Here is a 66,219-nt window from a genome sequence, read left to right as displayed (position 1 = left end):
ATTCTCCTTCTTTTTACTGTATAGGTGTCCTCTGGTGCTTATCCACTTTAAACCTATGACAGAGCAGAGAGTAATAAGTTACTGCCTAAATTGTTGCATTGGCACTTTGCAAAAAATATAGGGGTTTTGGTTGTAGTTTGGGCACTCTGTGTCTAAAAGGTTTGCCATCACTGCTCTAGGATGTTTCTAGAACTTGGGATATTGTGTAGTTGCAGCTGTAGCTACTGAATGGCAAGGCAACAAATAACATTGTGATATGTAATTGTCCAATGATGTCTATGTAACACAAGCTGAAAGGTGATTGGAGAGGTGCTACCACCTGACCAGGGAGTATATAAACTATTCGGAAGAACATGATCAGTCTGTCCTTGTTTAGAGTCTGCAGACAGAACCAGACCTCATGGTCTGTCTGCCACAACCAGCGTCCTGATTCCAGGAATTGCAGCTGTCTCAGGCCTCTGCACAGCACCCAGGGAAAGTCCGCAGACTTTAGCCCAGAACTGAGCTCCACCACCCGGACTTAGTTCCATCTGCACCAGCCCAGCCTGAACCTACTACCAGGCTTTATGTAACCTTCCTGGGGACCAACTCTCCATGACTCCTCCAAGTTAAGAATCTGCTGTTCATCGTTTTGGCCATTGCCTGCTGTTCAATAAAGAACTGTAAGTTGATTTGCATAACGTTGTCTCCATCTGATCCCTGGATACGGCTGTTGACCACCACGGGTTTCCCCATCCATTACCCAGGGACTTATCTTACAGACACCTCAAGAGTTGCCCCAGGAAGAAACCACTGCATCAGCCTCTCCCTCCATATTTCTTGCACACCACCTGCTGGAGACCTGCCAGGCTGTAGGTCAGCCCTCTGATCCCCATACCAAGCACCATGACCGCACTGTGCCCTAGGCCGCACAAGCCAATCTGTAGGGCAAGATGAGCAGGGTATCCTCAAATGCAATCAGAGACCCCTTATAGAATTGTTAGGCATGTACTGTGTCATAATATCTCTAGATATTAGGGGCTTCTATAGGGTACCCTATAGGGTATCTAATGCTTCTCAAACTTACTCTTAGGTTTAAGGTACTAATACTCCTCTAATTGTAATGTTGTGAAACCTCTACTTATTTGATTTATTTAGTATAATGTTACATTAGCACTCAGGGAATAGAGCAATCAGTTGAAACTTCATTGTAGCAGGTCATTCCTCCAGCTGTTATATTAGGAAATAACTTGGTTGTACTGTCCTATTACAACATCGATGGGATCGCTCACATGCCACTGTGGGCAATGGTTGGCTGATCGCGTGTATTAGTAGCGTGCTCCCTCACTTCCCCATGACTGCTCACATATGTGACACTGTGCTGTGCCAACTGTTAAATTTACTTGTATCTGCTGACAAAATAAAAAAATAGAGGTTTCACTGATTGCTCCATTCCCAGTCTGCAAACACATGTTACATCATGCTAAATAAATCGTAGAAATAGATATTTCACAACAATTAAAAGAAGTATCAATGAAGCTTACCTAAACCTAAAAGCAAGTCTGCAGAGCATTAGATACCCTATAACAGTGATGGCGAACCTTTTAGAGGCCGAGTGCCCAAACTGAAACCCAAAACCCTGCTTATTTATCGCGAGGTGCCAACCAAAAATTATAGCAGTAACTTATTGCTCCCTGTTCAACAACTTTCAATCATATTGGCCTCCTGAGAACAGCAACACAGTAGAAAGATGGAAAATTTTCATCATTTTAGCTTTTTTCCAGTTTCCCTCTGTACACAGAGAATCATGGGGCCGGCAAGAGATCCTCCAAAAATTATTCGACCCTGTCTAATTCTCCCTCTTCCTACAGTCCCAAGTAGCAAAGTCAGTATCAAAATATGACTGAAAGCAGCATATTTTAAGTTGCTTGAAACTGCAGGAAGATTCTTTGAGTCCGGTCTGGTGTGCTGGGGCGATGGCCCGGGTGCCCACAGAAAGGGCTTTGAGTGCCGCCTCTGGCACCCGTGCCATAGGTTCGCCACCACTGCCCTATAATATAGAAGTCCCTAATCAACAGCTAATATCAAGAAATATTATGACACAGTATCCTTCGAGTATCCCCTCAACAGGGGACTTGTACTAGGGGACTTACTAGGGGACTTGTACGCTTAAAGGAAATCAACCACTGCAAAAACCTAAACTCAGAAATACTCACCTCCGCTCCTCTTCATCTTCATCCTGGCGATGTCTGTCGCCAGTCTTGACTTACAGGGATCAACTGGAAAACAAACTTATAATTAGCAGCACAGAGGACAGGGTCAAGATGTCCAGTGCTCAGGGCTGCTAATTAAGCACGCCCTCCTCACGCGTGACCTCACCTCCCTCTCCCATGCTCCCAGCATATTTACTGCAGTTATTATTTATACATTAGTTATAGTATTTCAGGGTTAGTTTTCGATAAAACCTTTAACCATATGAGTGTGAAGTTCTTTAACTTCTCCAGTTATACAGTGAACCCTCAGTGAGGTCGGAGAAGGGGCAAGTAAAAAAATATTGGAAGTACTTGCCTTTCTCCAGCACCATATTAATCCTTAAACATGGCCCCACAGCCCATTGTTTATATCTTTGGCTTGTTAGTGGACAATTAGTTGTCACATGATGGAGAACAATGACATTGGGTGGTCGTAGTTTTTGTGTGGCATGTTATTAGTATCAACATGCCATCAGCATTCTATACTAGAACAACCAAACAAAAATTAGATGAGATGAGATGTTTTTAGGGTGTTGCAGGGTAAGCATAGCTTCGAGGGTGAGTTTGGTGGTCCTTTATTTAGCTCCATTAAACTTTCCATCAATTTTAACCATCTTCCCTGTCCCTGCTGAAGAAAATCCCAAACCATGATGCTGTCCTCACCGTGTGTGACAGTGGGGTGGTGGCCCCACCATGTGTGACAGTGGGGATGGTACCACCACCATGTGTGACAGTGGGGATGGTGCCACCACCATGTGTGACAGTGGGGATGGTGCCCCTGCCATTTGTGACAGTGGGGATGGTGCCCCCACCATGTGTGACAGTGGGGATGGTACCACCACCATGTGTGACAGTGGGGATAGTGCCCCCACCATGTGTGACAGTGGGGATGGTGCCACCGCCATGTCTGACAGTGGGGATGGTGTGTTCAGGGTGATGTGACAGATGGCTTGTGGCAAACTTAAAACAAGACATTTTACGGATATCTTTGAGATATGCTTTCTTCTTGCCGCTCATCCATAAAGGGCAGATTTGAGCAGTGTAGGACTGATTGTTATCCTATGGACAGACTCTTCCACATTAGCTGTAGATCTCTGCACGTCATCCAGAGGGATCATCATCTCTGATCAGTCTTCTCCTTGTGTGAGAAGATGGTTAGAGGGACAGTCGGGTCTTGGTAGATTTTCAGGGTCTGATCCTCCTTCCATTACAATATGAGGCTTGCACTCGGCTCCTTGGGATGTTTAAAGTTTGTGAAATCTTTTTATATCCAAATTTGGCTTTAAACTTCTCCACAACAGCATCACGGACCTGCCTGGTGTATTCCTTCATGATGCAGAACCCCGAGACTCACAGAGCAGGAGGATTTATACAGAGAACTAATTACACATAGGTGGATTATATTTATCATCAGTTATTTAGGAAATTGGATCACTCAGAGATCAGAGACTGAACTTCTGGAGGGAGTTTGCTGCACTGAAAGTAAAGAAGCCAAACAATATTACACCCCCACTTTTCAGTCTTTTATTTTTTACAAAAGTTCAAAATATCCAATAAATTTTGTTCCACTTCACAATTGTTTTCCAATTCTTCACCAAAAAATCTTTGTATGAAAGAAAAGGTATAAAAGTTTAAGGAGGCCCCATAATCTCGCAAGGCAGTGTAACTGAAGTCTTAACAGAGATGTGAACTGGTCTGTACTTATATTACCTACAAATGGGTACTGGACTGTCAAAAAGATTTCATAAAAATCTCAAATGGCTAAAGAATCAATATAGCAAACTATGAAATCAATAAAAAATAATGAAAACACACCTAGTAACAGTTAATTACATAAGTATAAAAATACTGTATATACTCAAATATAAGCGGACCTAAGTATATGAGGAGGTACCCAATTTTAACACAAAAAATTGGGAAAACCTATTGACTCAAGTAAAAGCCGAGGGTGGGAAATGCATTGGTCACAGCCTCCCAGTATATAGCCAGAAACCCCTAGTAGTATATAGCCAGCCTCCAGTAGTATATAGCCAGCCCCCTGTAGTATATAGCCTGCCAGCCCCCTGTAGTATATAGCCTGCCAGCCCCTTGTATATAGCCAGCCAGCGCCTGTAGTAAAAGAAAACACTCTACTCACCTTTCCGACGTCCCCTGTAGGTCCTTTTCTACTTCGATGCTGCCTCGGGTCCTTCTGTCCTCTTCGGGTTCTTCCGGTCCTCTTCAGCTCCTCTTCGGGACGTTCCACTCTGCTTCGGGTCTTTGTGCTCGGCCAGCACACAAAATGATGGAAACCTCTTACCGAAGCCATTGTTTGTGAGCCGCCAGCATCGTGAGGGGACCCAACGAGGAGCGGAACTTCCCAAAGAGGAGCGGAACTTCCCAAAGTGGAGCCGAAAAGTAATGGAAGAACCAGAAGAGGATCTTAAGGACCTGAGGCAGCGCCAGAGCATCGAATGCAGAAGAGGACCTACGGGGAATGTCGGAAAGGTGCGTACAGTGTTATTTTTTTTTATAGACTCGAGAAGAAGCCGAGTTAGGGTTTTTCAGCAAAAAATTTTGTGCTGAAAAACACGGCTTATACTCGAGTATATACAGTATTTTTAATTGGCAAACCATATAATGAAAACAATTAATACATGTTTTGTACAATTTAGCGAGAGAACCAAAGACAAAAGGAACTGCTTTATCTTTTGCAGTGTTGGGAGCCAACAAATTCATGATACAGAGAGACATGGGGCATGCACTAGACTGTGAACGTATCCAATACAAAGAAAACAGAAAACTTATACTAAAATAATACATATTCACAGTTACAGTGAATTATACTTTAACACTCTGGGGGTCCTGAATAGCCTGATTTTGCCAGGGTAAGAGGATCACTCACAAATTTGTTGTCCAAGTCTGTACCATTATATTTCCCTTCTTTAGTATCTGTTCAAAACATAGTATTTTTGACACAATGCACAGATAGAGGGAGTCACAAGGATAAAAGTGACTATAGGCAAAATACATCTTCCGCCAATGTTACTTTTATACATCTGATAATAACATTGGGTGTAAATTAAGTCCGCCTTGCAGGCATGTGGAGACTTGCAGCCATTGATTCTTCACTTGGGGGTTGTGGGAAATATGCTAATAAGATTTCATGGATGGAATGTGGAAAAGGTTGCCTCTTTAGCTACCTTGTAAGTCATCAAGCATGACTTTCAGGAAGCCTAATGACATGATATGGGATAAAAGACCAATATATCTATTTCAGGAGAAACGGATCCCCCAACTAAGTAGAGATGTCTTTGCCTTCCTTTCCCCTTAACCCTGCAGAGACATCTGAAAGTAAGACAAGGATGTCGGGGGAAGGGGACATTTATCACATCCATTCCTCTTTTTTGCAGATCTTTTGGGGACTTTTTTTGGGAGCATTTATTGATTTTGGGTCTTTTTCACCAGCACCAGACTCATTTGCTTAATTTTAACAAAACTTATTTTTCCCTAAAAACAAGGGCATAGGAAGCTTAAAGGAGAGCAGATGTAATTAAGATTTGCAAATGAGACTTAAAATAGAAAAGGTGACTTTATGGATGACTCTGACTATGAATGTAAATGCACTTACCAGAGGGAAGAGGACTTGAAACAATAATTGTGTGATGACGTTTTTCCAACTATATTGTACAGATGATACACTAATAATTTCTATATTAAATCCTGCATTTACCTTCTACAGATACAGAAGTTTCATCTTCATATTGGCTATTAAGGTAAAGAAATTTCCTACATCTATAAGTCCCGGCAGTCGTCCCGGTTACATTACTGATATTATATTCTGCATCATCTCCCCAGTCTCTAATGACTTCATTATCTTTATAGAAAGTTGTCCGTCCTCCGGGGAATCCAGGATAGTGGTGACATCTTATATTTAGGTCATCTCCTTCATAGACATATAGAGGGGTCTGCAGGATGACATAACCTGTAATACACAATGATAGAAGATGAGGGAGACATACAGTACAGATCAAAGAGTTTTCTGTATTTTTATGACTTTAAAAGTTGTAGATTAACAATGAAGGCATCAAAACAATGAATTAGCACGTGTGGAATTATATACTCAACAAAAAAGTGTGAACCAACTGAAAATATGTCTTGTGTTCTAGGTTCTTCAGAGTAGCCACCTTTTGCTTTGATTACTGCTTTGCACACTCTTGGCTTCTCTTGATGACCTTCAAGAGGTAGTCACCTGAAATAGTCTTGCAACAGTCCTGAAGGAGTTCCCAGAGATGATTAGCACTTGTTGGCCCTTGCGGTCTAGCTCCACCCAAACCATCTGGATTGGGTTCAGGTCTGGTGACTGTGGAGGCCAGGCCATCACTGGTCAAATAGCCCTTACACAGCCTAGAGGTGCGTTTGGGGTCATTGTGCTGTTTAAAAATAAATGATGGTACAACTAAACGCAAAACGGATGCAATAGCAGCTGCTGCAAGATGCTGTAGTAACCATTGTTAAAGTAATTGGTAGTCATTTGTATATTCTGAATATGACTCCATTTTTGTCTTTGTGTTGTACTTTGTATGAACTTATCATCTTCTTCACTAACCAATAATATGCCGGTGTATTATACATCTTGGCTTGTGGGAGGCTTCCACTGGCCGTGTATGATTGTTAGAAATAATCAGAACCCATGGCAGTTTGAGATGTGGGAGTTTAGTACTCAATATTACATATAATGGTTGATATTGAGAGATCGATGTGGCAGAGGGCTTCTTGGAAGGGTAATAAAGCTTTTCTGTGCCGTACAAAGACACGGTGGTTGGAACCAAAGATCTCAATTTTGGACTCATCAGACCAAAGCAGAGATTTCCACTGGTCTAATTTGGGTTCTTTAGTCCAAACAAGTCTCTTGTTCCTGTTTTGACGGTCCTTAGCAGTGGTTTCCTAGCAGCTATTTTATCATAAAGGCTGCTGCACACAGTCTCCTCTTAGTTGTTGTAGAAATCCTCTGCAGCAGAGGTGACTCTTATCCTCTGCAGCAGAGGTGACTCTTATCCTCTGCAGCAGAGGTGACTCTTATCCTCTGCAGCAGAGGTGACTCTTGGTCTTCCCTTTCTAGGGCAGTCCTCATGTGAGACAGTTTCTTTGTATTGCTTGATGGGTTTTTTAACTGCACTTGGAGACACTTTCAAAGTTTTCCTATTTTTTTAAGACTGACTGACCTTTATTTCTTAAAGTAATGATGGCCAGGTGTTTTTCTTTACTTAGCTGATTTTTTTATAGCCATAATATAAATTCTAACAGTCCATTCAGTAGGACGATCAGCTGTGCATCCACCTGACTTCTGACCAACACAACTGATGGTTCCAAACCCATTCTAAGGCAAGAAATCCCACTAATTACCCCTGACAGGGTACAGGTGATGTGAAAACCTTTTCAGGTCACTACCTCTTGAAGCTCATCAAGAGAAGCTAAGACTGTACAAAGCAGTAATCACAGCAAAAGGAGAAGAAGAAACTAGAATATAAGACATATTTTCATTTGGTTCACACTTTTTTGGTAAGTATATAATTCTACATTTGTTGATTCATTGTTTTGATGCCTTCAGTGTGAATCTACAATTTCTATAGTCATGAAATTACAGAAAACTCTTTGAATGAGAAGGTGTTTTCAAACTTTTGCTCTGTACTGTATATGACCTCTTATCAGTCTGTGTGTGATACAACTTGTTACCTTGTCTGTAGATCTATGATCTGGTAGAGTTACTCACCATGAATAACACCCAGTGTAACAGGGTCACTTATCTCTCCAGGTCTGGTCTGACATCGGTAACTTCCACTGTGTGATGTTCTAGCATCTTGTATTGTATAGGATTTCCCATAGTGTACAGGAGAATTGTCCTTGTACCATATATAATCCATCCCCTCTCCTATAGTAGATCCAACATCACAGGTCATTGTCATCTTCTCTGATGTAAATATCTTCTTGTAGTTGGGAGTGAAGGTCACCACAGGTCTGATGGCGGCTCCTAGAAGACATTGGGAGACATGTATCTTTTTTGTGACATTTTCAGACGCAGTGTTGAATTTATACAGATTTTTTTTTAGTCTCAAATTTTTGTGAGCTTAAATTTCAAAGTTACAAAATAAGCTTAACTCCTCAAATGCCGGATGTATCAAACACTAAAATGCATCTAAACAGCTAAAAGGCAGAGGCACATTTCCAGACTAATGATATATGTTTCCCATTCTGTATTAAAGTCTTGACCCCTTTTCATTTTTGGTATTTCATTTTTTGTTGCCCTACTTAAAAAACATTACATTTTTTATTTTTCCATGTACAGAGCTATATGAAGGATTTTTGCATACTTGCGTACTTTCCAGTGACCCATTAAGGTAGATCTGATGGTAAGTTCCAAGTGACCTTCTAAACCCTATTCTATCTTTCCCTAGTCCTCGAATACTTTCTAAACTAAACTACAGTTTATCTAACTATTATGCTAATTTGTGGCAGAGGCTACTGGGGTGTGGTGTAGCCTCTCCTACCCCATACCTCGGCAGCCTCTGTGATCCCTCCCACTGGCTTGTCCTTGTTACAGGCTTTGGGCCCTAATTCCACATGCTCAGCCCCTTCGGAGCTCTGAACATGTGCAGTAGCTGTGGCTTCAGAGCCGGTGGGGCACCTGAAGGAACCAAAAATGCAGAAAAAGGGAAGCAGTGCAACAAGGATGAACAGTTGGGAGGGATGGCAGAGGCTACTGGGGCATGGAGTAGACTTCCTGTAGAGTGTACTTGGAGCTACGATCACTTCCAAAAGATACTAAAATACTGCAGTATTGAAGATATGGCAAGGTCGCTAGTGACGTTTAGCATCTGCCTCATGCAGACACTCATGCAGAGATCCGGCTGAATGACAGGCCTGGGAGTCATAGCAACCAATAACAGAATAAATGTCTGGCACCCAAGATAGGAATTTTTATGCACTCTTCTTTTATTGAGGAATATTTCACACATATCGACACAATCCCAAAATCAATTTTAATGTTTCGGTCCTATCTCGGTCCTAAACTAGGATATAAGTCACAAAACAAGTATTCAATATACAGGTAGTTTGAAGTAGTATCTGTACAATGATTGGCCATGGAGTCTGGAGCAATGCAGGGGGAAGCTTGTGCACCAAACCATAACCTTTTTCATACAAGAAGTGATGTGTATTCAACTATTGTAGCAACCAATCACTGCCCCTAATAACCTCACATTGGGGTAACAATCAAATCCACAATGGTGGCACACATGCAGAGGCATTTAAAGAGAACCTGTCACGCTTGAAAAAAAAAGCACTAGTATCTGCTGGCCTATGGACTGGTCAGGGCAGTGAGGGGAAGAGGCAGCGCCTCAGACCACCCCTCATGAATACGCTGGACCTCTTTGAGAGTAGTATGGCGTTTCTAGTGTACAGCGTGGCAGTGTCTGCTAGCATTATCGGAGGATTGAAAGCGGACACTGGCGGATTGGCCGTTTTTGGTGGTTTCCTTGTGAGGTCAGTGCCCTTATATGGAGACTGAAGTCACTGGGACCTCCCTACAGCTGAGTATCATAGTTTATAGTTTACATGGTTGAAAAAAGCAACAGTACGAAAAAATGATCCAGCGCTTTATGTTTGGGAAACAAATACTCCAGGTTTTTTATTTCCAAATTCAAGGAAGGGTATAGACATCACATAAACCCCTGTTTTTATTATACTTAACAACATACCTGAGAGAGGCGTTCCTAAACAAATTCCACGTCATGGATTAAGGCGGACCCTGTGGCCCCCTCCCTCTGACGTCCCTTCCCGTTTTCGATTTATTGGCGCTCCCTCTCAGATATGTGTTAGCCTTGACAAAGAGCGCGTGTATGCGCTCGAAACGCATAGGCTGGACAGTGTAGTCCACCACTTGGACGCAGTGCTGGGGTTTATGTGATGTCTATACCCTTCCTTGAATTTGGAAATAAAAAACCTGGAGTATTTGTTTCCCAAACATAAAGCATACTGTTGCTGCCTCACACGCTGGTCACGTGGGATCCGAGTCGCCGGGATAGAAATCTCCTCGGGAAGAGTCCGTAAAGCGGGTGAGAGCAATTTTCCTTTTTTCTCCACACTTTATACTATTGACTTTCATGGTTGAAAAAAGACACTTGTCCATCAAGTTCAACCAAGGAACGGAGGGGATTGGATGAGGAAGGGATTTAGGGGAAACAATTCTATATAACATAACAGTCAATGTTATTTAGGTGTAAAAGGGCATGTAGACCCTTCTTGAAGCTCTCTGCTGTCCCTGCTGTGACCAGCGCCTGAGGCAGGCTATTCCACAGATTGACAGTTCTCATAGTAAAGAAGCCCTGTCGTCTCTGGTGATTAAACCTTGTTTTCTCCAGGCGGAGACAGTGCCCTCTCATCTTTTGATTTGGTTTAATCTGAAACAACTTACCACCATATTTTTGTGCATTAAACTAGATCAACTAAAAGAAGTTTCAAAGTACAACTCATATACAGTACTGGTAGTCCCCGGGTTACGTACAAGATAGGTTCTGTAGGTTTGTTATAAAGTTGAAATTGTATGTAAGTCAGAACTGTATATATTATAATTGTAGCTCCAGCCAAGATCTTTGGTCTCTGTGACAATTGCATTTTAAAAATGTTGGGTTGTCATAAGAACCAGGATTAACAATAAAGCTTCATTACAGACACATCTGATTACAATACGGTCATGTACATGGATCGCAGGGGGCACCCGTGACAGTGTACATGGATCACTGTATTGCCCATTGGAATGCATGGGGCCGTATTCCAGCCGTATGTACACCCGTTTTTATATAGTCGTGTGCATGGGGCCTAAGTCATATTCGCTGCAGTAGAAATCTCAGCCAAGTCAGACTGATCTTTTGGTGCAAAATATTTTTTCTTAACCCATTGTATTTTGTTATAGCTAAAAGCAGTTATTTATTATCCCGGGCATCGCGGGGGCTACAGCTTGTATAGTATAAAGGAAGATAGAACAAAGTTGGTAACTTACCTTCGCGAATGAGAACCAACCCTATAAAACAGAAGAAGAGTCACCAGATATAAAATGGACCTGGTACATTTCTACTTTAGAAGTTATTACACTTTGGTCACAATTTGTGTAAATGTATAACTGACAAATTTTTACTGGAATGCAATAGATTAATTTCTAATGAGAGCAACACACAGTGATTCATAAAACTTTACTTGTATTTATTCCACGCCCTGTACTGAGAAGCTGGAAAAATAATCAAATTCAGCACAATGATGAAAAACACAAAGTTATATGGATATTTAGGTTTAGTTACCTCCTGGTATCATGTGTTTCTGTATTTTTTATTTTGACTTTCTGCCTGTATTCAGACTATCCTTCTGCCTTACAATTATGTACTGCATATGCCCTTTGTTGTGACCAGGCTCTGGAGATTATTTTTCTGTGTATTGTCTTGATCTGGTCTCTGTGATTTGCAATTTGATGCAGAAAGGGAATGTCAACCATTTTTCTCTTCCTGTCTAGGGTAAGGTGAGGTAATCGGGTAGGGACAGCTGGGATGGGGATTAAGTCTTAGAGCCCATTGCCTCTGTCTGTATCCCCTGTTGGTTCCCAGAGCATTACATTACAACTATCCCTGGTTAACGGATCATGTCCTTCAGTGCTACACCTGTACTGTGCCTGAAGATGACTATGATTATAGAGTGTAATAGTAAGTTACTATAACTTTTACATTGTAATAATAACTCTTAGGATACATACACACAGCCGCATTCCCTCCCAGTCGCAGCCAGGCGGGCATACCGCTGGAGAGAGTGCGCTGGAGAGAAGGCGGTGAGCCCTCCATAGAGAAAACCGGTGCACAGCCCGCATACACAGGGAAAGATAGAGCATGCTCAATTTTTTCCCCGGGTACGGGGATTTTTTCCCTTGATAAAAATCTAACTTATTCTATCCGTCTATGTGACGGACATACAAGAGCGTTTTCCTTGTGAGCAGGATAAGATGGGGACAGGTCATTTGAAGTGGATTACTGACCATAATTCTGCCTTATATATTTATATCAAATTGATACAATATTAAGCAAAGTAACTTACACTATTCTTTTATCACTTTCAGGGTAGAGAAACTAAAATCAGCTTTTACAACACAATAAGTACAGGCGGTCCCCTACTTAAGGACACCCGACTTACAGACGTCGCTTAGTTGAAGACAGACCCCTTTGCCCCCTGGTAAAGCTCTCTGGATCCTTTACTATAGTCCCAGGCTGAAGTTATCAGCTGTGAGGTGTCTGTAGTGAAGGTATATGGATTATCCTTGGTTCCAGTACAGCAAAAAATGTTTAAACTCCAATTGTCACTGGGGCCAAAATTTTTTTTGTCTGGATCTAAAAATTATAAAATATACAGTTTCGACTTACATATAAATTCAACTTAAGAACAAACCTATGGACCCAATCTTGTATATAACCCAGGGGACAGCCTGTAGTGATTTGGACATAGTCATTCTGTTTTATGATGAAGATTCTTATCTGACATGAGATACTTTGCCCAACCACATAGAGGAACAGGTGATTTGTGTGTCGCCGGTAACTTCTAGGAGTATCTAGTATTTATATGACATTATCGAGCCCCTTCCAATAGTTTACAATCAGAGACAGAAGGACATGGAGATGATTGTACTTACAGAGTAATAACACGGACGTCTCCCCAGACATGATGCTGTACATGGAGGAGATGCTGCCGCGGAGATGAAATGGAGAAGTAGGTCTCTTTGAGAACATTCTCACACTTTACAAGACGGAAGGAGAAACGAGAAGTTGGATTTTAGTTTCTTTTTATGAACTTACATTTTTATTGAAATAGATATGACTATGAATAGACAGTACAGGGGAAATATTCAGATAGGGAAGTAACAGAGTCACTACTCGAATAGGTTTTAAGCCCCCTGTCAAGACATTTCTGAGCTGTACATAAGGCAATGGAATAAATTGCTTAAGACCTCAGCGACACGGGCCGTAATAGTACAACACAACTTCATTGTGGCTATATGTAAAGGGCTCATCCCATGAGCAAATACTTGTCACAAACAACCACGATCATTGCTGTCACCGATTGTGGTTGTTAACTAGTGATGAGCAACCAAGAACCACAAAGTTCTGGTTTGTACCAAACATTTCAAGATTGAGTCTGCACAATACAGAGGTCTGGGGTCTGGGTTCGGTTCCCTGCAATTTTTTAGTGGACTTCTTCCCAATAGTTTTTGGACAACTCCAGCACATGTGGAAAAATCTTGCTTCTGCAGCTCCACACCTCCAACAGACAACTTTCTGTTTCTTTTCCATTTTGACTATTTTACGTGGGGTGTAATATAATCTATGTATGTAATTAAAGTGTTTATCATTCTATGATTCATACTATGTGAAGTTTGCTAGCTATTTCAAAATATTGGGGCGCATTTACTAAGGGTCCGAATGCCGCATTTTCGTCGGGTTTCGCAATTCTTTTCCGTTTTGCGCTGAATTATTCTATTATTCTATTTAATTTATTTAATTTTCTTTCAGTTCTAGGGAAAAGAGGGTGACTTTAATTTTTAGGTTTCCTTAATTTGTTTATTTATGTTTTTATTAGCCCCCCCTAGGGTTCTTGAACTCTTGGGGTTCTGATTTCTGATAATACATACTGCAATACTACGGCCGGTACAATAACAAACCTGGAGGTTTAACAGAGACTTGGTGATGCCATGGCAATGGATGAGTGGCTTGAAATTAAGTTTGAAATTAAGCAGAATTTCAACTGTTAACTCTTGCAATTGGTGACAGCACAAATCCCAAATAAAGTAATAGATGACATTTAAGGGGAGCAGTGCCGTAGGTTTTGGTGACCGACTCAGGCCAGCCAGACTATGACTAAGAGCGGTTAGCTCGAAACGCGTCTGTCTGTTATGTGACTTACCTGTGGATTTTATGGCTCCAATATAAGATTCTTCATGTGCGAAGAGACAAAGTGCTGGAGGATTCCCTTTCTGTGTTTCTACTCAGGTTGTTTGATGCCCATTGATGCCCATTGATGCCCATTGGCTATGGTTACACGACAGAACCTAAATCCTTGAAGACTTAGGTTTTTAAAATGGAAAATAAAAGAAACTAGGATTATTAGAAGTGAGTCTTATGATCTGGGGAAGTGTCTTCAGTAGTGACTAAGGTACAGCTAGAGAAGACTCTGAGTATGAGTATGAGTGAGGCTTGATGAATTACGTGAAGGCTATATCCTTTATAAATGAAAGTTAAATGAGAGGCAGCTTCGCGTGACTCAAAGTATAGAGACTGAAATAGAACTTGTGAATATTTCCTTTTTCTATAGTATGAGTTTTAGGCTTTTATAATAGCTAACATTTCCTCTAGTTGTAATATTGTAACCACTGACTTGACAATGACCATCAAACTAAGAGATGCAGCCTAAAATAAGAACGGATGGTCTGCAAAAATTTGATGGCAAAACGCCCGGTTACCCCAGCATCATCTGAAAAAAAAACAACACTTTAGAATGTCATTTGTGTTACATTTTTGTTATTATGGATCCATTAAGCTTTTAGACTTATTTTTTAATAGGATTTTTATTCAAATCTTTTGAGTATTATATTTGAAAGTATTTTATTTGGAAGTTTTAAAAAATCATTTTTTAAGAAAAGTGGTATGATTTTTTGAGGCCAGTGTCTTTGAGAAATTCTCTCGGTAAGGGAACGAATTGGCAGCCCTCTTTTTGATAAGCAGGCTTGGCGTCACCTCGCAGTGTGGACAACAGGAGAAGTAAGAGAGAGAATGCAACGTAGGGCATCACCTCAACAACGTCATTGGTGGTAGTGGTGGTATTGTCACAGCTTAGCAGAGCAATTCAGATCCCTCTTCTGTATATTTAACTGGGACATTTTATAGTTATATTAACAATGTGGACACAAAACTGAATTTATCAGTGGTTAATTTTTCTAAAAAAAAAGAGGAATTCTTTTGAAGAAAATGCCCCATTCATTCTAATCAACGGCAATACCAATGTCCTACATAGCGGAAGAAGTGTAATAATATGGAGAAGCTTTGATTCCCGTGGCTCCTCATCTCCTTTCTGTGGGTGCACAGCCTCCTTTCTTTTCCGTATGTCAGGCAAAAAACAAGAAACACTAACATGTACAGTAACAAAAAAATAACTTGAATCAGATAACCCTTTGTTAGCTTATGAGAAAAATTTTTCAGCTGCTCTTTATCAATAATTTAAAGGAAACCTACCACTGCTGATGGTAGGTATTAGCTGTAAACACCAGGCACCAGCTCAGGGTGAGCTGGTGCCGAAGCTTACTTTTGCTAGTGTTTTAAACCGCTATATCGCGGTTTAAACACATTTTGATGAACAGCCCCGAGGTAGCTTCGGCGCTGCACGCGGCCGTGCGCGCGTGATGCCTCCGGCACTTCCTATGGAGGCGCACGCGCGCCGAAGCTACCTCGGGGCTGTAAATCAAGTTGTGTTTAATCCGCGATATAGCGGTTTAAAACACTAGCAAAGGTAAGATCCGGCTCCAGCTCACCCTGAGATGGTGCCCGGTGTTCACATCTAATACCTACCATCAGCAGTGGTAGGTTTCCTTTAATGTACTCCCCGATATAAAGTCAACTTAAAACATAAACTGCCATAAGGTATAAGGGTACTCAATCAATTATTACAGGCACATGTTATATATAGATAGGCTGACACTAGAGATGAGCGAACACACTCGTCCGAGCTTGATGCTCGTTCGAAGATTAGCGTACTCGTAACTGCTCGTTGCTCGGACGAATACTTCGCCCGCTCGAGAAAATGGCATCTCCCGCCGTTTTGATTTTTGGCGGCCAGAAACAGAGCCAATCACAAGCCAGGAGACTCTGCACTCCACCCAGCATGACGTGGTACCCTTACACGTCGATAGCAGTGGTTGGCTGGCCTGATCAGGTGACCCTGGAATAGACTAGCCCCTGCCTGCGCTGCTCGCATCATTCTCTGTCTGGATGCCGTTAGGAAGAGAGCTGCTGCTGCTGCAGGAATAGCGTTAGGGTGTTATATTAGCTTACTGTTAGGCAGGAGTGATTCTACAAGAACCCAACAGCCCTTGATAGGGCTACAATAACGTTATATATTTACTTTTTTTTGTTTGCCTGTGGCTGGGCTTGCTGCCATTAGTAGTGCAGCTAGTACCATATTGTGAGGAATTTGCTGGGAGACCTGCGACCGTTGTGTTTAGCTCTTAGTGGCACACATATCCACCTCAAACACCAAAGTGGGACAATTAATTAGGGGTTTGATTTGAATTAGGCAGAGTCTGCTGATTTATTTTTTTTTACGTTTATTTCTTTTTATAACTCAAAGTAATCTGGCAAAGCAGTGTGCTTTCAGTGTAGGCTAGAAAATAGCCATAGGAGAACCCCAACGGCTTATTTAGGCCTACAATAGCGTTATATTTTACTTTTTTTGGTTTGTTTGTGGCTGGGCTTGCTGCCACTAGTAGTGCAGCTAGTACCATATTGTGAGGAATTTGCTGGGAGACTTGCGACCGTTGTGTTTAGCTATTAGTGACACACATATCCACCACAAACACCGAAGTGGGACAATTTATTAGGGGTTTGATTTGAATTAGGCAGAGTCTGCTGATTTATTTTTTTTTACGTTTATTTCTTTTCAGAACTCAAAGTCATCAGGCACAGCACAAAATCCAGTTGTGTGCTGTCAGTGTAGGTTAGAAACTAGCCATAGCAATAGTATAGCATTGTTTTGTTTAAAAAAAAAAATAATTTAAAGTTTACACTTTAATTTGGAAAATGTTTAACCCCAGGGCTAGGGGTAGAGGACGAGGGCGTAGACGTGGGCGTCCAACTACTGGAGGGGTCAGAGGCCGTGGTCCTGGGCGGGGTGAGACACCACCTGCTGATGAGGGAGCAGGGGAACGCCGCAGAGCTACACTCCCTAGGTTCATCATGTCTCAAGTTACTGGGACTCGTGGTATAGCACTGTTGAGGCCAGAAGAGCGCGAAGAGGTGATGTCGTGCATTGCGGGCAATGCTTCTAGCCATTTGTCCACCAGTCAGTCTTCCACGCAGTCCACCCATGTCACCGAAATCAGCACTCCTCCAGCTCCTCCACCTCAGACTCCTTCCCCCCAGTCTGCTCCCTCCCAGCAAAATTTGGCATTTGAACCGGCATACTATGAGGAACTGTTTTCTGGACCCTTCCCACAGTCACAAACCACTTGTCTGGTTGCTGCTGAGCTATTTTCCGATGCCCAGGTTTTCCACCGGTCGAAGTCTGTGGGTGATGATGACATTATTGACGTAGTGGAAGAAGTGTGTAAAGAGGTGTTGGATGATGAGGAGACACGGTTGTCAGACAGTGGTGAAGTTGTTGTCAGGGCAGGAAGTCCGAGGGGGGAGCAGACTAAGGGATCGGAGGATGATGAGGTGACAGACCCAAGCTGGGTTGATAGGCCGGGTGAACACAGTGCTTCTGAGACGGAGGCAAGTCCTATAGCAGAACAGGTTGGAAGAGGCAGTGGTGGGGCCAGACGGAGAGGCAGGGCCAGAGCTGGTGCATCAGCGCCAAATGTTGCCCGTAGTCAAGCTCCCGTGGCGAGGGCTAGATTTTCAGAAGTCTGGAGGTTCTTTAAAGAAACACCGGATGACCGACGGACTGTGGTGTGCAACCTTTGCCAAACCAGGATCAGCAGGGGTTCCACCACTACTAGCTTAACTACCACCAGTATGCGCAGGCATATGAATGCTAAACACTCCACTCAATGGCACCAAGCCCGTTCACCTCCGGCCGGGCACACCACTGCTCCTTCCCCTGTGTCATCTGCTAGTCAGCCCACTGCCCAGGACCCCGGCCCAAACACCTCCCGTGCGAAAACCCCATCTTCGCCTCCACGATCCTCCACAGCATCCACCAGCGTTCAGCTCTCCATACCCCAGACACTGGAGCGCAAAAGGAAGTGTAGTGCAACCAGGTTTCCAGGTGTTTAGCCAAGTTTCCCTGTGCAGACCCTTGGTCCCCCTGAAAAATGCTCGAGTCTCCCAATGACTTTAATGGGGTTCGTTATTCGAGTCGAGCACTCGAGCATCGGGAAAAGTTTGTCTCGAATAACGAGCACCTGAGCATTTTACTGCTCGCTCATCTCTAGCTGACACACATGTGTCCCTTCTATAAATCTGTATGACAAACTCTTTGCATAGAAATATAAAACCAAAAAAGAATCAAGAGTATTCAGGTCCAATTAAATCAATACTTGAATCATGTCTGCCCCACTTCCAGGGCCGGGATCTCACCACAGGGGCGTATCTCAGCTTGGTTAACGCCTGCACAGCTTCCGGGTGATGTATACAAAGGTCTAGAGAAGCTAAAAGCAAAGGAGATTTCAAAAATAACCCTATTAAGGTATATCAAAACGAAACATCTCCGTATCATATACATAAGTATATAGATATATCAGTGGGGTATAATGACTACAACGTTAAATGGTATGATATGGTATGATATAAGGTATAAAGGTCTATGTACCATGTGACTTGACAAGGTCCTGCAGTTGCCCTCTATCGAGGAATGTAGGCTTAGTCTATTGGCTGATGTCCATAGTTACCGAAGAGAAAGACAAACACATCCATATTGTAGACAAGCTGATAGTTACACGACTTCCTTTACTGAAGATACCAGCACTTCAACAAAAGCTCATACCATTAGTTGTCTCTTGATGTGACATGTGGTCCCTGAAATTTATGGACATTTATTGACTATAAGTAACTATTTAGTGGGAGATAAAAAGGGATAAATTGTTAAACAATAAACTAAAATCTCTCTTCCTTCAACACTAAATAAGTACAAGCCTTCATAAATGACCCCCTTATTTATGCTTCCGATATGATACAACCTAAGGTGGGAGGAGGTTAGTTTGTACAAAGTGTCCAGGCACTGACACTGCCTTGGCCACAGGAGGCAGCCCACCAGATGGACCTGAGCATCATTATAGCTTGTGGAGGATTCTCCTGCATTTCCGTCTCCTTAATACTGGTGCTAATGGCAGCCTGGAAAAAATAGAATGGTGCTCCGCTGCGCTCAGTTGGGAGACAATCCCCAGTACTGGCATTGGAAGGATGTGGGGAGAAAGGGGGTGCAGAGGGGTATGGCTTCTGTACGGCATGTCAAGGAGCTTGGTGGGGACTAGTGGGAGAGGCCATGTATGATTATATAGAATTGTTTCCCCTAAATGCCTTCTTCATGCAATCCATTCCCTTCCTTCCATTCCTTCGTTGAATTTGATGGACGTGTCTTTTTTTCAACTGTATAAACTATGAAACATACAGGTTTACCCAAGCTTCAGTTGACAGTGGATTCAGTCATAGTGTGGTGGGATTCAGGTTCATCCCATCTGCTTGTTGAAGGCTTGTTCAAACCAGGAAAGGAAAGGATAAAGACCCACATGTCCCCTGTTTGCCCTTCAGAATTACTTGGAGCAGCTCGACCCATTCCCCTTCCAATCAGTCTCTCTCCTTTACAATTCTTCTAGATCTGAACCATCATCTTGGCTACATCTGCCTAAGGATCTTTACTAGAGATGAGCGAGCACTAAAATGCTCGAGTGCTCGTTATTCGAGTCGAACTTTTCCCGATGCTCGAGTGCTCGTCTCGAATAACGAGCCCCATTGAAGTCAATGGGAGACTCGAGCATTTTTCAAGGGGACCAAGGCTCTGCACAGGGAAGCTTGGCCAAACACCTGGGAACCTCAGAAAAGGATGGAAACACCACGGAAATGGACAGGAAACAGCAGGGGCAGCATGCATGGATGCCTCTGAGGCTGCTTAATCGCACCATTATGCCAAAATTATGGGCAACAGCATGGCCATGACAGAGTGACAGAATGAAGCAAGATAGCATCTAAAACATCCAATAATTGACCCTGACACTATAGGGGACGGCATGCAGAGACAGCAGCAGCAGTGGCAGGCTAGAGAGTGGCATGGCGACATACTACAAATGGACTCAAGCTGCAGTCCCGGTACTAATGTGAACAAAAAACCGTATTGGATTACGCCACACGTGACGTACAGTACGCTTCATCGGCAGAGAGAATGTGGATTGGTATTTCTGGAGACTAGCTTTCTAAACAGTAGCAGGCAGACTAAGTTAGATGAAATTGCATTTGCACCACTGACAGCACACAAAAGGATTTTGTGCTGTGACTTTCACTTTCACTTTTGAAAAAAAAAAAAATCGGCAGACTGTGCCTAATTCAATTAAACCCCCAATAAATTGTCCCACGTAGCTGTTTGAAATGGATATGTGTGTCACTAAGAGCTAAATATAACGTTCGCAAGTCTCCCTGCAAATTCGTCACAATATGGTACTAGCTGCACTACTAGTGCCAGCAAGCCCAGCCACAAGCAAATAAAAAAATAAAATATAACGTTATTGTACCCCTAAGAAGGACTGTTTTGTTCCTGTAGACTCACTCCTGCCTAATAATATAACACCCTAACGCTTTCCCTGACCAGCAGATCTCTCCCTAGCGGCATCCAGACACAGAATGATCCGAGCAGCGCGGGCAGGGGCTAGTCTATTCCAGGGTCACCTGATCTGGCCAGCCAACCACTGCTATCGACGTGTAAGGGTACCACATCATGCTGGGTGGAGTGCAGAGTCTCCTGGCTTGTGATTGGCTCTGTTTCTGGCCGCCAAAAATTTAAACTCCGCGAGATGACATTTTCTCGAGCGAGCAATATACTCGTCCGAGCAACGAGCAGTTACGAGTACACGTATGTTCGCTCATCTCTATTTTTTACTATACAATATATAATTATGCTCATACATTACTAAAATAACACCAAAGCCATAAACCACTCCATTAACTCTTTCTTTCCCAAAACAATTATATTGAATTACAATCCTATAAACATAGTACAGGCAGTCCCCGGGTTACGTACAAGATGAGTTCTGTAGGTTTGTTCTTAAGTTGAAATTGTATGTAAGTCAGAACCATATACTTTATAATTGTAACCGCAGCCAAACTTTTTGGGTCTCTGTGACAAATGGATTTTTAAAAGTGTTGGATTGTCATCAAAACCACAATTAACAATGAAGCTTAATTGTAGACACCTTTAATAACTGTTACAGCTGTTTATTGTAGCCTAAGGCTAAAGTACAGTAAATGACCAATTACCAGAGGTCCGTTTGTAACTAGGGGTCGTCTGTAAGTCGGGTGTTCTTAAGTAGGGGACTGCCTGTATCATATTATAGGAGGTCTGTAAATCATTTTCAGGTTGCATGAATCTTTTCACTGATCCATTGATCTTTTCATATATGGAATTTAATTTGTTGTGCACAATATTAAGTATTTTTTATGACGCTTCCTGTTCTGCCAGGATTAACTTTTGTCGAACGCCCGATATCCAGCAGGTGTCGCTCCTGCGCCGAGGTCCGGGAGAGGACAGGTAACCGGAATAAAGGAATAGACCAGTGTTCACACTGGTGCACAGAATATTGAGGACTGAGACAGGGAAAGCGGGATTACACTAAGAGGTAAACAATACTGAGGGACAAACGATACACAGCTAAGACTAGACTAAAAATAACCAGCCAGGTCTGATGGGAATAGGCAGGTGTATAAGGCAGTTCCCGGACACGCCTCCAGCAGCACACTGGAGGAACTGTCCATCAGGCAAGTAACCCTTGCTGGGCAGGACTGAAATGCAAGGAGCAGGGTGTGGCTAAGTTAATCCAAACACTAAGCCACAGTTTACACACAAATAAACGCCATCTATTCCGCAGATAGTGCGACTTTTAGGTACGTACGTTGCACATTGTTAAACTTTCGAGTCACGATCTCACAAAAGATGGTAGTAATATTTAATAGGTACCAGTAATGTAGAAGTCGTAGTTGTTGTCCGAATCCTTCCTCTTTATATTTCTATTCCTGTACTCTGACAGTAGTGTGTATAGTAATTTCCTGTACACCACAAACTAATAATGAATGCAGTCCTAAGCCGTCCCTCTTCTACAGGAATTAAAGATTCTTTAAAAATAGAATTGCGCATGCTTTAAGATGAAATAGCGTATGTTGGTCTGGGAGTCGCCTAAACAATAATATTGCGATTCATAATTTTTTCCATGAATATGCAGCCGCATGATTTGTTTTATTTTATTTCTTTTAGACCTGGAGCTGCTTTCTGATGGCCACCAGGATTCAATCTGACCCTTTGAGATAAGATGTATCAAAAATTCTAAATGTATTTCTTTCCTTTAGTTGGCACCGGGCACCCATCTGATTGAGATCCAGTAATTCTATTACAGGAGAGACCTGTGCTATTGGTATTCCAGGATTATGAACGTCTGGCACAAAAACCCATGATGATATAAATAAATGAATATAACAAAACTCAATGTCATTGGTCACAAAATGGAGCTTAAATAGTTTGATTTTATGATTCACAAAATGTATGGCCTCTCTAAAGTAGGCAGAGTTATCACCAAGATGGCCGCCACTGGAAACTACAAGTCCCATGATCCTTTAGCTCTCAGTAACTCCTCCTCCCTCTTGTGCTTTGCTCCCAGTGATGATGTAACAGACTGTCCTGTGCTGTTACCATAGTAATAATGTGTGTAACTGCCTCACTGAGATTACATCTGACCACAACACAGACCATCCTGGATGAACTGCAACCAACCGACTACAGCCAAACATAGTGGTGATCACATGACCTGCCCAGACAGGTGCAGGACATGTGATGTGGACATGTGACCAGCGGCCATCTTCTGTCCTGTGTCTACTCTGCACAGAGGAAATTAACAGACTAATTGAAGTGCCAGAAGATTTTTAATTCCCCATTATAGTGTTTTTCAACCGCATTTTTCTGCTAAGGGGAACAAAATTTTAAATAAAAACTATTTACATATTAGCTTATATTTTGAGTACCCATTTGTATATGAATGATATGTATTCCTGGTATACCCCTTTAATTATGTTTGACATTTCTAGAAAAATAATGTGGACAGGATGTTATTCATCCTGTCATTGTTCAATCGGAAGTATTCTGCACAGCACGCTCTGACCTGTAACCACTAGGTGGAGCTGCTGCGGCTAAAGAAACGGTATCGCACGACTATTCCTAGAGAGTAATACACACTCATTAGGAGCGGATGTCAATTATTGTACAAGTTTAATGACGGAATGCCGGATATGCCATAACTTGGTTTTTATACACATATATTGGGGCACATTTACTAAGGGTCCGAACACGGCATTTTTGTCGGGTTTCCTGACTTTTTACAGTTTTGCCCTGAATTGCCCCGGGTTTTTGGCGCACGCGATCGGATTGTGACGCATCGGTGCCGGCTTGCACGTGACATAAATCGGGGGGCGTGGACGTCAGACTGATTCGGACAAACCGCGGAATTTAACAATGAAATTGTGCCGCAATATCAGCACTCACATACACCAGGAAGAAGAAGGTGAACTCCGGCGAACCTCAGCAGGGGAAGCGACACATGCAGGATATCGGGCGCAGGATCTTAGTGAATCGCAGCAGGCCCGAATCCTCGTCGGACAACGCACAGCGGGGATCGCGACGGGAGGGATAATTTAATGTGCCCCATTGTGTGTTGTTCAGTTTTTATATGTGCTTTTTACATATCTGCTGTGTTATTTATGCAACACAAACCTTGTGAATGTGGGTGTTTCCCCAGCATGCCTCGGAAATGGGAGTTTTCCTTCCTGAATAAGTTTAAAACAAGGGAGACAAACACATTCACATAGGAGTCATGATTCAGAGCGGTCACACCGCTTGAATGGCATTGACAGTTGTATTCACTGGATGTTTTACTGTCACAAATAAAGAAGATTTACGAAAGATATCTTCGACCTGGATTTGGACAGGAGGCAAGGAGAAACACGCGTCAGGTAGTGCCCAACTCTGGTCTGCATATCCCTGTGTATGTGTCCATTGTCCCGTGTTATTCCTCTGGTTAATGTACAATACTTTGACTTGACTTGTTCATTAGCTCATCATAATATTATAATAAATGACACATCTTAAAGTCTTTTTTATGTTTTTGCTTATATTTTATGTAAGAAAGGGTTAAACATATGACAATGCTATCAATCAGCATTAACTTCCAAATTGTTTACTCAAGAGGACTTTGTTCTTGTTGGTCACTTTTCAAGATAATTTCTCATTGGTCAGAACTGATGTTATAACTATTCTGTTAGTTGAAAAGATGAGTTTCGGGAGGTTCTTTATGCAATTATTTGTCATGTGTGATAACTTCTATACAAAAGCAGCAATCTAGTAAACCCCTCCCCAACATATACATATAGACCGCAGTGTTTGTAAACTATAAACTCGTAGGGTAAAGTCAGATTAACTAATTTCTTCCACTGAGAGACAGTAGGAGAGCGATCAGCCATCCAGCGTATGGCAATGGCCTAATGGGCCAAAATCAGAGCTTCCTTCAGGAAAATAGTTTCATAACAGTCATCCTCCTGGGTAATTTCCCAATAGGCATAGGGCCGGTGAGGTAGGGACCGTTTATTCAGTATACCGGACAGCAGAGTAACTACTTCTCTCAAGAACACGGCTATGTAATCGCAAGTCCATATTAGGCTACATGCACACGAACATATGGGGGACATATATACGTCCCCCATACACTTCTATGGCCTCACGGCACCATATGGGAGGGTACCGTACTGCTCCATAGCCCATGGAAAGATAGGACATGTCTTATCTTTCAACGGAATACGGCACCGTGCACCATATATTCCTATGGGGAGGGGTGGGGGTGAGTGTCGCCCTCCCCCTCCTCCTCTCCCACGGCACTGCCGATTGCCCGCCGTGCAGTGTCCATGTAGCCTTAGGTGGATGAAATCTGCCTGGTCCACATGACATCTGTGACATCTAGAGTTGGGCAATCTATGCATAGGGAACATTCTGACTGGAGTTATAGCATTGATGGATGATAAACAACTGAATTAGGGCATTATTGGTGATATCGAGGTGTGAAACTCCTGGGCCGCCCCCCAGTCTTCATCTGATAGTGAGGGAATGAGAGCCTCCCAGCGAGCTCTGACTGACAGAGGGGGACCCTCCAACTGCCTCCCTTCCTTATATCTATGCTGTGTTTGAGACATGAAATACATTGCTCACTGCAAGAGAAAGAAGGAGCTGAAAAAAGGCACCGAGAATCTGTTTCCCTCAATTAAGTATATTACACTAATTACTTTTATTACTGCCATTAAGAACATGTTTTGTATCATGTATAATGTTTATGTCATGTTTTATACAGGGAATGTCTAAAAATTGAAATTCCAATTTATTTTCTTGCGTTTTGTTTCTAGGCAGGGTGGATGGTGTTGATTGGGGTCTCAGTTAAACTTTTGCATTGCAATGGTTGATTTCTTTACTTAAATCTACAGTAAAAAAATATTTTAAGCAGTAAGTTTTTTTTACAGCACGCTTCTGTGCCTATGTTCATAATGTGCGGTTTGTTTGTATTTCTTTCCCTGACAGTCTTTATTGATTTGCACCACAGCAATCATTTTCCTGCAGCTATGCTCAAGTTCATACTTTCGCTCACATTGATCCTTTTGACTTGTGAGTTTGTACTCTCTTTGTCCTCTTGGTACTCTGGTGGGCATTCTTCTCTGTCTTTTCTTGCGTTTGCTTGTCCGTGTTTTGCACTTTGACACAGGAAGATAATGTCAGCTAGTTGTCCTCTACCATCAAGGGTAGGTTGGGCAATCAGGCAGGGACAGCTAGGAAGGGGTTTAGTCTTAGGGCCCAGTGTCTATGTGTCATCTGTCCATTCACAGATGCTGCCTTAAGGTGCATTCAGACAGGCGCATCCACCAAATATGCCGACATGTGATATTCGTGTGCATTCAGTATTGGATCCGCACTTGCACATCCATATGTCAGTTATTGTTTTTCATATCCACAAAAAACTGATGGGCCTCTTATCTCTTTTCTACCCAGTCATGTTGATTGCCTAGCAAAATTTGACAAAAAATAGATTGCACACGGACACCATCTGTGTGCCAATTTTTTTTTTTGGGGGGGGGTCCATTGACTTCTAAGGAGGTCTATGGTCTACATATAGGAATGCATGCTGCAATTTTTTTCTCATGGTCCGCACATCGATAAAAAAAATAAAATGGACATGTGAACAGAAGAAGAAATACCCATACCCATAAATGGGTATATATGCTATCCGCAAAAAAGAAAAACAAATAGCACAGGGCAGGGGTGTCAAACTCATTTTAACCAGGGGGCCATAACAGCCTCATGGTTGACTTAAAAGGGCTGAATATCATTCACTTTCTGTAAAAATTTAGTTATATCTTTACAGTTAAAGGCAACTTGTCAGCTGAATTTGACCCGATAAACCACTACCAGTATGTTGTCAAGCAGAGTTACAGCTTCCAGTTCATGTTCCTTTCATGCCCCAGTGTGGGGCAATATACAGAAAATAAAGTTTGAAGTCAGATGTAAATTGGTCATATGAAGTTAGGGAGGTGGAGAGTTTCGCACTGGAGTCAAGCTCTTTGCTCCTTTGAATTCTCCATTTTGTATAATTTACACCACTGCTACCCTAAACATCACTAATTGGATCTACTGGAGTCTACTCTCCACCCTCATGACTTTATACAATCAATTCGCATCTCACTTTAATATTGCTTTACTGTATTGTGCCACTATGATTGCCAATGAAAGTAACATGATGTGAAAGGGGTTAATCTGTTCAACAAATTACAGGTAGTTTTTTATTGGGTGAATTTATGCTGACAGATTCCCTTTAAGCAAGCTACCAGTTTACCATTTGTACAGTATTACAAACATAATAGGCCCTTTGAGGGTAACTGCAAAGCTCAAATGACGGTACTTCCCAGCAGCCAAGTCACTTGATTTTTTACATCACAGTACTACTTGAGTAGCCACGTCACAGTGCTCCTCCAGTAGCCAAATCACAGAGCTCCTCCAGTAGCCAAGTCACAGAGCTCCTCCAGTAGCCAAGCCACAGAGCTCTTCCAGTAGCCAAGTCACAGAGCTCCTCCAGTAGCCAAGTCACAGAGCTCCTCCAGTAGCCAAAGCACAGAGCTCCTCCAGTAGCCAAGTCACAGAGCTCCTCCAGTAGCCAAGCCACAGAGCTCTTCCAGTAGCCAAGTCACAGAGCTCCTCCAGTAGCCAAATCACAGAGCTCCTCCAGTAGCCAAGTCACAGAGCTCCTCCTGTAGCCAAATCACAGAGCTCCTCCTGTAGCCAAATTACAGAGCTCCTCCAGTAGCAAAGTCACAGAGCTCCTCCAGTAGCAAAGTCACAGAGCTCCTCCAGTAGCCAAGTCACAGAGCTCCTCCAGTAGCCAAGTCACAGAACTCCTCCAGTAGCCAAGTCACAGAACTCCTCCAGTAGCAAAGTCACAGAGCTCCTCCAGTAGCCAAGTCACAGAACTCCTCCAGTAGCCAAGTAACAGAACTTCTCCAGTAGCCAAGTCTCAGAGCTCCTCCAGTAGCAAAGTCACAGAGGTCCTCCGGTAGCCAAGTCACAGAGCTCTTCCAGTAGCCAATTCACAGAGCTCTTCCAGTAGCCATGTCAGAGTGGTCTTTAGTAGCCAAATCACAGTGCTCCTCCAGTAGCCAAGTCTCAGAGCTCCTCCAGAAGCCAAGTTACAGAGCTCCTCCAGTAGCCAAGTCACAGAGCTCCTCCAGTAGCCATGTCAGTGTGGTCGCCAGTAGCCACATCACAGTGCTCCTCCAGTAGCTAAGTCACAGAACTTCTCTAGTAGCTAAGGCACAGAACTCCTCCTGTAACCAAGTCACAGAACTTCTCCAGCAGCCAAGTAACAGTGCTCCTACAGTAGCCATGTCAGAGTGGTCTTCAGTCCTTAAGTCAGGGACTGTCTGTATATGGCAATATCATTGTTGAATATTTGTAACTATTTAGAAATGCGACTGTATGCAATGTATCACCATGCTAGGGTACTCATGGGTGGTATAACACATAGCACTGCTGAGCAGCAGATCACACGTCTATACATAGAAGCAAATAACAGTTTGGTTAGTGACAGTAATGTATAGTAATATAGACTATTAACCACTGTCAGCTTATTGTTTCCTTCCCTTATGCAAATAACAGAAAGAAACTAACAGAACCAAACTTCTCTTTTTTACACAATCGGTAGCATCGTCGCCATCCATCATGTGTAGAGAGATGTTCGTCTTATCACTCTGTAAGTACATTCATCTTCATGTCTTATGTGGAAGCTATAACTGTGTCACAGATATTGGGCTTTACTACTACTTACCCGGCTACACAACAATTCTCTTATCGCATACGGCGGTGCACCGGGTCTAACGTCAAGGATGAATATCCATCATATAACTTTATTACTATGCACACATCGCTATTTATTAGGCTGCAAAAACTGAGCTCTTAAGAAAATTTAAAAAAAAAGATTGGAGAGGGAGTAATTAAATTGCAAAAATGTCGAGAGAAGAGTCGCGAGCATGATATGACTCTGAAACCCTCATCCCAATAGGTCTGAATGCTGATTTAGAGGTTTTTTTGGTTTTATGATATTTGAGATATTTTTGGTTTTATTCTATATGAAAAGTTCTGACTTTCAACATTCAACATGCAAAATACGGGATGATATTGATTCAATACATTCTATTTATCGGTTTTCATTATCACCCAGTTGATTGTTAATACAGGTGAATCATTTCCAGTATACTATCTATCAAATATCCGTCTATATCTTCAAAAAGTGACATACAGGCGGTCCCCTACTTAAGAACACCCAACTTACAGATAGCCCATAGACAGACCCCTCTGACTTCTGGTGAAGCTCTCTGGATGTTGCTATCATCCCCGGCTGCAATGATCAGCTGTAAGGTGTCTGTAATTAAGCTTTTTTGAAAATCCTTGGTCCCATTACAGCAACAAACTCCACTTGTCACTGGGGCAAAACATTTTTTTTCTGGATCTACAATTATAAAATATACAGTTTCGAATAACATACAAATTCAACTTAAGAACAAACCTCCGGAATCTTGTATGCATCTGCCTGTATATGGTAATTAGAACATTTGATTCCATCCCACATTTTTTATATTACTGCTTTTCCAGATTTTACGTTTTACCATTTAACACTATTTATAGGATTCTCCACATTCAAACCATAGATTGCTGAGGAAGGAACAAGGGTTCCGAAACGCGTTCGGCTTATGAATATTATGTATGGGATACAATTTGTCTATGACACCTATTGGAGATACCACTATTGTTTACGGCTATTTAGAAATCTTACCTATGGATAAAGATCCCTAGATTACAGAGATCTGAATTACAGCAAAGAATTTAAATTTACAGCGATTGGAACTGCAACTGAGTACTGGGGAGACATTGGAACTGTAACTAAGTACTGGGGAGACGTAGGAACTGCACCTGAGTACTGAGGAGACATTGGAATTGCACCTGAGTACTGGGGAGACATTGGAACTGCACCTGAGTACTGGGGAGACATTGGAACTGCAACTGAGTACTGGGGAGACATTGGAACTGCAACTGAGTACTGGGGAGACATTGGAACTGTAACTAAGTACTGGCAAGACATTGGAACTGCAACTGAGTACTGGGGAGACATTGGAACTGCAATTGAGTACTGGGGAGACATTGGAACTGTAAATAAGTACTGGGGAGACATTGGAACTGCAACTGAGTACTGGGGAGACATTGGAACTGCACCTGAGTACTGGGGAGACATTGGAACTGCAATTGAGTACTGGGGAGACATTGGAACTGTAAATAAGTACTGGGGAGACATTGGAACTGCACCTGAGTACTGGGGAGACATTGGAACTGTAACTAAGTACTGGGGAGACATTGGAACTGCACCTGAGTACTGGGGAGACATAGGAACTGCACCTGAGTACTGGGGAGACATAGGAACTGCACCTGAGTACTGGGGAGACATAGGAACTGCACCTGAGCACTGGGGAGACATAGGAACTGCACCTGAGTACTGGGGAGACATTGGAACTGCACCTGAGTACTGGGGAGACATTGGAACTGCACCTGAGTACTGGGGAGACATTGGAACTGCACCTGAGTACTGGGGAGACATTGGAACTGCACCTGAGTACTGGGAAGACATTGGAACTGCAACTGAGTACTGGGGAGACATTGGAACTGCACCTGAGTACTGGGAAGACATTGGAACTGCAACTGAGTCCTGGGGAGACATTGGAACTGCAATTGAGTACTGGGGAGACATTGGAACTGTAAATAAGTACTGGGGAGACATTGGAACTGCAACTGAGTACTGGGGAGACATTGGAACTGCACCTGAGTACTGGGGAGACATTGGAACTGCAATTGAGTACTGGGGAGACATTGGAACTGTAAATAAGTACTGGGGAGACATTGGAACTGCACCTGAGTACTGGGGAGACATTGGAACTGTAACTAAGTACTGGGGAGACATTGGAACTGCACCTGAGTACTGGGGAGACATAGGAACTGCACCTGAGTACTGGGGAGACATAGGAACTGCACCTGAGTACTGGGGAGACATAGGAACTGCACCTGAGCACTGGGGAGACATAGGAACTGCACCTGAGTACTGGGGAGACATTGGAACTGCACCTGAGTACTGGGGAGACATTGGAACTGCACCTGAGTACTGGGGAGACATTGGAACTGCACCTGAGTACTGGGGAGACATTGGAACTGCACCTGAGTACTGGGAAGACATTGGAACTGCAACTGAGTACTGGGGAGACATTGGAACTGCACCTGAGTACTGGGAAGACATTGGAACTGCAACTGAGTACTGGGGAGACATTGGAACTGCACCTGAGTACTGGGGAGACATTGGACTGCACCTGAGTACTGGGGAGACATTGGAACTGCACCTGAGTACTGGGGAGACATTGGAACTGCAACTGAGTCTTGGGGAGACATCAGAGCTAAGTTTACAGATTGCATGGCACTACAAGCTCCAGCAGACCAACTACCTTCACAGCGCATTTGCGACTAATCGCAGCCTCAAATCCATCCAAATCAAGCCTTATTCTCAAACCATCAGCGAGGAGGCATAGATTGTGGAGAGGTACACATCGCAACGTCTTTAGGGGATCAGTTTGGAATATCCATCACTACCAAGGAGCGGTATCGTATTACAAGCAGTACCCCCGTTACATACAAGATAGGTTCCTTGATTTTGTACTTAAGTTGAATTTGTATGTAAGATGGAACTGTATATTTTATTGTAGATCCAGACACAATTTTTTTTGGCCCCAGTGACAATTGGATTTTCTAAATTTTTTGCTGTAATGGGACCAAGGATTATCAATAAAGCTTCATTACAGACACATTACAGCTGATCATTGCAGTCTGGGACTATAGTAACATCCAGAGAACTTCACCAGTGGTCACAGTGGGCAGAGGGGTCAGTCTTTAACTAGGGGACATCTGTAAGTCAGCCATTTTTTGGCGATCCCATTTTTTCTATTTTTATATATTTTTTTAAGTTTATGTTTATCGGGAGGGCCCCGCAAGAAAAATGTACTATATTGTACTCATTTTATGTGAATAAATTGTTATTTTTAGTAAAAAAAAAAAAAGCCTATTTAGATTTTTGGTGTTACAAGACGTCCCTTATTCTAGTTGAAAATCTGAGCTCCGTTATATTGAGTAATATTGAATTGTAATAGAAGCCGCTATTAAATTTTTATTCTATTATACTAATACAGGCAGTCCCCGGGTTACCTACAAGATTGGTTCTGTAGATTTGTTCTTAAGTTGAATTTGTATGTAAGTCGGAACTGTATATTTTATCATTGTAACTCCAAAATTATTTTTGGTCTTTTTGACAATTGGATTTAAAACATTTTGGCCTGTCAAACGAACCAGGATTAACAATAAAGCTTCAATTAAGACACCGAGATAATGTAGCCGAGACTACTCGAGTTTCGCCATATTGCAGCAATTTGCAAAATTTTTTTTAATATGACCACATCTGGATTTTAAAGTATATCGCGTGCAACACTGAATCATTTGTTTGCGGCTAACTTTGCCAATTTAAACAAATATTAGAGAAAAAAAGAGAAAAGCCTAAGATAAATTACCCCAAAATGTTTAACCCCTTAACGACCTGGCCCTTTTTTGTTCTTTCATTTCCATTTTTCCCTCCCCACCTTCAAAAATCTATAACTTTTTTATTTTTACACGTAAAGAGCTCTGTGATGGCTTGTTTTCTGTGTAACAAATTGCGCTTCATAGTGACGGTATTTAGTATTTCATGCCGTGTACTGGGAAGCAGGAAAAAAATTCCAAATGTAGCGAGATTGAGGAAAAAACACATTTGCTCCATTTTCTCATGGGCTTGGAATTTTCGGGCTTTTACCGTGCATCCCAAATGACAGGTCTACTTTATTCTTTGGGTCGGTACCATTACGGTGATAACAAATTCATATAGGTTTTATAATGTTTTCATACATTTACAAAAATTAAAACCTAGTGTACACATTTTTTTGGGGGGGATTTTGCCATATTCTGGCGCTAATAACTTTTTTATACTTTGGTGCACAGAGCTGTAGGGGGTTTTGTGCAACTTTTGATGAAGTTTTTCAATGCTACCATTTTTCGGACTGTATAACCTTTTAATCACATTTTATAGAATTTTTAAATACTTTTTAAAATGACAAAAAGTGCCATTTTTTAACTTTGTGCGCTATTTTTCGGGCATTTTAGGAAGTGGCGATACTTAATGGAGCTTATTTACTAAGGGTCCCGCGTCCACATTTTCATCGGGTTTTACGACTTTTTGGGGATCGTGCTGGGGGACGGCCGTCGGACGATCCGACGGATTCGGACTGAGCGCAGCATTTAACATTTAAATTTGTGTCGCAAGCCATTCCGGCGGACATTTGGGATCGGGGATCGCGTAGGACCCGGTTAAGTAAATGTGCCCCAATGTGTTTATTTATATTTTTATGACTTCTAAGGAAAGGGGGGTGATTTGAATTTTTTGTTTTTTTATTATAATTATTTTTTAACTTTTTTTAAATTTTTACTATTTTTCAGACCCCCTAGGGTACTTTAACCCTAGGTTGTGTGATCGATCCTACCATATACTGCCATACTACAGTATGGCAGTATACAGGGATTTTCCTCCTCATTCATTACAATTGTACATTGCAATGAAATTGTTAAAACGAGACAGCCTCGGGTCTCTAGAAGACCCAAGGCTGTCATGGCGACCCTTGCCGCTCCCTGATGACGTCAAGGGGAGCGAGGATTATCACCAAGATGGCAGAGCCCATGCCATCGAGATGCTAGCACTGATCTTGGGTGTTATCGGTAAGCCTTTGCTGCAATATGCAGCAAAGACTTACCGGCAATGGAGAGGGCTCAACCCAGGAGGGGAGTGAAGTGACAAAATTATTTAGTTTTTTTTTGCTTTTTTTTTATCGCAAGTCATAAATCTGGCTTTACATGGCGTTGCATTAAAAAGTTCAAGCCGCTATTTCTGATTGGAAGTGCAATCTTTCAGCACCAAAAAGATAATCATAAATGTTCCCTGATATGTTGATTTTTACAAATGTTCTTTTACTGGCTTTAATTTAATTTTTTGGCATGAATTTTGCAGAGTTTTTTTGAGAGAAATAAGGAATTCTTATTTTATCATTTTTCAGATAAAAAAATGTAGGAATAGAAATGAAAAAAATAGTAAAAAATGATATGTTTTTTTACTTTTAGTTACATTTTCTGATTGGAATATATACATTTTAATAGCGTTTGGCAGTTTTATTATGCAAACAAATATAAATCACATGTCAGTGCAGGGTAACTGGGTGTTATATAGGGTGATGTTTGTATTGGTAAATATAGATTATTTGGGTTATATAGAGTGCTGCTTCTGTCTTCTTCAAACAAGTTCTGTGTCGGGACCCGACTTTCACCTGCCTCATAGCATATTATAGGAGCAGGCTTTAGGAACCCACCCAAGTGCAGGCAGTCGGGAACCCACTAAAATAATATTTGTAGAAATTTTGCTTGAAAATTTTGAAAAAGGTTGTTAAAAAGGTTGAAAAAGTAATGAAAAAAAATGGTTACAAATGTTGAAGGCTGAGATACTGTAAATGATTTCTGCCAAAAATCAGATTTTTGTAAAAAAAAATTAATGATCCATTATGAGAGGTAAGCAAGAGTTAAAACCTCGAGTATTTCCTGAAGAATGGAGTTGTGCCCAAAACCCAAAAATCTGTACAAAACCAGTGGACCTAGCTTCAGAACCCTAAAAATGAGACATGTGCCATATGCACTAGCATCTACAGCAGTGGTTCTAAACCGTTCTAATGCTGTGACCCCGCAATACAATTCCTCATGCTGTGGTGACCCCAAACCATGCAACTCGTAGTAAAAACACAGTAAAATTTCGGCTCCAATGGCTTTAGGCGACCCCCGGTTTTGGTCATTCGACCCCCTCTGGGGTCCCGACCCACAGGTTGAGAACCACTGATCTACAGTATTAAACACCAGTGGATGGTCTCCAAGCTTAATGTGTCTCTCTATCAATAAATCCTAAGGATTTGTATAATTTTGCTAGAATGGGATTAGGTTTATCAGCAACATTCATGGAATTGTCCCTAGACTTTCACTCGTTGACGTTTCTAGATAATCAAATGCTCTTGTTCCTGGAGAAGAAAAAAAATTCAGAAAAAAATTGCTGTAAATGTTATAATTTATAAATGACAATAATATTAGAGGTTGGTCTATCCGGTTCTAGTAAAAATCTGTAAAAAAAAAAAAACAATATTAACTTGTAATAACGTCTAATGAAGAAATGTATCAGGTCTATATCATATCTGGTGACTCTTCTTCTATTTTGTTTTTTAGGGTTTGTTTGTATACAAGAAGGTAAGTACCAGCTTTGTTCTATCCTCCTATTTTCTACATAAGAGAACATTATATATGGAGAATAGTGACGTCACCAATGTGTAGGTTGACTTTTTCTTGGTGATATGTGCAGAGTTATTTTTTTAAGAGTTTTACTAAGAGTTTTAATGATTTTAAATTAATGGAAGTAAAAACAAACCAAAGTAATAACTAAAAATTGCAAATTTACAGTTAAAAAAAAATACAATTGAAAGGAGAGGGGTTTCTGAGGCACAGCACAGTTCCAAACGGATACACAAGTAGAAGGCATTAAGGGGCAAAACAGCAAAGATACTGATCAATACATACAAATCTTCGTTGGTGCTAAACTTTGAAAAGGGAAGATGCACATGCATAAAGCAAAGAAAAAAAAGCAGTGCCACTCACCGGTCGAATGAAAAATAAGTGGACTTTATTGTTCCATGTGGCAGTGCAGGGAGGACGCCAACCAAGCATATGGTGTCATAGGCTTGAGAAAGTGCTTAGTCGCGCGAAACGGCCTGTTGCCTGCTGTCATTGGCGTCCTCTCTGCACTGCCACATGGAACAACAAAGTCCACTTATTTTTCATTCCACCAGAAATGCTGTGTGAGTAGCCGTGACTGGATCGTCTCTGTCCCAAAGTGGGGTAGCCAAGGCCAGGGCCTTTCCGGAGAGGTGACTGATGATAAACGTCACCTTAGATCGCTCCGTAACAAACTGAGTCAGCATTAATTCAATGTGCAGGGACCATTGGGTAATGAAGCCCCTGCACAGCTTGGGGTCCCCATCATATTTATCAAGCATAGACAGTCAAAGCCTAGGTTCAGCAGCAGGAAGACAAGCCGGGGTAGCAGGAGACACCGCAGGAGCAGTCTCAGGAACCAGATGCTGATGCTGAGTGGCTAGCAATTGTTGCAGCGTGGTGGTTACTTGTACCAGCTGTTCACATTGCATGGCAATCTGCCGGGACTGCTGGACCATGGTGGTGGCACGTTGGGGCCAACCGGGAAGCGGAACCTCGGTGGGTTCTATGGCCAGATGTTACTGTCAGGTTCAGAGGTAGTGGATCCTCTGAACCACCGCGGATGATGACACAAGCCAACAACTAGAACCGGAGTCTAAGTGGTAACTGGTTTTCATCAGAGCCCACCGCAAAGCGGGTTGGACTAGCTGCGGCGTGGTACAATCAGGTCGTTCCACAGCCGCAACTTGTCCGTGGTGGCAGCCAAGGTTGAGGTACAGGAACGGCAGGCAATCTTGTAGTCGGGAACAGGCAGGAGGACAAATTGGGCAGCACAGGGTCAGAGTTGGAGACGTATCAACAAGTCAGGGCAGGCTGCAGAGGAGCGTAGTCAGGAACGGAACTGGGGTCACAACAGGAAATCTCAATAACAGCACTAGGCATCATACACAGCTTTCTCTAAGGTACGAGGCACATAGATCCAGCAGGGTGTGCAGGGAGAGGCAGGTTTATATAGAATTCTGAGTAAGGCCAGCGCCAATTAACGGTGCACTGGCCCTTTAAATATTGAGAAGCTGGCGCACACGCCCAAGGATGCGGGGACGCACGCAAATGCTAGAGGACCCGGAAGCAGCAGCGGGGACGGGTAAGTGCATTGGCTGTGGAGCAGGGGCACACGGGGGGAGTACTTAGTGTACAATGATACACTAAAAAAAAAGACAAGACTCTAATTTATGGCTTTTTATGATAGAATTCTACAGATTAGGACCTAAACTCCTCCTATGATGTCTTCTAGGAGCCGCCATCAGACCTGTGGTGACCTTCAATCCCAACTACAAGAAGATATTTACAACAGAGAGGATGACAATGACCTGTGATGTGGGATCTACTATAGGAGAGGGGATGGATTATATATGGTACAAGGACAATTCTCCTGTACACAATGGGAAATCCTATACAATACAAGATGCTAGAACATCAGACAGTGGAAATTACCAATGTCAGACCAGACCTGGAGAGATCAGTGACCCTGTTACACTGGGTGTAAGTGATGGTGAGTAACTCTACCAGATCCTAGATATACAGACAAGGTAACAAGTTGTATCACACACAGACTGATAAGAGGTCATATATGTCTCCTCATCCTATATCATTGTGTATTACAGGTTATGTCATCCTGCAGACCCCTCTATATGTCTATGAAGGAGATAACATAAATATAAGATGTCACCACTATCCTAGATATTCTGCTGGACAAACAATATTTTATAAAGATAACGAAGTCCTTATAGACTGGGGAGATGATGCAGAATATAATATTATAAATGTAACCAGGACGACTGCCGGGACATACAGATGTGGAAAAGTAGTCTCTTACCAGTATGAAGATGAAACTTCTGTATCTGTTGAAGGTAAATCCAGAATCATTAACAGTATAAAGCTATAACTATTTCAACATTTGTGGGAAACAAGAAATCCATGCAATTACAGTACATAAGCAATGATATGTGATTTGCCGGAGGAAATCATTTAAGCCTTATTGTAAGCTTTCTGCTGTTGCTGCTGTTACGAGATCCTAAGCCAGGCTACTCCACAAATTCACAGATATGTAAGTCTTGGGTTACAGAAAACTTGACACCTTGATAAATTACACTTTATTTTATGCATCACCTTGTCTTTTGAATCAAAGTTACTTATATAAAACTTCTTAGAATTATATTTTGTACTTGACCCATTCATCAATCTATAGTTTTCATGTTCCTTCTGATATATCATGTACCAATACATATACAAATTAATTATTTAATACCTTAACGAAACATGGTAGAATAGTATGTCAAAGTGTTGTTAAGGCTGCATGAAAAGTGCTCACAGGCTGTGCTCCTTACTTACCAAACAAGAGTCCTCTGTATTTAGCAACAGACACCCATTGCTACCACTCGGGATTGGTGCTGATGGGTGAACTCTTTAAGGCTGGTTTCACGTTGGTCTGTGATCAGTCTGTGAGAGAAATGCTGTGCCACGGACTGATCACTATGCTGGGTACTGAAATATTGATATATGATGCACAGAGTTCTTGTTTCCCTGATATTTAGTAGAGCCGACAGAGTCTTGTACTGGGGACTCAAGATCCATGCTATGGAGCATGCAAAGAGGCGCTTCTTTCCTCCTCCTCCTCCTCTTCCCTCCTATTCCCCTGAACGAGAGATGGCTCTCACATGCAAGAGGATTGCATAATTATGTAATGAGGGAGCAGCGGAGCTCCTCTCCGGTGCTCCAGGCTGTATTTAGCATTTGTTTAAAATGTCCCTCATGAGGTCGTCAGGGAGCTACCATCTTCCATAAAATGACGTCAGTCTGCTTTGCCAGTGGCATTTAAAAAGTTAGCATGGTCATGGGCGTTAGTGGTGGTGGGGTGGTTTAGCTTAAATCAGATTCAAACTTCAAACGAAGTTTGGAGTCGGTCCGGGTACTCGAACCCGTAAAGTTCAGTAGGTACCTAGACTTTATGGTTCTTGTCTGCATAACACTAATCACAAACCTAAAACAATTATTTCTAAAAATTGAGTTACAGTTGAATTAGAGTTTACAAAGCAGCAAAAAAGATCCCATAACCCTCACATACTAAACAGGTCTTAGTCCACACAGACCGATTACACAACTACTCCCACGTGCACGCTGCTATCAGTGTTTATCAGAGGCCAGCCATGGAATTCCAAAGAGCATCAGCTGCAGTTCTCCTGGTTCGGAGGTGCTTAGCAAAGGTATAGTCCAAATTGTAATCAAACATGCGAAGAAGAGATGTGGCACTCACCAATGCAGTACTCCAAAACTTTAATTGGTGCAAGAGCAGGTACAGGACGCCGACATATGGCAAGGCAATGGGCCTTTTCGCACTGCAAAGCGCTTTCTTGAGTGAAACGGCACATTACCTTGTCGGCGTCCTGTACCTGCTTGTGCACCAATTAAAGTTTTGAGGTACTGCATCGGTAAGTGCTGCATCTCCTCTTCGAATGTTTAAGTAAAGGACAGAAGTACAACTTTCAGTGTAATCTTCTAAGGGGAGCACAATGGCAAAAACATTTAGGGGGTTGTTACTATAAGTATTTTGGGGAACTTTGGAAGGAGTAAAGTGCAGAATTGCTTTGTGTAGACATTTCTCCCTCTGATATCTTCTCTATTGTATCATATAAAGTAGTGGTAATGATAGTGTTTAAACTTCCCTCTTATCCAGTTGTATAACTTTGTTACTTTTCTAGAGCTTTTCCAGACTCCCACAATATCAGTGACCCCACATCCAGTGTTTAGGAATGATAACGTGACCCTGAGATGTGAGACGCGTCTCCCTCCTCCCAGACAGAAGACACGGCTGCACTTTACTTTCTACAGAGAAGGACGGATGGTTCAGGGATTTGGGGTCAGTGATATCTATGAAGTCTACAATGTTCAGCTGGAGGATTCTGGGAATTATTCATGTGAGGTGGAAACTACAGATAAGAGAGTGAGGAAGAAAAGTGCAGAGCGACTCATCCAGATACAAGGTGAGGATGGACGATGGTTATGGCTCCTTCTGTTACCTGGATAACAGAATATTTTTGTATATTTTTTAAAATTCTTTAAATAAAATTTCAAGTGAAATCATTTACTTTCTCATTTATATATATTTCCTATTTAGAGCTTTTCTCACATCCAAACATCACTGTGACCCATGACGTGTATGAAGGTGATCCCATGACCCTGACATGTGACACAACACTTAGTCAAGACATAAATCACAAAGATGTGCAGTTTTCCTTCTACAGAGATGGACGGATGGTTCAAGGATTCAACTCATCTAATAAATATGAAGTTCATTCTGCTCAGCTGGAGGATCCTGGGAATTATACATGTGAAGTAAAATCCTCAAAGAATCCCACTAGGAAGAGAAGTAACGAGTACAACATATCAGTAAAAGGTTGGTCCTCTAAGTGTAAAAATGTTATGTAAATGTGAAAATGAAACAAAGAAAACTACAGAATATTCAATATGGAATTATGGATTGTATTCTACTGGAATGTTTGGATTAAAAATCTTTACGCTGAACTTTTGTACAACGCAAAGATTTATTCCAGAGCAATAAATAGTGTTTCAAATTTATTGTTTTCTCTTGAACGGTTTTACTTCACACAACAATCAAGTTATATGAGAATATAATATTATTTATAGATCACCAATAAAGGGGTATTCATCCCACAAAGACAAGATTCTAAAATATTCACAGGATAACAAAATAACACAATCTCTAATTCACTGTTAATAACAAAAATCCAACCTGTCTATCAGACCTGGTGTATACTATATTGGTTGCCCCAGGATCCGACCATAAATCTGCTGACTATGGTCGAATTCCTCTCATGAATTGCTTTTCTTATGTGTAGGGACTCACTCTACTAGCTGTAGACAAGATAAGCAGAACTGATTGTGTATTTTACTGATAAGCTGAGTTAGCAGAGCTGAAGTGTGACATTGGGGCTCATTTACTTACCCGGTCCAGTCGCGATCCCTTGGCGCATTGTCCGACGTGGATTCGGGTCTGCCGGGAATCACTAAGGTTGTGCGCTCGATATCCAGCAGGTGTCGCAGCTGCGCCGGAGTTCACCTTCTTTGTCCCGGTGCATGTAAGTGCTTGATCTTGCGACACAAATTGCTTTTTAAATTCCACGGTTTTTCAGAATCCATCGGGTTGTCCGACGGCCACGCCCCCAATTTCTGACACGTGAAAGCTGTCGCCAATGCGCCACAATCCGATCGAGTGCGCAAAAATCCCGGGGCAATTCGCCGCAAATCGGAAATATTCGGGAAACTTGACGAAAGTGCGGTATTCGGACCCTTGGTAAATGAGCCCATTGTGCTTTATATCCATCTCATAGGTTTCATCAACTCTGATGTGCCTCATCTCTCTTCCTATGTGTCAGATGCTAGTGAATGTTTAGAAGCTAAATGAAAGTGTATATAAACCCAGTACCCTAATAATTTAAGCACATTGTCAGCACACAGCATCACACAGCACTATAAGGATCATAAGGTGTCTGCTTAAAGAGTCCCCTTACACTGAGGGGGTTAAAAATGATATTTATTATGTTAACATCACTAGGGGATTAAAATTTTAGAATTTTCTTATTAATTCCATGATGTTGAACATTCAATAAGGGGTTCACATATATTACATTAAAACAAATGCAAGAAAAAAAGACAAAAAATTGAGTAATCTGGAACAAATAGAGGAAAGACCCTGCTTGTGAGGTCTCTCAATCTATATGGATGAGACATGATGTATTAGCTAATGCAAATCATTCCATAAGCCCTCTTCATCCCAATATTCTTACATAAATTATTCATTTAGTCATTGACTTCATTTTTTTCTAGAGCTCTTCTCTCCTCCGATATTGAGATCATCTCGAGAGGGGGATAACGTGATGATGTCTTGTGACACAGTTCTTACCAAACAAAGACCGAGAACACAACTGCAGTATTCCTTCTACAGAGATGGACAAAATGTTCAGAGATTCAACTCTTCTAACAAATATGAAGTTCAGTTCATTGAGATGGAAAATTCAACTTTTACGTGTGAGATACAAACATCAGACAGCAGAGTGAGGAAGAGGAGTCAAGATCTACGTCTACCGGGTAACCATGGTCTATCATCCTGTCCTGGTCACTTTAGATGACACAGTTGGAGCTAATACTGTATTATTTCTTTATCCCTAGGGTCAATGTTTCTATATATTATAGTATCAGTAGGTTCGGGGCTACTACTACTCATTATCATCATCATATCTATTGTCTCGTACAAATGCCATCAACGTAAATCTTCCGCTAATAACCCTCAACCAACTCCAGGTAATCCATCGTCATATAGTTTTTTTTTGCATTTTGGATTGTTATAAGACTTTGGTGTTTAGTTGACTTTGTGCTTGGTTATTATTATCATACTGCGCACTGTAGGTTATTTATGGTGGGCTGTCTGGGTTCCTAAAGTCTGCATCATAGTATTTTTATGGCGTAGGTAGGCTATTGGACAATCGGGCAGTCGAATGACAGGTGTGGGCAGCTACAGGGATCCTGGAAAGAAGAAGTATTTACCACTTCTGTCTTCTCGGTTTCTCATTCACAACAATCGATAGAGCGCAGAGAATAGAGGCATCGGCAGGTCCACCAAATCTATCTATCCTTATGACATGTTTGAACACCCGATTGCCATAATGCAAGTACCGAGAGGTTGCGGCAGGGTCTTTTTAGATTGAGCACAACCCACATAGTGATAAAAATGTCAATATTGTCCTGTAACTGGGGCAACACAGCAAGTATAGAAGAAAAAAAAGTATAAAAAAAAAAATCCCCAAAGGTCTATTCTGAAATTTGAAGGACATAGAGCAAAATAAAAAGTAAAGATAAGATTAAAAAAAAACTGAGTGAAAAAACAGAACATTATGGGGGTCATTTACTAAGGGCCCGATTCGCGTCTTCCCGACGTGTTACCCGAATATTTCCGATTTGCTCCGATTTTCCCCAAATTTCCCCGGGATTTTGGCGCACGCGATCGGTTTGTGGCGCATCGGCGCTGGCATGCACGCGACGGAAATCGGGGGGCGTGGCCAAACGGTAACCCGACGGATTCGGAAAAACCGCCCCATTTAAAAAAAAAAATTGGTCGCATGGGCCATACTCACATGCACCACGATGAAGACGATGAACTCCGGGGCGACTTGGCGGACTTCGGCGCAGCAGCGCCACCTGGTGGACATCGGGCGCAGGACCTTCATGAATCGCCGGAAGACCCGAACGCTCGTCAGAGAAGCCGCCGCTGGAACGCGAATGGACCGGGTAAGTAAATGTGCCCCTATATATATGCAAAAAAGATGTGTGTCTCTCCAGTCAGTAACTTGACCCTTTAGTTAGTCTGCAGTAAAACAGACGAGTGACATATCAAAACTTTAACATTAAATAGAACCATTAGTTCAAAATTTTGTGACAGTCAGAAAAAAAAAATTCGAAAATGTAAAAAAAATATATATTTTTTATTATTTTATCTTTTAAGCTTAAAATTTTACTAAAAAATACAAATTCTGACACAAATATAATACATTATTCTTCCCCTAGGAAACACTGCTAAAATCTCATTGCTAGCCCAAAAAATTAGATCCATTACAGTATTCACATGCAAAAAAACATTGGGGCTGATTTACTAAGGGTCCGCAGAGCGCATTTTCGTTGGGTTTCCTGATGATTTCCGTTTTGCGCCATGATCAGATTTTGGCGCCGGCTTGCACGCGATACAAATCGGGGGGCGGGCAGTCGGACAACCCGACGGATTTGGAATACGTGCGGGATTTAACATTTCGAATTGTGTCGCAAGACACACAGTTAAAAACACTGGGAAGAAGAAGGTGAACTCCGGCGGACCACGACGGGGAAGCGACGGATGCAGGAACTCGGACGCACGAGCTACGTGAATCGCGCCGGACTTCATCTTCGTCGGACCGTCCAAATCATTTATCGCAACAGGACTGGGTAAGTAAATTTGCCCCATATTGTTTGGGTCTGAAATCGCAAACTGTTCTGGTTCTGAATTGGTCAATGTTATATTAAAAATTAAAACAATACATAAAATAGCAAACATTAATTTTTGTAAATTCTGTATTCAAGCGTTCAAGAACTATCAAACTAAAATTTTACCCAATATTCAGCCGGATTTTTTTTTATTTTGGCCACATTTTTGCCGAGGTCCAGGTAACATTGATTTGCACTGGATAAAAAATTAAACCCTAAAACTCCTAACACCAACATCCCTGCCTATTTGTCTCAGCATATCCTAGGCATTACAGCCATGAAACCGTCCCATGAAACCAAAGTGTGGACAAGTATAAAAATAACCAAATAAAACAAAGGGAAGATTGACAATCCCGGTCACAAGTGAGATAGCATATAAAGTACAGAATTCTATAAACTGAAGAATGGTTAAAACGTAAGCCAAATATTGAAGAAAAAGAAAGCTAGCAAGACTTTAAACCAGACATGGAGAATAGAACACACAGGGCTTTTTTCATGGTATGAGGGTATCGGGTGAGAGGGGCAGAGCTATGAAAGTGTGAGAACCTTAACCTTTGCTAGTTCAAACTAATCCAGCAATCCATCCAATAGAGCACTGTTCAGACTACTGACTTAGAAGCACCAGATGGAATTCAGCACTTGCTCAGACAGACATAGATGTAACACAGGCTTATTTTTTTAGAAATAAAAGATAAAATATATTGTAACTATATTATTTGATCTCAATTTATATCATAGTATATTATATATTGTACTTTACTACATTGTTATTTTATAAATCATTGAATTTTTTTCCTTCCTCTGAACCAGCCTTTGACATGACTCATAGGAAAAAAAGTAAGTAGGTTAGATATTTTTTCTATAAACCTCTGTTAACTATTTTGCAAAAAGTTACCAATTATCTACTTGCAATCTTGGGTGCCCCCAGCTGGTTAAAATAGAAGCAAAAAATGTGTTCTGATTTCTTTTGCTTCTTACTGTTTTGGCCCTCTCCTAAAAATAAACATTTAAATCATTTTACAGGCGGTCCCCTACTTTAGGACACCCGACTTACAGACGACTCCTAGTTAAAGACGGACCCCTCTGCCCATTGTAACTTCTGGTGAAGTCTGGTGACCTCTCTGGATGTTACTATAGTCCCAGGCTGCAATGATCAGCTGTAAGGTGTCTGTAATGAAGCTTTATTGATAATACTTGGTCCAATTACAGCAAAAAATTGAAACTCCAATTGTCACTGGGTCAAAAAAATTTTTTTGTCTGGAGCTACAATGATAAAATATACAGTTTCGACTTACATACAAATTCAACTTAAGAACAAACCTATGGAACCTATCTTGTACGTAACCTGGGGACTGCCTGTATATCTCTTTCATTTCTCTCATGATAGAATAGTTTGTACTGTAAGTAGACTTTGGAGTTTGTCCATAAACCAGGAGCTGCACACAGTGGGGGTCATTTACTAAGGGCCCGATTCGCGTTTTCCCGACGTGTTACCTGAATATTTCCGATATGCGCCGATTTACCCTGTATGGCCCCGGATTTAGGTGCACGTGATCGGATTGTGGCGCATCGGCGCTGGCATGCACGCAACGGAAATCGGGGGGCGTGGCCGAACGAAAACCAGACGGATTCGGAAAAACCACCGCATTTAAAAGAAAAATGTTGCGGGACTCGCGCTTACCTTCACCAGGAATAGGCTCGTGCATTCCGGCGGACCTCGGGGAACTTCAGCGCAGCAGCGACATCTGGTGGACGGCGGAGGAACTGCCTTAGTGAATCGCCGGAAGACCCGAATCCACCGCACAGAACGCGCCGCTGGATCGCGAATGGGCCGGGTAAGTAAATCTGCCCCAGTATTCAGGAACCTTATCTTAAATACAGACCTCATTCTAGATTCTTTGTGGATCAGTAAATTAATTTTAAAAAAATACGATTTTATTGATTGGGGGTTGAAGCGTTCATAATCTTTCAGATTATTCTTAAATGGATTTCGTTATCTATGAGGCCAAAAAAGGGTAAGAGTGAAGCCTTTACACTGAGGGCCAGTTCACCCTTTCTTTATTTTATCAGTTGGCCCTCTGGCACATGATTGTATTTTCCTCTGGTGCTACGGCTGTGTTATTTTGCGGTTGTTTTGGAGCCCCAGGTATTGCCATGGGCTCTTGCTCACTTCTGAGTATTCCTTAGCACCATGTCTGAGCCTGGTGCTCGTCAGAGCATGTCCTATTCTAATCCATGTTTGTGTCTAAAACAGTCCTAGATAAGTTAATGGTGGTTGTAAAAAATGGATTCCAAATGGTTGTACTAAGTTTTCTGGTCGCTAGGAGAAAAATCACGTGAGTCTAATGGGCTGGCCTAGCTCAATCATTGGTTTCCTGGAAAACACAGATTATACACGCGGACCAACCATACAGCCCTGACACGGGTAAAATATGGCTCACACAAGGCCCAAAAATATGGCCATTACAGATGCAGATTGTGAACATGGAAAAACTACGATTGTGTGCAGGTAGCCTTATTGTGAGCCAAAACTAAATGTGGAGACTACAATCTTCAACTAGTTCCTTAGAAGTTCAGTTAAATTGTGAAAGTTCTATCATAGAAGATTATTTTTTGTCATATTAATTATTTACCTCAACATTATCTACTCATGTAAGAACATATACGTGCACCTATGTATGTTCAAAAGGCCCGGGTAACTAAAGGACTACTATCTTACAGTGTTTTCTCTTTCTTTTTTGACTTTTAGATCATTTGCCAAAAGACAAAAAACCTGTAAGTCTGACAAATTATTCAATCTAAGAACAATCAAGTGTTTAGATTCCTTTGCCTACCTGATAACTCTTTCCTCGCCCAGGAGACAGGGGAAGGGGCTTGGCATTTAAAGGGAACCTGTCACCAGGGACCTCAATTTCACTAAAGACAGATTGTAAAAGCCCATGACACCTGCCGTGCACATCTGCCTCTCTGCCTTTTCTAAGCATTTGCATTACAATATAATTGTGAGTTATAACTTACTCTTGCTCCATGACAAAATCCTGGGGTAGTCACAGGGGCTGGACTTTGGTTTGGATGCATTTCAAAAAACAACATGTGCCTTGTCTGTTACCCACTCCTCAGAGCTTGGCCCCCACCTTTGTGCTCCTGTACAGCTCCACCTCCTGCTGGTTCTCAGAGGTTACAGCCTGGTCAGCCTGACATCAGTGGGGGAGGGACAGAGCTGTACAGGAGCACAAACATGGAGACAGCCTGCAGCTCAGACAGGTCACATGTTGTTTTTTGAAATGCATGCAAACCAAAGCCCACCCCCTGTGTCTACCCCAGGATTTTGTCATGGAGCAAGAGTAAGTTATAACACACAATTATATTGTAATGCAAATGCTTAGAAAAGGCAGAAAGGCAGATTTGCACGGCAGGTGTCATGGGCTTTTACAATCTGTCTTTAGTGAAATTGAGGTCCCCGGTGACAGGTTCCCTTTAAATGTATTCAGTGGATATTGGGCAGTGATTCTAACCCCGGCAAAGACAAGACTAAAATGTTGGGTTTACCGGTGGTTTTGGTTTCACAAGCAATGCGGAAAAAAATAACTATACTGCAGAACCAAAACTCAGTCAAACTCAGTTATCACTGCAAATTATCATTAACTGCTTATGAATATCGAGGCGGGTGAGCCACAATTGATTCAGCATCACTCTGTATATCTCTGATCCTCCGACGACGACTACTTTGCCCCAGGTATATAAGTGTTACCTATCTTGGTGGTTATCACGTTGGTTATAGTTTCTGCTGTAAATAACTTGTTAGTCTGGATCCTTGGATATTTTCCGGTCACTTAGACATATTATAAAATAACATTGGTTAGTATCCATGATATTATTTTAAAACATTGTTGTGGTGCTCAGTAAGGTACAGTGATAGTTTCAATACTTTTAAAACATTGGATTATCAGATACTTATATCAAGAGATAATAGAGATTTCTGTGATAAGGCTGAAGGTAATGTGCTTTTGAATTCACGAGTAGAGGTTAGTGGATTGTCTGAGATTCAATGTCAGAATCCTCTGAATGGAGTTCTGAGCTTGTGAGTGACACCCAGGGCTAACTTGCAGTATCTGTTTTCAGGAAAGCTGTGTGGTTCACTGTTCAGCTCAGTGTTAGTCTGAGCTGTGGGTTGAGTGATGCAGGGGCTAACCAGTCAGCTGCTAGGGTGGAGTCTAGCAGCAAGATAAATAGCTAATACTCAGATCACTCAGGGCTGGTTATACTTTCTCCCATGACTTGCAGTACTTCTGTCTGTCTGTGTTTTGCTGGACCTGAAACACTCTATCTTGTATCCTGCTTGATTTAGAACCATGCAACTCCAACCTGATCTGAAAACGTGTACCTTTTGTTCTGCCTGATCAGACAAGGGGTTCCCAGAACCCCTATCTTATATAGAACCCTGGACTTTTATGCTGCTTGATCAGAAATCTGGAAACCCCAACCTGATCTGGAACCCCATACCTACCCGGTTTTCCCTAAAATAGGACATCCCCCGAAAATAAGACCTAGTACAATTTTGTTCCATCTTAGAAATATAAGGCCTCCCTTGAAAATAAGACCTAGTGTCTGTCCTTGCTGCATCTCCCCTCTAGCCATACATCAGTATTAGTATATTTTTAAGATGCTGCAGTAGGTTGTGACATAGGTGAAGAATTGCAGAATAAAATCACTGTTGCAGCATAAATGCACTACAAGCAGCTACATGACATTAAGTGGTCATTTAAGCAAAGTGATATTGCTAAACATGATAGATTGGGGCCAAATATTCCAATAGTTCAGAGTTTGGAGAGTTATAAGGATATTTTAGAAGTAGATTTTTTGTTCACCAATAAATGTAAATTCTTGTTCATGGAAAAATAAAACATCCCCTGAAAATAAGACCTAGCGCCTCTTTAGGAGCAAAAATTAATATAAGACACTGTCTTATTTTCGGGGAAACAGGGTAGTATCTTTCCTAGGTCTATAAATTGTACCCTGTTCCAAACCCTTTAACCTGACCCTGAGCTTGTTCCTCCGCCACATGCCCCTAGTGTCGGTATATTTATCCACGTGTCTATCTTTATGTTCATTTGTCTGTTTATTTTTCCTTGCCACATATTCAGAGCAGAAACAGTCTTCAGGTTGTCCTCTATGACTAGTCAGGGCCATTAGGTAGGGAAGTGAGGTTGTGGGGGTTGAGGGCCTGTATCCCCTTTCTCTTCTATGACACTTGACTTGTAGAAGCTCCACCATATTTTACTAAACATTTTGTTCAGGTCTGAATTGAATTGTTCTGAGCTTTAACTTTATACCTACAAACCAAAAAATGGACTCCATCATTTCTACTCATGAGAAAACTTGCTTTTTCTGATTAAAATTGGCAACGGTTTAGGACCGAACCTCTAAAAACATAGCAAATACCCCATGGTCATATATAGGGTAGAAAAGTGGATCTCTATTTTGAATTGTAATTTATTTTTTAAAGTTATTTATTAAATTTTATTCCCAACATTGTCTATTTAGCTCATTATTTTCATTATTTATTATATGTTTTTGTTTTTTTATTCCTTTTTTAATAGGAAAATGACTGTAAAGTGGAAAACTCCAAAGCTAAACGAAAAGTCCGGGTTTCTCAAGATTCTCCCAGTTCTAATAATATCTATGAGAACCTCAACTCCTAGGGATGAAGTCATCTCCATATTATTTGACAATGATTATTAAAATGTACTAGAATTATCTGTAATTTCTTAAATTTCATTCAAATCTTGAACCAATTGCAATAACACAAGAAAAAATCAGGACATTTGTGTTTTCTGGGTTTTAGACTTGTGTGTCTGTTGTTTTTGTACCTTTTTTGCACAAAAGTTGCAAATTCTTTTCAATACTCTTTTAAACTTTGGCCCACATCTGTGCCTACGAGTTTATCCGCGCCATCTGAGCCAGCTGTGACTTTTTCATATAGGCACATCTGGATTTTAAAGATATATTCTTATGCATCAAACTTTGCTGGGCAAGTAAAAAAGTAGCAAATTTTTGGCGCTTATAAACAAATGCGTAAAAAAAAGTTGCAAGTAAACCAGAAAAAAATTTAAAAACCCAAGATCAATGACTCCCTTTATGTTTGATTTAATTTATGACAGAGATGTATTGAGACAATTATGAAATGGGAATGTGTTGTCTTCTTCTGGAACAACATTGAAGTATATTACGCTGGACATACATCAGCTTATAAACAATACAGGACAGTTATCAGTGCTTCTACATCATATACTGGTGTAGAAGCCCTGAAATAATTGCAATTTCTTGTGCAAAGTAATAAATTGCAATTATTTTTGTCAACTACGCAACCTCAATGTGGGCATGGTGGTGGTGGTGGGGTGACAGGTGGACATGGAGGTGATGGTGGGGCAATCGGTGGGCATGGTGGTGGTGGTGGGGCGCCTGGTGGGCATGGTGGTGGTGGGGCAGCCGGTGAGCATTCTGGTGGGGGCAGGGGGTCCGGTGGTGGGGTGACCGGTGGGCATGGTGGTGGTGGGGCGGCCGGTGGGCATGGTGCTTGTTGGGGCGGCCGGTGGGCATGGTGGTAGTGGTGGTGGGGTGGCTGGTGGGCATGGTGGTGGTGATGGGGTGGCCAGTGGGCATGGTGCTGGTGGGATGGCCAGTGGACATGGTGTGGAACGTTCCAGGCCCACTCCAGCGCACTACCCACAGCCTGTGAACTTTCGATAATGAAGTTTGGAGGCTTTTTCCGCAATTCCACTCCAGGCTCAGCCACGGCTGGTGGACGGGGCCTGCATTATACGCCTTGCGTACAAAATAAATGATGAATGTCCCTCAAAGTGGCTATGTTACTATGACTATTTCACTCACATAAATGATTTAGTAATTTGCAATACATTTAAATCCTACGTATACCCAATCCTAATGTGCCCAGTATCAATAAAAATATTTTAACTCCTGGGAAGCAGGGATATTAAAGATTGTTGACAGATAAAGACCAAGTTGTTCATCTATTTGGCACTTATATTATTTCTTTTCCTTTTAATTTATTTCACCATTTTTAGGATTGATATTTATTTTTCCCTGCATGTATAAATTTGCTTTGCTTAGATTCTTCGACCGCATCCCATACAACCTTCCCATATTATCCCTTGTTCCCTGCGGTGCTTTTCCTTATGGTGACTTTGTGTTTATATGCCATGGCCCATGATCCCTTTCATTGGCCTCAACTTTATTATATGCATAAAAAACTAATATGTGCTGGACATTGGTGAATATATCGGGAACCAAGTGTATCATAATTGCTCTTCCATGTCTCTTATTTGTTGTATTGAAAACTTTTATTAAACAATTTTATACAAATTTTATACTTTTTTTTTTTAAATAAAAACCCTTTGAAACAAACCCGTTTTTCACTTCTATTTTCATAAAATAATATCTAGTAACATTTTCCTGTCTCTTAGGCTACATTCACACTACATTATGGGGGGACGTATATACGGCCGATATACGCCCCCCATAGACGGCAATGGGCGCACGGCGCCCTACGGGAGCGATACGGTGCAGCACACGTGCGGCTCCGTACCCGGGAAAAAGATAAGACCTGTCCTATCTTTACCCGTGATACAGCGCCGTGCGCCATGTATCCCTATGGAGAGGGGCGGGGGTGAGCTACGGTACGGTGCGGGCGGGCAACGGCAGTGTGAATATAGCCTTAGTTTGTATGTCTTTGCTGTACAATATAATAAGAGGTGTTTTACATGCGTCCTTGAGCCTCTGCAGGCGTTTTACCCCAGTAGCCCCACCCATTCTACTACCTTCATGGCGCACCTCACTTTCGGAAAGTGATGAGGTAACGAAAAATTTCCATTTGGAAAAAAGTTGCTAAAATTAAAGAACAGAAAGAGTTTACAAATGCCTTCCCTACCCCCAGTGTCCAAAGCTGGATAGCTTTGTAATTTATAGATTGTAAAGAGGGTCCACAAAATTATTGTTACAATTTATAATTAATTTATTACATTTGTTATAATTATTTAATTACATCTGGTATGTATTATTTTGTTTATACGTGTACCCCATGGTAATATATGCACATTTTTAAAAATTATTATTATTATTATTATCATTATTATTATTTTCACATTTTCCAAGAATCGTTGGCCTGAGGTAATAGAAGAAATGGTTTCATCTATATTCCATTTCGCCCTCATGTTTTATTTTCACTAATTGACCAATGCTGTATGCTGTATAACCTCAAAAATGCAAGAAATTCAACTAACTACATTACTTTAAAGTGTTGAAGTAGGAAATGGTCTAGAAATGGACTAGACGGACAGACAAGGACAGTGTGCCCTTAGAATTAACCCCTTCCCAGCTGTTCCTTCCTATTTGCCCAGCTTATCCTAAGATATACGGGGCTACTGGCTGACTTTCCCTTCTTGTGCCAAAGTGAAAACATGGAGACAAGACTACATTTATACAAACACCAAAGAGAAGTAGGAGTCAGAACCAAGAGGACAAATACAGGCAAACAGAAAACAGTCAGAAAACAGACACAGGGTCAAAGAATCTAAAATATAGAAGTCAAGGTGAACGCCAGCTAGCGCAAAATATACTATAGCAAACAAGGAAAAATTAGTTAGCAAACCTTTTGTGAGAATCCTGGTCCAGAAGATAACTGGATCATTTCCCTGACATTCATACAGGAGAGCAATGTAAATCGCAGGAGATGCTGTCCATCCAAATTTTGCAAACCAGAGCAGAGTTCACAGGAGACAGACAGGTGCTAGAAAAGGTGTAGATCAGTTTTAGGCTTGTTTGGATAGAATGAAACAATCACCCAACCCATGTTCTTTTATCTGGCATCTTAGATTATTCTTTTTATTTCTAAACATTCCACGCACGTCTCCAGGACTTTTCCCGAGCTGCACCAATTCTCTGGAATGCCCTTCTCTGGTCTACTATACGGAAATGTCCAAATCTTCAAACAAACTCTTATAACCCAGGGCCCTCACTCCTACGTATTGTGTCATATTACTCTGCAATGTCTTATTTTATTTATATATGTTCCATACAATCTGTAAAACGCTGCAGAATATGATGAGGCTATACACTCACCGGCCACTTTATTAGGTACACCATGCTAGTAACGGGTTGGACCCCCTTTTGCCTTCAGAACTGCCTCAATTCTTCGTGGCATAGATTCAACAAGGTGCTGGAAGCTCCTCAGAGATTTTGGTCCATATTGACATGATGGCATCACACAGTTGCCGCAGATTTGTCGGCTGCACATCCATGATGCGAATCTCCCGTTCCAACACATCCTGTGCGCGCGTATCTCTATTACTTACAGTTATATCTATTTGTTCATTTGTTACTTTGCTCAACTATTTGCAACAGTTTGAGGTGGGGCAACAACAAAGATCATTACCAGAGAAATGCAAAGTTTTCTTTTGTAATGAGTTACCATAGGGATTCATAAGTGTTCATAGAAGCCTTTTATACAAAACCATATATATATATATATATATATATATATATATATATATATATATATACAGGCGGTCCCCTACTTAAGGACACCCGACTTACAGACAACCCATAGTTACAGACGGACCCCTCTGCCCACTTTGACCTCTGGTGACCTCTCTGGATGTTACTATAGTCCCAGGCTGCAATGATCAGCTGTAAGGTGTCTGTAATGAAGCTTTATTGATAATTCTTGGTCCAATTACACCAAAAATTTTGAAACTCCAATTGTCACTGGGGCAAAAGAAAAAAAATTGTCTAGAACTTCCATTATAAAATATACAGTTTCGACTTACATACAAATTCAACTTAAGAACAAACCTCCAGACCCTATCTTGTATGTAACCCGGGGACTGCCTGTATATATATATATATATATATACGTAACGAAAGTCCAAACAGCACACGGGAACAATGGTTTGTAATGGGTGCAGGCTCAATAGGACTAGGAGCTTGAAAAAGGCTCCTTGGAGCTGAAACGTTGCTGCACTATGATGTACCTTTGAGCATGGAATAAAAAGAATTTTTTCACCGTACGACCTGGAGTGCTGCCTGCTTTCGCTTACATATATATATATATGTTATCACAGCATTTTTATATTTCCTTTCGATCAAAAGTGACGATTTGTCATCTACTTTCCACTATAACACCACTTCCTGTTTTTCAGTCAACCATATTGGTTTGTGGTTTACCTTAGATTTGCAGTTATCTAAGAAAACTGAATTAAAAAAACTTAAAAATTCTGGGTTACATTGAAATCAGTGTAAAACGTCTACAAAAAAGAGGAAGGAACTTAAGAAAATGAGGAACAGCTGCCTCCATTACTCGATACAGGAAGGAAACATTGAGTAGACTGTATACAATGAAGCAAAGTGATGACCGGACTGCACTTGTTGAGGAAGCTGTGGTCATTCCAAATCTCAATCCTAATATTAAATTTTTTTGATGAAACTATGAGGACAAGCATACTTTTCTACGCGATTGTCTGTTGGCGAGGTGGCTTAAATGTTAAAGAAAAAAAACGACTCAACAAGTCATCAGGAGAGCCCAGAGCACTATTGGGGAAGTATTGCACCCGTGGGAAGAAGTCTGGCAAAACAGATTCCTAAGGAAATCAGACACCGTCGGAGGGAAGGGCTACCGCCAGGTGTGTTGTGTGCCACCAGGGTCCCCAATTCCTTCATCACGAAACCATCAAAATTTATTTAATCAATCAGTGACCAAAGCAAAGTACAAAGTTTCCAACTTTGTCCACAACACCCCTAACATCAAACACCCCCTTTACCAAAGTATGTAGTAACCCTAAGTCTGTAGTAACCCCCACCCCAGAATAATGTTTGTAATGTTATGTAATATCTGGAGCAGGGATGCACAAACACTTTCCCAACAGGGTTAATGAAGTTTTAGTCTATTCTTTTGTCTGATGCAGATAATTTCAGCACAACATTCCGTTTACTATATCTATTTTTCGAGGTTACTATTTCATTTCTAATGACCACTGATCATTTATGAACCCCAACATCATATTTTCCATTTAACTTAAGAAAACAAGATGCAGGCAGTCCCTGGGTTACGTACAAGATAGGGTCTGTAGGTTTGTTCTTAAGTTGAATTTGTATGCAAGTCGGAACCGTATACTTTATCATTGTAACTCCAGACAAATTTTTTTGATCTCTGTGGCAATTTCATTTTAAAAATGTTGGGTTGTTATCAGAACCAGGATTAACAAAAAAGCTTCATTACAGACACCTGTGATACCTGTTATAGCTGATTATTGTAGTCTAGGGCTAAAGTACAATAAATTACCAAATACCAGAGGTCCGTTTGTAACTAGGGGTTGTCTGTAAGTTGGGTGTTCTTAAGTAGGGGACACATATTGTTCTTACTGGTTTGAAACTGACCCTAATTTTGGATATGGTTAATAATGATTAAAACAGTTTTGAACCTCCTGATAGATGGCAGGTGATGGGGACAGGGGCTCCATCATCTACTGGTGCACATAGCACCAGCAAAAGATGGACACCTTCACATACAAAGAGTTTTCTGTATTTTCATGACTATAAAAATTGTAGATTCACACTGAAGGCATCAAAACTATGAATGAGCACATGTGAAATTACATGCTTAACCCCTTAACGCTCTGCGCCGTAGCTCTACGGCGCAGAGGTATAAGGAGTGTATGAGGAGGGCTCACGGGCTGAGTCCTCTTCATACAAAGGTGGGGGGGTTTGCATATTGCAGAAAAGCCCCACCGCTAATAACCCTTTCATTGCTGCCGGCAAAGTCGCCGGCGGCGCTTAAAAGACGGCAGAGCGCGGGCGCCGCCATCTTTATTACGATCGCCGCACCCCCGAACGTCATCGGGGGGGGGGGGGCGGCGATTGGTTGCCATGGTAGCCTCGGGTCTTTCGTTTGACCCGAGACTATCTGGCTTCTGCAGATTCGTTACAGTGGCCAGTGGCTCATTGTAATGAATGAGCTGCAAAAATGCCATATATTGCAATACAGAAGTATTGCAGTATATGGTAGGAGCGATCTGACCATCTAGGGTTAATGTACCCTAGATGGTCTAAGAAATAGTGGGAAAAAAAAGAAAAAAAAAGTTTAAAAAATACAAAAAATTAATAAAATATTAAAAATTCAAATCACCCCCTTTCCCTAGAACTGATATAAAACATAATAAACAGTAAAAAAATCACAAAAATATTAGGTATCGCCGCGTCCCAAAATGCCCGATCTATCAAAATATAAAAACAGTTACGGCCGGCGGTGACCTCCGAGACGGGAAATGGCGCCCAAATGTCTGGAATGTGACTTTTACACCTTTTCACATCACATAAAAAATGAAATAAAAATGATCAAAATGTAGCACAGACCTCTGAATGGTAGCAATGAAAACGTCGGTTCATTTCGCAAAAAATGACCCCTCACACATCTCCGTGCGCCAAAGTATGAAAAAGTTATTAGCATCAGAAGATGGCAACATTTTTTTTTCTTTTTTGTACACATTCGTTTAATTTTTGAAAATGTATTAAAACACAATAAAACCTGTATAAATTTCCTATCACCGCGATCGCACCGAACCAAAGAATAAAGCTGAGGTGTTATTTTGAGTGCACAGTCAAAGTCGTAAAAACTGAGCCCACAAGAACGTCACGTGCGGCTTTTTTTAAATTTTTCCACATTTGGAATTTTTTTCAGCTTTGCAGTACACGGCATGTTAAAATAAATAACATTACGGGAAAGTAAAATTTGTTATGCACAAAATAAGCCCTCGCACAGGTCTGTACACATAAAAATGAAAAAGTTATGGATTTTTGAAGTAGCGTCCTTAAGGGGTTAACAAAACAGTGTGAAACAACTAAAAATGTGTCTTATATTCTAGGTTTATTTTGCTTTGATTACTGCTTTGCATACTCTTGGCTTCTCTTGATGAGATACAAGTGGTAGTCACCTGAAATGGTCTTCGACCAGATTCAAAGGAGATCCCAGAGACTTGTTGAACCTATTGCCCTCACTCTGATTTCCATCTCACCCCAAAACATCTTGATTGGGTTCAGGTCTGGTGACTGTGGAGGCCAGGTAATCTGGCGTAGCCCCCATCACTCTCCTTCTTGGTCACATATCCCTTACACAGCCTGGAGGTGTGTTTGGGGTCATTGTCCTTTTGACTAATAAATTCTGCTCCTCTTACCAGTTGTTGTAGCGATGTGTCTGCTGCTAGACCTCTGTGCGCCATTGACCTGGTCTCTAATCTGAACTGCTGCTATCTGCAATTTCTGAGGCTGGTGACTCGGATCAACTTATCCTCAGCAACAGAGGTGGCTCTTGGTACTCCCTTCCTGGGGTGGTCCTCATGTAAGCCAGTTTCTTTGTAGCACTTGATGGTTTCTGCAACTGCATTTAGGGACACTTTCAAAGTTTTCTCGGGGGGCAGAGCCAAGTCAACAATGTGAGCAGACGTGTCGCGAAAGAGCTTCCACCGCTACCCGCCCATAATGCAGTACCCAGCCTGAACCCCTCTGCCCAGACGCACCTTACTTGTGCCCCTGATAGGGGAGACCATCCTGCACCATCAGTAGCCCCGAATCCCATTTCCACAGGCCTCAATGACGGGCGGCAAAACTGGTAAGGGGATGAGGAGAGCCTCACAACATGGGCCGCTGAGGCCAAGACCACTCCATGAGCCCTGCTGAGGCAGCCAGAGGTGCCGAAGAGCTGCTACGACAGTTTGCCTGCAATAAGCCCACAGACGGGGCGAACAATGGCAGAAGACTTGTCTATAATGAGTCATGACTTTAAAAAGCTCTCAGAGAGCACTACAGCTCTGGAAAAAGAAAATGTGATCTTGAGGACTCTCTCCTGCCTCTTCATAGAGACGTTGAAAACACACTCAAGAACCCTAGACGCCATTCTGGCTAAACAGGTTGACCTGGAAAACCGCCTAAGTTCGCCTGGTAGGAGTACCTGAAAAAGTAGAGGAAGTGATCAACTGAATTCTTTGAAGAATGGCTGCTGGAGAAATTCGGCAAGGACTTGCTGACCCCACTATTCACGGTCGAATGGGCTCACTGGGTCCCTACTAGACCACTCCCACCGGGAGACAGGGAGGGGCTTTCGATCGATGGCATTCGTATCTCCTTGTTCCCAGATTACTTGGCAGATGTACAGAAAATGAGAGCAAAATTCCTGGATATTAAGCCCTACAGGGCGCGTCGGGTCCTGATGCATGGAGAGGGCTCACGGGCATATTGCAGCAAAGACTTACCGGTAACACCCACAATTGGCGCCGAAGACCCAAGGCTTTCTCGTTTTAACCCTATCATAACAATGTAATAAATACAGTAGTATGGCAGTATATGATAGGATCGATCAGACAACCTAGGGTTTAAGTACCCTAGGGAATTTGAAAAATAGTTAAAAGAAAAAAAAGTAAAAAAAAAAAAATTATAATAAAAAAACCCTAAAAATTCCCTAGAACTGAACTAAAAATAAATAGACAGTAAAAATCATAAACATATGAGATATCGCTGCATCCAAAAATGCCCGATCTATCAAAATATATTTTACGTTTTTTCACTGTGCTTTTTGGCCATTTTGAAAAATATAAAAAAATCTATAAAAAGTGATCAAAATGTTGTACAGTCCTAAAAAAGATAGCAATGAAAACGTCATCAAAAGTCTCAAAAAAGGACACCACCCACAGCTCCGTTTACCAAAGTATGAAAATGTTATTGGTGCCAGAAGATGGCAAAATAAAAACAAAAAATTTGTACAAGAGGTTTTCATTTTTGTAAATGTATGAAAACAATATAAAAACTATGCAAATTTGGTATCCCCGTGATCATGCCAACCCAAAGAATAAAGTAATCATGTCATTTGGGGCGCTCAGTAAAAGCTGTAAAATCCAAGCCCACAAGAAATCGGCACAAATGCGTTTTTTTTACCATTTTCACTGCATTTGGATTTTTTTTTCCTGCTTCCCAGTACATGGCATGGAATATTACATACTGTCACTATGAAGTGCAACTTGTTACGCAGAAAACAAGTCATCACACAGCTCTTCAGGTCTAAAAATAAAAAAAAGTTATAGATTTTTGAAGGTGGGGAGTGAAAAATGGAAATGCAAAAACAAAAGAAGGCCTGGTCGTTAAGAGGTTAAGAGACTTCTGCAGACTCTACAAGTCTCATACTCCATGATGTATCCAGCCCGCCTGAGAGCTGTTGCTTTGGGCACCACTCATTTTTTCAATTCCCCCCAAGATGCGCTCAGATGGCTAGACAAATACGGGATAAAAGCAACCCTTGTGTCTGGGTAGCCTTGGGGGTTGAGGAGAGTTCTTGGGGCTTCTCGTCCCGTACCATAATGACATCTAGATAATTCTCCCACACTAGTGTCGATACTTTCGCCTGGGGGGTCCTCTTCCACTGGGACATGGGTTTTATGTGGGATGTTACTGTTTTTCTATTTTTGGGGGGTTGGGAAAGGGGGTTCAGATAGCTTGGTGGGGGTTGGCTCATCTTTCAAGTATTTGTATGCACATTTGATAGTATTGGGTCCCAAAGCTGGAGTTCTACTACCCTCTTGTGGAAATGGAGGGTATGACAATGTCAGTTGTATATATTTAACTGTCACCTATAGCAATAGTGACATGGAATATAAGGGGGGTGGGAGATCCAAAAAATAGACAGGCAGTTCCGGACAAACTTAAAAACCATTTCAACGATGTGCTTGATGAGACGTTAGACAAATGTAGTAATTCCCCCCTCTCACCTGGGTCTACTACCCCCACCCAGTTTGGTCTCACAGTGACCGACCTCGGTTGATGTATGATGCATTACACACTCCATAGATAGACATTACTCTTGTCACTCCAGATCGTATAATACGTTGTCTAGGATTGATCTAGCTCTTGGTAATCAACTGATGATCCACCATGGTCTTAGAGGCTCAATACCTAGAAAGACGTCTCTCAGATGATTCCCCACTTCTGGTGAGGTTGAGGCCCTTACTGGAGCCTGTTAGAGGACTGAAGTGAAATCTCTTTAATCCATTCTGGCTGCCGGTGCTATCAGAGAAGGGCCTTATAATAGACTAACTATGCTTAATGACTTCCTTACACGCAACGAGGGGCCTACTTCCCCTCTTTTGGTGTGGGACTGTGCCAAGGTTTGCTTTAATGATAGTTTAGTAAGGGAGGTATTTGGGATAAAGCGGAAATCTAGGGAATTTGGAGAAGTTCTCAGTTATTCTGTCATAGTGATGGAGGGAGCTTATATCCAGAACCCACCCGAGACAAACAGATAGGCATTGGGGGTGAGCAGGGGCGCACCTGACATGAGGCGAGTTGAGATTCTCGCCTCAGGCGGCGCGCTTCCTGCTACACTAGGGGGCGGCGTCGGGCTCCCGCCCGCCAGCATGTGTTCCTGCCGGTTCATCTCCCCGGACCCCGCACATTCCGCCGCTCATCACACCCACCCGCCCGCGGCCGGCACATGTACCTGCGCGCCCACAGAAACTTCCTCCTGCGCGCCGCCCTACACTTCCACCCCCCGCAGCCCGCCTATCTCATCCACCGGCCTGGCACAAGTATCACTCCCCGCCCCAGCCCAATGGCCGTGCTGGTCCCCCCCTGCTCCGATTCCGGCCCCCCCGCTCCGTTTTCGCACCCCCCTCGGTCCGTCACTGCCTCCCCCCCCCCCCCGCTCCGACATCCCCGGCAACACCCCCCCACACACACACACCAGAGGACAAGGCCAAAGAGAAAAGAAGAAAAGAGTGAAGGTAACTTCTATGTATGTATGTATATGTGTGTCTGTGTGCATTTGTATGTGTGTATATATTGATGTATATACTGTTTAAATATATATATCTGTATGTATGTGTGTACATTCAGCATGCCACCATGTAAAATATACTATATGGAGGTACACTATATGTATTATATGGTATATGGGGGCACGCTGTATGTATTATATGGTATATGGGGGCACGCTGTATGTATTATATGGTATATGGGGGCACGCTGTATGTATTATATGGTATATGGGGGCACGCTGTATGTATTATATGGTATATGGCGGCACGCTGTATGTATTATATGGTATATGGGGGCACGCTGTATGTATTATATGGTATATGGGGGCACGCTGTATGTATTATATGGTATATGGGGGCACGCTGTATGTATTATATGGTATATGGCGGCACGCTGTATGTATTATATGGTATATGGTGGCATGCTGTATGTATTATATGGTATATGGGGGCACGCTGTATGTATTATATGGTATATGGTGGCACGCTGTATGTATTATATGGTATATGGGGGCACAGTGTATGTATTATATGGTATATGGCGGCATGCTGTATGTATTATATGGTATATGGGGGCACGCTGTATGTATTATATGGTATATGGGGGCACAGTGTATGTATTATATGGTATATGGCGGCATGCTGTATGTATTATATGGTATATGGCGGCACGCTGTATGTATTATATGGTATATGGGGGCACAGTGTATGTATTATATGGTATATGGGGGCACAGTGTATGTATTATATGGTATATGGCGGCACGCTGTATGTATTATATGGTATATGGCGGCACGCTGTATGTATTATATGGTATATGGTGGCATGCTGTATGTATTATATGGTATATGGGGGCACGCTGTATGTATTATATGGTATATGGGGGCACAGTGTATGTATTATATGGTATATGGGGGCACAGTGTATGTATTATATGGTATATGGCGGCACGCTGTATGTATTATATGGTATATGGGGGCACAGTGTATGTATTATATGGTATATGGGGGCACGCTGTATGTATTATATGGTATATGGCGGCACGCTGTATGTATTATATGGTATATGGCGGCACGCTGTATGTATTATATGGTATATGGCGGCATGCTGTATGTATTATATGGCGGCATGCTGTATTGATTTTATATTATACGGCGGATTGTTTTATGTATATTCTTTGTGGTAGCTCGCTGTGTGTATTATATAGTACATTGAGGGAAGCTCTATGTATTTTGCATTGCTTTATTTTCACATTTAACCAATATGGTTGGGTCGGGTCCTGACACTCCTTGATATTTTACATGTATAGAGGGGTGGGGGGCGTTTTTCTATAGCTCGCCTCAGGCAGCAGAAAGGCTAGGTGCACCCCTGGGGGTGAGGGGCGCAAAATCAACTCTCTGAACATTTGTTAACTGTCGCTGTTATAAGCGTTTCTTTAGTATACAAATTTTTTATGAGGAAGGGGAGAAAGCCAGACACCTCATGGCTATTATGGCCTCTAACCAAAGGACGGCCGCACATATACCCAAAATTAAAGACCTAAACGGTAATGTAGTCACACAGACACATGAGACCCATGAGATAATGGATAGCTTCAAATCCTTTTATTCTTCTCTCTTCTCATCTAAGCTCAGCCCCAAGCAGGAACATTTAGACAGTTTTTTAGACAGCTTCACACTACCTAAATTAGACAGAGAACAAAGGTCGGTACTGGAAGCTCCATTTACATTAGAGGAATTAGCATTACATTCCATGTCAAATAATAAGGCTCCAGGAATAGATGGGGTCCCAATGGAGATATATAAATCTTTTGGAGACATTCTTCTTCCCCGATTGTTGTTACTATATAATGAGGTTTTAGATCTATGTCACTTGTCACCATCGATGAGAGAGGCGGTTATAGTAGTTCTCTTAAAACCTGGAAATTTTGACTCGTCCAATTTTGCTTCTCACAGTAATGTCAAATTAATGGCTAAAATGTCATCACATCAGTTAGACATACTGACCACGCAGGGTTCATGCCCAATATGTCCACAGCTATTAACTTGCGCCGGCAATACTTAAATATCCAAATCTCCCGTCGACACCTGCTGCATGCTGCAGCAGTATTTTTGGATGTGGCCAAGGTATTCGACAGTGTTGAGCGGCCATATCTATTTACGGTATTACGAAAGTTAGGATACAAGCCAAAATTTGTAGCATGGATAGATTTACTGTACTCCTCTCCAGTGGCCAGATTACAGATGAACTCTCTGCTGTCATCTCCATTTACGTTATATAGAGGGACCCACCAGGGGTGCCCGCTGTTGACGCTACTGTTTGCGGTTACGGTGGAATCTCTGGCTGCTGTCTTGCAATCCTCGGTAGATGTTAAGGGTTTTCAGTATGGAGAGCTTTAGGAGAAAGTAACATTGTATGCTGATGACCTGCTGCTATTCCTGGATGACTGGTCCTCATCCCTGTAGCTGGCAATAAATATGATAACCTCCTTTGGGTCTCTGTCCAGCTTCACTATTGATTGGACCAAATCGGTAGTAATGCCCTTATCCCCTCATGTGCGCCCTAGACTGTTCACTGATTACATTCTCTCAGTGGTATCAGTCTTTAAATACCTGGGTGTCCAAATATCGGTGGACTCTAATGAGTTCATTGCGCTCAAAATCTTACCCCTGATTAATAAATTCCAGACTAAAGTGAAAGACTTGTGTAAGCTCCCCTCACTATGGTTGGCCGAACACATTGGGGCTTATTTACCAAGGGTCCCGGGGCCGCATTTTCGTCGGGTTTTCTGACTTTTCGGGGATTGTGCTGGAAATAGTATCGCACGCGATGGGATTTTGGCGCATTGGCGCCAGCTTTCATGCAACAGAAATCGGGGAGTGGGCCGTCGGACGATCTAACAGATTCCGACAAATCGCGGGATTTAACTTTGAATTTGTGTCGCAAGATCAAGCACTTACATGCGCTGGGAAGAAGACAGTGAACTCTCTCTCAGACCTGATTGGGGAAGCGACACATGCAGGATATCGGGCGCACGATCTTAGTGAATCGCGGCAGCTGTGCATTGGAGTAGGGGAACGCACCTCGGAGATCGTGCAGGGATGTGTAAGTAAATTTGCCCCAAAAAGATGATTATGATGCCAAAACTTTTATACTTCCTCCATAATTCTCCCATATGGATCCTGGTAAAAGTGTTCCTTAAGATTAATAGCATTTTTAGGGACTTACTTTGGAAAAAACGGACCCCACAGATCAAATCAGGCACCCTACAGAGGTCTAAAGAGAATGGGGCACTGTCTTTACCGAACCCATGGTCACATTTCCTGGCAGCCCAGCCGCAACATCTTCAGGGATGTGGTGATCCCTCGGTAGGGTTGTCCTCACAAAGACTGCTCCGGCATACCTTTAAAACAAACAATCTGCTGGAAGGTCTAGAAGGGGGCCTATTAAAAAACAAAGAATTGATTGGCGAATTGATGAGACCAAGATGCATAGATAAAGTGTGGTGGAAAGTGCATAGCGTGCTTGGGATGGAGGGATACCTTACTCATACTCCAATATGGCCAAACGTCCAGTTCCCGGAACCTGGCAAGCTCACACCCTTCCCTCAACGGATAAGCAAGGGAATCACCACTTTAACTCAATTATATGAAGGCACTGAAGTCCTTTGAGTAACTATGCTCTGAGTTTGACCTCCCACACTCCTGCTTTTACCAATTTCTTCAACTTAGGCACGCTTTAACTCAACAAGAGCGCTCCCGGCAGATCAAAAAGTCAGCCCATAACATAGTAGTGTAGATAATAATTAAAAAGGGGGATACACAAGGGATAATTTTGGTGAATTATTCCTATCTACAAGACGCTCATACTAAGAAAATCCCCATAGAATTAAAGTCAAAATGGGAGGGGAATGTTGAAACTATTTCTGTGGATCAATGGAAGGAGATACTGGAGTCCGCGGCCAGGTTATCTGTTAGTGAGGCACAGAGACTGTCCAACTTGTACCTGCTGCATAGAGTATATTTCACCCCTGCTAGGTTGTTTAGGATGGGATATAGAAGTAATGATTGCTGCCCTAGATGCGACATATCTAGTGCAAACCTGAACCACTTGATGTGGAATTGTCCCAGACTGCGTCGCTACTGGCAGGAGGTCATTAGCCTTATTGACCAAACATATTCCACAGTTGTTACCCATAATCCTCTTGTATGTATCCTAGGCTATGATTTTGAATTGCAGCTGTCTGAGAGTCATAGATTGGCAGTACTGAGACTGCTTTATATAGCCAAGAAACGTATTACCCTCCATTGGAAGGACACTGAGCCTCCACAAGTTTCGGAATTTATTTTTAGGGCCGATCTTCCATTACAATTGGATAAGTTTGTCTGCCATGTGAGAAATTCAATTAAAAAAATTTAAGCCATATGGGGCCCCTGGCACGATGGCCCAGGCTTAGCTCCTCCAACCCAAACTAGGGAAAGAATAATTCAAGGTATTGCTAAATAATCGCTATCACCACTCCTATTAGACCATGGCAGGTAATGGGGGTGTAGATCCATGACTCTCCGACAAATGCTACTCGATGTTAAACCAAAAATGTTTATTTTTTACCAATGAATATTACTATTTGAACCACCGTATAATCTATAATATGCAAAGCCTGAAAAGATTCTGGGTGTTCTAAATGGACTTTTTCTCAGGCCTCACAAGCCCAACCAGATGAACGCTAGATCCGAGTAATAGAAACGCTTGCTCTATTTAGATACCTGGACATTCTACCCACCAAGCAGGGGAAGGGAGGGGGATATTGGTTTGTTTACTGTTTACATTGTTTAAATATGAAAAAATGGAAAACTACTATCTGGTTTTCAATAAAAATGTTATTTGACCAAAAAAAAACAGTTTTCTCAATTCAGACTGACTGAGCGTCGTTTCTTAAAGTAACGATGGACACTCATTTTTCGTTACTTAGCTGCTTTTTTCTAGCTGTAATACAAATTATACCAGTCTATTCAGTGGGACGATCAGCCGTGTATCCACCTGACTTCTGCACAACACAACTGATGGTAACAACCCCATTTATAAGCAAGAAATCCCACTTATTACCCCTGACAGGGCACCGGTGATGTGAAAACCTTTCCAGGTCACTACCTCTTGTATCTCATCAAGAGAAGCCAAGAGTGTGCAAAAGGACCTGGAATGTAAGACAGATTTTCAGTTGTTTCAATCTTTTTTGGTAAGTATATAATTCCAAATGTAGTAATTCATAGTTTTGATGCCTTCAGTGTGAATCTACAATGTTTATAGTCATGTAAAAACATACTCTATGTATGAGGTGTGTCCAAACTTTTGGTCTGTACTATATGTGTGTGTTTATACTGTATAGATGTGCATATATGGTGTGTATATGTGTAATAATATGATGAATATATACTATATGCCTGTAAATTTGATACTCTATACACAGAATGCGAGTATAAGATGTGCACTTACTATTGGGAATGAAATTTGTATATACTGTATATATTAGTGCATAAATGTGTGTGTATGAATGTATGTATGTATAGATGTAA

At 41.9% G+C, this 66,219-nt stretch overlaps 1 protein-coding gene across 2 annotated transcripts; it reads left to right on the top strand.

Annotated features, from left to right (window-relative positions):
* The first annotated feature begins 24,047 nt into the window (after positions 1-24,047).
* LOC140069324 (Fc receptor-like protein 4) lies at positions 24,048-50,211 on the top strand. Of its 2 annotated transcripts, XM_072114876.1 has the most exons (12): positions 24,048-24,208; positions 28,486-28,533; positions 35,208-35,228; positions 36,985-37,242; positions 37,355-37,600; positions 39,449-39,730; positions 39,865-40,143; positions 41,595-41,855; positions 41,937-42,068; positions 44,589-44,615; positions 46,528-46,553; positions 49,379-50,211. In XM_072114876.1, the coding sequence occupies exons 1-12, from the start codon at positions 24,097-24,099 to the stop codon at positions 49,478-49,480; spliced, it is 1,794 nt and encodes a 597-aa protein (XP_071970977.1). In that variant the 5' UTR covers positions 24,048-24,096; the 3' UTR covers positions 49,481-50,211. The 2 variants fall into 2 exon arrangements, with proteins under 2 accessions (XP_071970977.1, XP_071970978.1); XM_072114877.1 differs by lacking the exon at positions 28,486-28,533.
* The last annotated feature ends 16,008 nt before the right edge of the window (positions 50,212-66,219 follow it).

Source organism: Engystomops pustulosus, chromosome 7 (genome assembly GCF_040894005.1).
Source record: "Engystomops pustulosus chromosome 7, aEngPut4.maternal, whole genome shotgun sequence".
NCBI lineage: Eukaryota > Metazoa > Chordata > Amphibia > Anura > Leptodactylidae > Engystomops > Engystomops pustulosus.
The sequence above is the reverse complement of the archived record's forward strand: the minus strand, read 5'-3'. Positions and strand labels throughout refer to the sequence as shown.

What these genes read in the sequence shown, in the direction of transcription:
- LOC140069324 (XM_072114876.1), top strand. Translation starts at nt 24,097, where the DNA reads ATGGCATTGACAGTTGTATTCACTGGATGTTTTACTGTCACAAATAAA. An exon ending in GATGTTCGTCTTATCACTCT is followed by an intron (nt 28,534 to 35,207) that starts GTAAGTACATTC and finishes TTTGTTTTTTAG; the next exon opens with GGTTTGTTTGTATACAAGAA. An exon ending in TACACTGGGTGTAAGTGATG is followed by an intron (nt 37,243 to 37,354) that starts GTGAGTAACTCT and finishes TGTGTATTACAG; the next exon opens with GTTATGTCATCCTGCAGACC.